We start from the raw sequence: 72089 nt of genomic DNA on the forward strand, positions 1-72089 counted from the left end.
TTGCTTGTTAGCTAAACCGTGAAGTCATTGTTAGGTAAGGTCTATACCCTCCTTTCGAATTAGCCTGGTCCTACAGACAGAAAGATGTGTCATTTGTCGGACTAGTCTACTCTTAAAGTAGGGTAGTTTACATAACCTAACAACGACTTTTCTGTTCAGCAAGCAAGATAACCAAAGATATTCCCTTTGTCTACACACTCATTGAAATCGGCTTTAATATTGCAAATGTTCAAGCAATTAGGGCAAAACTTACCGAGTAAAAAAAATCAAAATGTCTATCACCTTGCACATTTCAGAAAATTCAGATCAGATAACGAAACTGGGTCCAGCAACATTTATAAGCAATTTAAGATTTTGACCCTCACAGTTTCCATTCACCACAAATATTCTCGTTACAACGAATCAAATACCAGTTGCAGCCTTTTGTTTATCTATTAATATATGTATACGGATAAAGTTATGAAAGGCATCAGGGTCACCAGGGTGAGGAGTCCATGTCATCTGAAATAAATGCTAAGCATAGATCTAGAAAGCGGCAGATAATCATGGCATTAAAAAAACTCTCTTCTTTTCGACTTTTTTCGAACAAATTGACACATAAAATGAATTATATAGTATTATGGAATTTTTAACTTGTGTTCAATTCATTGGTTACACCTTTTACTAGGATAACAGTCCTGTCAAGTATGAGCTGGGTAAAATATTTCAGAAAAGAAGATGGAAATGTGAAAGTTTCCGTGCGTCAGGTGCAACAGCATACGAACAGCTAACATGTCTCGTCAGGGTGGAAGCTAAAAAGTCCACGAAAATTTGATTTAAAACCTTTATTCGTTCCAACAAAGATATTGTGATTTTGTTGAGGATTTAACCATCTACGACAACAAAATTTCTTTTTTTTTAGAATTTACAGCTCTTCTATAAATATATGCAAAGCAAACCATTGATTAAATTGCTTGCTATGATTGTTTGGATGTTTGTAAACGACAGGTAAGTAGTCTGTTTACTATATACTACAATTTATTTGGAAAATAAACATTAACTTCAATTCCTGTCAGTTTGTATTTGTCCAATCAAATCCCAGTATGTATTGAAACTCCGCCTACCTATTGTTTGAAAACATCCAAGCAAACATAGCAAGCAAGTCAATCAAAGTTTTTTTTTGCATGCTTTTATAGAAGAGCTGTACTATATAATGCAAGGAAGCGTTTAAGTCTTTCGCCAAAAAATACTATCAATTTCTTTTTGTCCTATGTAAACTTACGTACCATTTCCTTCCATTCATGATCATTAAATTGAACTGTAAAATATTGCTTGGTACCTTCTTAATTCCTTTATGAGTCTTATGTAAACATAATTATGACAATAACTGTTGTGAGAACAAGATTCACTGCACACTTTTAAAGTTCTGCTTCATCAAACATTAAAATGTGAACTTAAGTTTTGAGACTTTTTTAATCTACACGATTGGGATTTTTGTATATGAGAACATGGTTTATCTATTAGTTGAAAATGCGGCTTTGAACTAGCTTTCAGTACCTGCAAGCATTCGTTATTCAATAATGTGTGTCTTTGTGTTATTATTTTATGTAATAAATTGTTGTGTTGGTACACCACTGTAACAATGAAGGAGGAAATGAGGAGGGTTGGTTGGGTGGAAGTGGGGAGGGGTATGCGGAGCGCTAACAAACATGTCTATGCGGCATTGGCTTTGATCATTGTTGAAGCATCAATGTAAGGGGCATTTAAAATATCTTAATAAAACTATTCTTATTTTAGATACTATATATTGTTATCTGATATTGGACGAAAGATGTTGCCCTTTTATGTAATTATTTAATACAAGTTACGATCATTTCAAAACACATATTAAACAGCCAAATGGATGCACAAGAGCTAAAATAGGAGTCATAGATCCTATTGACAACAATTATCTGCCCAATTTTATTGATTTTGTAACATTTGTTTCAAATATGACCAACTTCTTATCCAAAATCACCAGCACCGTATCAGGACCCACCAGCACAGTATCAGGACATGAATAAATTGAGAAAATGCTAAATGTTAATAAATTGCAATGTTTTTTCACAAAATAGTTTTGTCGCGTGGATTGCGGTATAGAAAGCGGACTCTATGAGCATTTTTGTTTTATTTTTTCAGTTCGAGATTTTCTGAAAATGAGCATTTCTGTGTTACGCTTACTGAAAAAGTTTAGAAGGTCAACTTTTTAATGGTTTACATATGAACCCATAAGAAACAAAATTGAAAAATTTCAACCGTTTTCTTCCATTTTTTATGAGTGAAAACGTCAAAAAACATTATTTTCGTCTTTGTTTACATTTTTTCATTGATCACCAGCACCCGTCAGGACCAAATCACCAGCACAGTACGTTCTCTCGCAGGACAACCATACCCACCGTGGATTATGTATTAGCCAATCTAATAGTTACTATATAATGTAAGGTATATTAATACATTATTATGCCATTTACAGTCTTTCAGTTAATTTTCAAACTTATCCAGTGCGGTAGTTTCAGTTCATTCCGCTGACAGTAAATTATAATCTGTGAGTCAATGTTCAATAGTTGTTTGTGTCCTGAACATTTGAATTGCATACATATATATTTTAGAATGACGTCCATTATTACTGAACTAGTATATATATATTTGTTAAGGGACCGAACATTTGAATTGCATATATATACATTTTAGAATGACGTCCATTATTACTGAACTAGTATATATATATTTGTTTAGGGACCAGCTGAAGGACGCCTCCGGATGCGATAGTTTCTCGCTGCATTGAAGACCTATTGGTGACCTTCTGCTGTTGTCTGTTCTATGGTCGGGTTGTTCTCTCTTGGACACATTCCCCATTTTCATTCTAAATTTTAACTTTGCCATTAAAGTGCGAGGTTTGGCATGCCACAAAACCAGGTTCAACCCACCACTTTTATTCCCCTTTAAAAGTGTCCTGTACCAAGTCAGGAAGATGGCCATTGTTATATTATTGTTCGTTTCTGTGTGTGTTGCATTTTAACGTTGAGTCGTTTGTGTTTTCTTTTATTTTTGAGATATTGAGATAAGACGTGGCACGGTACTTGTCTATCCCATATTCATGTATTTGGTTTTCATGTTATATTTGTTATTCTCGTGGTGTTTTGTCTGATGTTTGGTCCGTTTCTGTGTGTGTTACGTTTCGGTGTTATGTCGTTCTCTTATATTTAATGCGTTTCCCTCGGTTTTAGTTTGTTACCCCGATTTTGTTTTTTGTCCATGGATTTATGAGTTTTGAACAGCGGTATACTACTGTTGCCTTTATTTATATATATTGAATCTTTTAAGCTACTGAAAGTAATCACGGTGGGTATGGTTGTCCTGCGAGAGAACGTACTGTGCTGGTGATTTGGTCCTGACGGGTGCTGGTGGGTCCTGATTCTGTGCTGGTGGGTTTGTTTACATTGTATCAGAACGACAATAAAACGACTGTTTTGTTGCTTAATTTTTCTCTGATGCGTCATAAGTACCATGCAAAGTATATTACAACAATATAAAATTGCAAAAGTCGTGCAAGTTCGTTAAACGGAATTGTCCTGACGATGTGCTGGTGATAAGAAAAACGGTCCTGGTTCTGTGCTCCTATGTCCTGGTTCTGTGCCTTTATATTTTAGTTAAAAGTGGCAAATATTCAGTCAAGATCATTGATGCTGTACTGTTATTGACTACTAGTAATTAACTGTTGTCTGCTTTCTTGAAATTGACATTGTTATGAATCTGTTTACTGTTATTATGAGAGAAAAAAAAACCCTATTTTTTATTCTTTTTATAATTAACTGTGATTTTATTTATTGGCCTGTTAATGGAACCCTTCTTGCCCCCTTTTAAGATAAGAAAATATGTTTACGATTTTCGGGATTACGATCATTTTGCAAGATCGCCAAAATACGTTGTAATTTATACAATACTTATATAAAGTAGATGATGTTGTATGTTTGTTGTCAATGGACAAATTTCCATAAGAAACCAAAGAAAGTATGTGTTAACAACCATACGTCATTGTACGACCTTCAACAATAACCCATAAAATAAAAATGTAAAAGGTTTTGTATAAAAATGGAGAGCAAAAATATAGAAGAAAGGACTTTCTGAGCGTTTGAATCATATGTCTTTAGCAGCTTAAAACACATTTGTTTGTGAAAAATTGAGTGCTGACTATAAGAATGACAATAGTATTGCGGGTTTGTTTGGGTTTTTTTTGGGGGGGGGGGGATGGGGGATAAGTTAGAGCGAGGTTACAGTGAAAGTGTTAAGCTTGGAATAGTTTCCCGTAAGATTTAAAAGTTGTATTTTAAAAGAAAAATGTATCTTACAGCTATTAAGAATCACTTGCTGTATCTGTAAGATTTTTTCAACATATTTTTTTTGTCTGAACGGTTATCAGGTATTTTTTTTCGAAAGTTCGATAGAACACTAAAAAAAATCACTATTTTATGAAAGGGCAGACTAGAATATGTCAGAGAATGAAGACGAGATAACCTAGAGAACATTAACAAAACTAAGATTTCTTAGCTTTTTCATTTCAAAATTCCAAAATAAATAAATATTTTTGATAAAGAATTACAGGGGAGGAAGTGAACAATGTGTCCTACTTTTCTATATTTAAATATTTTTATGAATAAAAAATCAAATGTGCCTTAATTATGATTGAAAGTGAGTAAATGGAAAAACTACCAAACTAAAATACATTTTTATTTTAATATTGGTAATATCACTAAGCTTTTAAGTTTTGTGTGTCAAACACACCATCTCTGTAGTAATGACTCCTTATTAAGATATTTCACATCTCCATTTTTTTTCTGCATTTTTTTATATTGTGAATTCTTAGTATTATTATATTAAAATGTAGACTTAATTTATATTTATAAAAACTGAATCTAAAGCCAGATAAATCAAACATTTTTGTTTCTATCTATCCGTTTTCAGGACTTTAACAATCAACGTAAACACGCCTGGAAAGTAAAATGCGTACTTGGCTGTCTGTAATCGACCATTTTTAGACACCCTCCTAAAAAACAAGCCGGGGTGGGGGTTCAGAGATGCAAATTAAGTACTTAGATCAATATTTTATATTTTCGTGTATGGTTTATCACCCCCTCCTGTGGCCTGTCAATTACGAAAATGTGCAAACTGCAATAGTATCAAAACAGCACAGACAATGAATAATAGAGATATAATTTTGTACATATACATGTATCAAGGGGAAACTTCTTGCAAAGCATTATTATTTATAGTTCATTATTGTATTTAGTAGAAAAAGAGAATTTGGTGAAAATAAAATCACTATTTTTTTAGAAAATTCACAGACCTTTGTACAGAAATTTTTGTTATGTTTAGCATGGGATCAACACAAGGGTACATTATCCTTAAAAATCTATTTAAAAGTATTTGAAACTAACGTTTGCTTTGTTAATTGTGCCTTCAATTTCAAAAATTAAAATATCTCGTAACTTCATACTACCAATTGAGTATAAAACAAGTAAATAAGTTTAAAAAAGAAATTCTTACATTAAACACCTAGATTTAACTTTAAAAAGTCATAACAGTTTAAAACAATACAAATCTACACACACAAATAACTGGCTTAATTTCAACTGATTTTCAACCCGAATCGCTATAAGATCATATATAAGCTCAACTGTGTCGAGGGATCGTGTGAGGTTCATTTATTGTCTTGTCGTCCGTATTACAATGACCAAATGTTACCAAATGATTTTTTCAAGAGTGAATCTAGGAAAAACAATATTCATCAACAAACCAGACCACTGTCTGTTAAAATGTATTCGAGTTTTTAGTTACAGCCGATTCCATTGAGTATGTAGGCAAATGTTATATCTTTGGTTAGCTTGCTTGTTAGCTAAACCGTGAAGTCATTGTTAGGTAAGGTCTATACCCTCCTTTCGAATTAGCCTGGTCCTACAGACAGAAAGATGTGTCATTTGTCGGACTAGTCTACTCTTTAAGTAGGGTAGTTTACATAACCTAACAATGACTTTTCTGTTCAGCAAGCAAGATAACCAAAGATATTCCCTTTGTCTACACACTCATTGAAATCGACTTTAATATTGCAAATGTTCAAGCAATTAGGGCAAAACTTACCGAGTAAAAAAAAATCAAAATGTCTATCACCTTGCACATTTCAGAAAATTCAGATCAGATAACGAAACTGGGTCCAGCAACATTTATAAGCAATTTAAGATTTTGACCCTCACAGTTTCCATTCACCACAAATATTCTCGTTACAACGAATCAAATACCAGTTGCAGCCTTTTGTTTATCTATTAATATATGTATACGGATAAAGTTATGAAAGGCAGCAGGGTCACCAGGGTGAGGAGTCCATGTCATCTGAAATAAATGCTAAGCATAGATCTAGAAAGCGGCAGATAATCATGGCATTAAAAAAACTCTCTTCTTTTCGACTTTTTTCGAACAAATTGACACATAAAATGAATTATATAGTATTATGGAATTTTTAACTTGTGTTCAATTCATTGGTTACAACTTTTACTAGGATAACAGTCCTGTCAAGTATGAGCTGGGTAAAATATTTCAGAAAAGAAGATGGAAATGTGAAAGTTTCCGTGCGTCAGGTGCAACAGCATACGAACAGCTAACATGTCTCGTCAGGGTGGAAGCTAAAAAGTCCACGAAAATTTGATTTAAAACCTTTATTCGTTCCAACAAAGATAGTGTGATTTTGTTGAGGATTTAACCATCTACGACAACAAAATTTCTTTTTTTTTAGAATTTACAGCTCTTCTATAAATATATGCAAAGCAAACCATTGATTAAATTGCTTGCTATGATTGTTTGGATGTTTGTAAACGACAGGTAAGTAGTCTGTTTACTATATACTACAATTTATTTGGAAAATAAACATTAACTTCAATTCCTGTCAGTTTGTATTTGTCCAATCAAATCCCAGTATGTATTGAAACTCCGCCTACCTATTGTTTGAAAACATCCAAGCATACATAGCAAGCAAGTCAATCAAAGTTTTTTTTTTGCATGCTTTTATAGAAGAGCTGTACTATATAATGCAAGGAAGCGTTTAAGTCTTTCGCCAAAAAATACTATCAATTTCTTTTTGTCCTATGTAAACTTACGTACCATTTCCTTCCATTCATGATCATTAAATTGAACTGTAAAATATTGCTTGGTACCTTCTTAATTCCTTTATGAGTCTTATGTAAACATAATTATGACAATAACTGTTGTGAGAACAAGATTCACTGCACACTTTTAAAGTTCTGCTTCATCAAACATTAAAATGTGAACTTAAGTTTTGAGACTTTTTTAATCTACACGATTGGGATTTTTGTATATGAGAACATGGTTTATCTATTAGTTGAAAATGCGGCTTTGAACTAGCTTTCAGTACCTGCAAGCATTCGTTATTCAATAATGTGTGTCTTTGTGTAATTATTTTATGTAATAAATTGTTGTGTTGGTACACCACTGTAACATTGAAGGAGGAAATGAGGAGGGTTGGTTGGGTGGAAGTGGGGAGGGGTATGCGGAGCGCTAACAAACATGTCTATGCGGCATTGGCTTTGATCATTGTCGAAACATCAATGTAAGGGGCATTTAAAATATCTTAATAAAACTATTCTTATTTTAGATACTATATATTGTTATCTGATATTGGACGAAAGATGTTGCCCTTTTATGTAATTATTTAATACAAGTTACGATCATTTCAAAACACATATTAAACAGCCAAATGGATGCACAAGAGCTAAAATAGGAGTCATAGATCCTATTGACAACAATTATCTGCCCAATTTTATTGATTTTGTAACATTTGTTTCAAATATGACCAACTTCTTATCCAAAATCACCAGCACCGTATCAGGACCCACCAGCACAGTATCAGGACATGAATAAATTGAGAAAATGCTAAATGTTAATAAATTGCAATGTTTTTTCACAAAATAGTTTTGTCGCGTGGATTGCGGTATAGAAAGCGGACTCTATGAGCATTTTTGTTTTATTTTTTCAGTTCGAGATTTTCTGAAAATGAGCATTTCTGTGTTACGCTTACTGAAAAAGTTTAGAGGGTCAACTTTTTAATGGTTTACATATGAACCCATAAGAAACAAAATTGAAAAATCTCAACCGTTTTCTTCCATTTTTTATGAATGAAAACGTCAAAAATCATTATTTTCGTCTTTGTTTACATTTTTTCATTGATCACCAGCACGCGTCAGGACCAAATCACCAGCACAGTACGTTCTCTCGCAGGACAACCATACCCACCGTGGTAATGCAAGCGAGTTGTCTGACTAGAACTCAATATACCGCAGTTGATAACTCTAAATGTAGTCGTTTTTACTAAACCAGATTTTTCAGATGATGTTAATATCAAAATGACAGTTTAGTGTTAGTTTTTCTTTGTAGTGTTTTAAGGGACCTGTCTTTATATCGTCTTTCATTTTTGTCATAGGGTGGTCATCTTATCTTCGATTTATTAGTTTGGAATGTCCTCGAGATATATATATGTACACCGTACATGTATTCTTGCTAAATAACAAAGAACATACATTTATTGTACACAAAATTGTACGGGACTGATAAGAAGAGGGAAGAAAAATTTATTATCCATTTTAATTATTGATTGTTAAAAATATGACTCTTGCATAGTCGCTAATAATATACAGTATGTAGAATATCTGTATCAGTTACTTTTAAAATGTTTGACATTTTGTTGAGTTCAGTGTTATATTCTGACCTGTGAATAAAAATAAGAAATTCATGTATTCATCTAAAGATCTAAAGGCTTTCTTGAACCACGTACACTCTCTCTCTCCCACATACGAAACACACTGTTACAGCATCATGGTACACGCAATTAACTAAAAGCTTTAACATTAACCTTAGATAAAAATTTAAAGACTCGTGTGAAATAAGTTCAGTGGAAATTTGCCCTTCCTATTTGATTACATGCTTTAAAAATATGTATGAATTTTCAAAAAAAAAAATTAAGTCAGACATTTTTTTTTAATGTTAACATTGATTTATTTCAGTTACCGTTTAATAAATCTGTGTAATTGAAAATGAATGCGACATAAATTTAATGAAGTTTTTGGAATTCCCAGTTGAATACGTTTCTTCCATTCACTGACTATATCTAACATTCCATGAAATTCATCAAATTTCTGCTTGTGGAATCAAAACCAGAAACTGTCCTTTTTATACGGTGTGCAAATTGTCATAATTTAGAAACTTCTATTCAAATTGACACTTCCCGAATCAAATTGTTCTGAACGCATTCAATCACTCTAGCGGAAATTACATTTTATAATTTAATCAATTCAGAGCACAATTAGAGATAGAAAACAAAAGGTTTATTATTTCATTGTAAAAGACGTACATTTCCAAATATTCTGACCTTCTTTTTTATCTGTATTTGAACCTGTAGCTGACACGTGCAATCTTCAATTGGAAGGTAATAAAAGGAAATTATACATGTTTAATGCCAAATCAGCACGACAAACTAATTATCAGCAAAGCTATTTCATATGAAAAATATGATCATTAACATGTAAATGTAAAAGAAGAATAAACATCCGTAACAAATATGAATTCGATATAATGATCATTTAGATCTGCACAAATTTTGGTAAATGAGCTATCAAAGTCTTATTTTAAAAGAAAAATTAATATTATGGGCCATACTATTTTACCCTGTATCTCGAGAAAACTCCAGGTAGTTACGGCAATATATGTGATACGCTCACCTGAACATGCCTGATATATTTGCCACAAGACGTAAAGCAACCAACAATCAATTAATCATCTAAGATACGCAATTTGAAGTAAATATCTGAATTCTAAGTAATACTATCTGTACCTTCCCCCTTTCTTATTTCCTTTTTAATCTTGGGAATAGTAAAACGCATACTAAATTAATTGTACTTCAAACACTGCTGATTTATCTTTGCTAAGAACATCGTCTTTGAATTTGGTTTGATGCGAGTGTAGCTGGCGATTGCAGAATCCAATGTTATCAATTCAAAACTTCAGATTATAGTGCAAAAAATATGCAATAGACATCCCCTTCTTGTTGCCATATGTGTAAAAAGTTATATTTCATTTAGTATATAAGATTTTAAATCAGTTGGCGTAAGCACCATAATGATCATGAGTTTGAGGAAAATCCACATGGTTAAATCGTACAATCAACCTACACACATTAGCGCACTACATAGATAAAACGTATATAACAATAAACATAGATCGCTTTCAGGTGTATTTTGTTGATTTTTGCTTTCTTATCACATAAGAGTGTATTTGCACTTATCGTCTTATATTACGATAATGAAGTTAAAAAAAACCAGTTGATATCGACTGATAAAGTGACAAAAACATAAAATGTGCGCCATACCAACCGTCGTACCATTATTAGATGAATTCTGATATACCAATTTGCATTACCAAATGAAAACTGCAGTCTAATGGAGTTTTTTTCAAAATTTTATCCAAGTATTAGAACACAAGTAACCACTTTCGTCAAAAATAAAGTGTCAGTTTATATGATTTGATCTGTTTACTTTTGTCGTAAATGTCAGATGATACATGTTTGTATGATTGGTTTACTAAATAGCTCTATCTGTATGTCTTCCATCAAAAAGTATATATACCAGGGCAAAATCCAAAATTTGCATATTACATGATTCAAAGTCTCAGTAAAAATTAACAACCTATCGGTATGCACGTGTACTTGAAAGTGTATACTATGCTTTTCACACTCTTGACGTTTCGAAAACACATTCATGAGGCATAATGTACGTTAACGCGTAAATAAAGCTAATACGGTATCTAGTATAGCCTTCCAAATTGACTGAAATGAAATTAATAATATTGAAATGGTGGATGAAATTTGTTGATAAAGTTGAGTTTTCTGGTAATTCAAATTAAAACTGCTACGACTGTTCACCGTGATTCCGTATGGACTTTTTTTTTGGGGGGGGGGGGGGGAACCTGCAACAAGTCTATACAGGAACAAATGAAAAAAACCCTCTTATTTCATCTAATTGTTAAATCTGTAAATTTTGGTTTACCATATCTGCTTAAGAAATGCATTGATGTTCAAATTTTATCTCTTATGTTGAAATCTCAAGTGCGTTTAAAACCAATTATAATGTAGTAGTTACTTCTTTTTATTTGCTACATAAAATATAAATGAAATTGCATTTGCAAAGATAAGTTTAGTAACACGTTTGCATGTTTCGTAGTCAGAGACTGTGATAACTTATTTGCAAAAAAAACCCTGATATTTTTACATGTAATACAGCTGAAAATCAGCTGTTGTGGGCTAACAAACTTTTAAGGGCAAAAGGTACCAGAAGGACACCAAAAGATCGAAAATAAACTGACAACGCCACGGCTAAAAAAGAAAAAGGGAAACAGACAAATAATATTACAAAAGACACAACATAGAAAACTGGCCTTGAAGGCATAAAACTTTGCTCAGTGCTCGGAGCACAAAAATCATGCTCGAAACATGAAATCAAGCAATTTGATTGGTTGATTTTCGAGTCTGAGTACAAAAATCATGCTCGGAACTTTGATGACCGTGAGGCTTGAAGACTAAGCAACACAAACCCCAACAATAACAGAGGGGGATCTTAGATGCAATTTCAAAGATAAGTTAAGTAACACATTTGGCATGTTTCGTAGTCAGAGACTGTGATAACTTATTTGTAAAAAAACCCTGATATTTTTACATGGAATACAATTTTTAAATCTGTTTGAATTTTTTTTTATATAATTTAAGTTGTGGCACGAAGACGGATTTGATGAACCAGTTCAAAACACATAGAAGAGGAACTCCATATTTTAGCCATATAATATATTTGCCCAAAAGATGGCTTCTTCAAAGGTTTTTAAACACTCAATGTGCACTGGGGCAAAACATCACTGTCTGTAATTGTGATAATCACAAAATATAAAAAGAAATAAACTCAGACAAGATAAAGAAAAATTAAAGAAAAAGGTTAAAATTTTGTTGCAGGGTACAAGGGTTCACCTTGATTGCATTTTTAGTAACTGCCCTACTTCAGAATCTGGAAGAGAATATGCACTATGAAGTGACGAGAAAAGAAGTTTTTAATTAATTGCAGGTGAACAATATGAAGATAAAAATTTATAATTGAAAGGTATCGGGTAGAAACGAGGATTTATCATTCCGTTCGTCGCAGGCGAGGTGAAAATTTGCTATTTCGCTTTGTGGTCTATTTGTATAGTATTGTGGAAATAATTGCATATAGTTCGAGATTGCATGTGAGTTGCGTAACCGCTTAACTGTTTTTTTTTTTATATCCAGTGGTGTTTGTCTTTGATGAAATATGTTTGCTGTTGTTCTGCAGTTTACATGTTTTGTGACTATTACTACACTGTTGTATTTTATATGTTTGTACGTTTCTCTGGGATGAATGGTCATGCGTATGTTTGATCTGTATTTGTGTCACATAGTCTTATCATTTCAGCGATATTTTTAACATTGTCATAAAGCAGGAGGTATGGCTAGCCATTAAACCAAGTTCAACTCCCATTTGTTCTTAAAATGGCCTAAACCTATTCAGGAATATGACAGTTGTTATCAAATAATGATGACAATACATGAAGCTATCCCCAAAAAATGTTTTAGAGGACACAACTTAGATATGTGGGTCAAACTGATCTTTCTGAAATTTTTGACATAGGTCCATTTGGTCATGATGTACCTTCAACAGATTTAAGATAAATTTGACGATATTCGAGACATTTTCAAAAAACTAATGTGTGACCATTATGTCATATATTTTCCAAGTTAGTAACAGCGGCTGTGTTTTTAAGGAGTCAAAAATCAAAACACTCCTTTTGTGAAGGAAACATTTAACAAGAAAAAATCAAACTAACTTTTAAGGAATTTTGCACAGTATAGTTTCAAGGGAGATTTTTAAAACACGCTTACGACAAACGACGACGGACAACAAACGATAGCAATCGCTCGCAAACCACGTCGAGTACGAGACACAACTTAGTTAGGTGATAGGTAAAGGTCAGGGGATCCATTAGGCTCGTTATTAGGGGTCTAAAAAGTAACACAGGCTATAACGGGAAAAGCTTTGAAAATCTTCTACCAGGCCATATTGGATCAATCTTAGAGGATGGATGATCCTCATATGATGAGGATTAAATGTAAAAAAGAAGATGTAGTATGATTGTCACAAGAAACCAAATGACACAGAAATTAAAAACTATAGGTCATCGTAGAGTCGTCAACAATAAGCAAAGCCTATGCCTCATGCTCCGAAATAACAAATGTAAAACGTTCAATCGAGAAAACTAACGGCCTAATTTATTTACAAAAAATAAATAAAAAACAAATATATGTAACATCAACAAGCAACAACCACTGAATTACAGGCTCCTGACTTTGGACAGGCACATACATACAGAATGTGGCGGGGTTAAACATGTTAGCGGGATCCTGAACCTCCGCTAAGTTTGTAAGAATAGTTGTCCTGGGGAACATTGGTTTAAAGAACTTATGGGGCCCAAAGTTTAACAAGGCTTCAATGGGGAGAAAGCTGTAAGAATCTCATTAAGAACCAACAATAGCAATGCAGTTATAATTTGCATCAAGCATCAGTAACACAATAAGATGAAATTGTGTATACAAATGAAAGTAAAGAGGTCCATGGGTCTACGCACTAGGAGTCCAAAGTTTAACATAGTCTTTATTTTGAAAAGCTTAAAATCCGTCATCCTCATTTGCAATGGAAATGCAGTCATATTTTACACGATTCTGTACATGCCAAACATAACTAGAGGCTCCAAGGAGCCTTAATCCCTCCCCTGTTAAACTAGGTCTCATTTGACTTGATTATAAAATAAAACTCTAGTATGTGCAAGTTAATAACTTTGATTAAGCTTGATTGCATTTAGTGTTCATTATTCTCCAAAAAGAGATGAATTTGTTTACTCTACAAACTTTGCCCTCACTGATGACCATTTTAAATTTTCTATCGCCTCAAAACGTGACAACGCTAAGGTTGTCATAATTATGACATTACGATCAGGAGCCAGTAATTCAGTGGTTGTCGTTTGTTGCTGTGTTACATATTTGTTTTTTTTTTTTTGTTGTTCATTTTTTGTACATTAATAAAGCTGTTAGTTTTCTCTTTTGAATTAAATTGTTTAACAGTTGTCATTTCGGGGCCTTTAAAAGCTGACTATGCGGGGGCTTTGCTCATTTTTGAAGGCACTTTGATGAACTATAGTTGTTAATTTCTGTGTCGTGTAGTCTCTTGGTAATCATAATACATACTCTTTTTTTATATATAGCGATGTCGTTATTACGACATAGCGATGTCATTAAATCGACATAAATTTTTTTTTTTGAATGACCCGTATCGGCTTTTGTAAAAATTACCCTTGATTTACTAGTATGTTGTTAATTGAAGGGGATCTGACCAGTCATTCGATGATTATTCTTTCTTTATAACTAAAAAACATTATAAATGCATATTATAAACATTGAACATCAGATAGGATTATCATTGGAAATCTACGAATTTGTTTCATTGTCAATTATTGAAATCTTTGACCTTGACCTTTAAAGTGTTGATTTTAAATTCCTTATTACTCTTTTGCTTTTTATAGCATCTCATTTGCCTACCCTTTTAAATATTTTTAATTATTAAATGAAATTTTAAAGAAAAACATACTTGTGATGTGTGTCAAATACAGAAAATCTGCAACTGGGCTTTTTTGGGGTTTATGTTTCATAATAATAACTTTTTTTTTTGAATTTATGACTGAATAATAATAGTGTTGTACCACTACGTTGGTATATTTTTAAATAGAAGCATTGCAAAATCATTCAGAACTTGACATTTAAAAATTAAAAAAGGGGGAATGACCTTGTACATTTTTTTTTATCGTAAAGAAATATCGAGATTTATCAATAAATATATTTATGTCATGATTAAACTTTATTTAGTTCATTGTAACTGCAGTTTAAATTATGCATAATGAACATTGAATAAAAAAAAAATAGCAACAATAAGGTATTTTTGTCATGTAAATTGGACGAACAAAAGCTCAAATGTTTACCATGGTAACCATACTGACACTTTGAATTTTAATGGCAATTAAGTAATTGTAGGGCGGTAATAGATTATGTCTACTAGTATGACCGAATTCTGAGACTGTGCATTCTGGCCTGCTTTTAAAATTCTGGTCCTTACAGAGAATTCTTCAGAAGTACTGGGACGGAAAATCATATATCTTACAATAATTCACAAATGTAAGGAATGCATTGTAACTAAAAAGGTAATTTCAATTTATGATTTCTTGTACGTCGGCAAATCTATATGTACCAGTTGGCAACACAGCGTATTAGGGTTTCGTTTGACGAATTCATATACATTGCTTCAAAAAGCTGAAATGTTAAATGAAGAACATGCATACTTATTTCATTTATGATTTGCATATCAGATCTACAAATACTTGTGTTTAATAATCTCTGTTTTCCTTGGTTTACAGTTCGGTATACCATGTTGCCGAAGCCACTTGCATTACCTATATATACCCTTGTAATCTATGTTTTTATAATTTAATCATAATTTTCGTTTCGTTTGAGAACTGTGGGAATTAACATCAGCTGTTGTGGGCTAACAAACTTTTAAGGGCAAAAGGTACCAGAAGGACACTCAAAGATCGAAAATAAACTGACAACGCCAAGGCTAAAAAAGAAAAAGGGAAACAGACAAATAATATTACACAAGACACAACATAGAAAACTGAAGACTAAGCAACACAAACCTCAACAAAAACAGGGGGTGATCTCAGATGCTCCGGAAGGGTAAGCAGATCCGGCTCCACATGTGGCACCCGTAGTGTTGATCGCGTGATTTAAAATCCCTTTAATAGTCTAATTTGGTAGATTAGATTCGTGATGAGGAACGGGGTCGTAGTTACGGCATAAGGAACATATCCGATATTATCTGTGATTGTAAATATAAAGAATTGACCTTTTTTTAGATATAATTGACGAAGAAGAAAATGGTATGTTCAGGAGCGGGGTGCCGAAACACGTCTACTATACCAATTCGTTATTGATTATGCGCTCATTGTTGCTTACATTAATTTTGGAACCTACATGTAATGTTGTTTTGCATTTTAATTGTAGAAAACAAGATAGTACTACAATGCAAAACTCCACATGTTGCTGTAAAGTTACCGCTTATCCGATGTTTGAAAATGACAAAAGGTGAAGGATGTGAAAGGGGAATTTCCTTGTACTAATTTTATCAACTTTAGCCTGTAGCACTGTAGAGCTATTATATAAGATTTAAGTATCAGAAGTTTATTGCAATGCCAGTGATTGCCATATAATACGCTTATTCATTTCATGTACAACTACTTTCTTGTTGAAACAAAGTATAATTGTAAGTGATATATCTGGGTTTTTTTAATCTCATGCAGACTGAATGAGATTTAAGTTTCTCGTCTTTGCACTCGTTATTCAAATTATTAATTAATCAGCTTAGACGACAGATATTTTATGAAATTGAAATGTTCTTATCACTCATGATCAAAAGATATTAACCGTAAATCTATATTGTCAACATGGATATATATAGTCCGAAATGATATGAAAGTGTTGATGCACTGGAGAAATGCGTAGGTCTGGATTAATTATTATTTAGTGAAGGTTCAATTATAGATTGGAATCAAAAGTAAGTACTAGTAAATATCAAGGGCAATCACACATGACAATTTAAGGAAGGACGAACATAGCCATGCTGTAAATGAACACATTTTAATTAGAATAGTCCACCATCCTGAATATTTCTAATGTCCCTGTGGTATCTTTAGGGGTTTATGTTTTCCGAAAAAAATTGTAAGTAAACATGTTGTCACCGTACATGTTTGTTTATTATATTTTTGATATATATCAATTTAATTTATACAACTAAAAAATAGCTCGCAATAATATTATAAAGGGAAACCCTTATCAAATGGCAAAATCAAAGTTCCAACACATCAAACGAATGGATAACAATTCATATTCCTGACTTAGTACATGCATTTTCCTATGTAGAAAATGAATTATACCTAGTATTATAGCTAGCTAAACCTTTTGCTTGTATGACAATCGCACAAAATTCAATTATATTGTCATCGAGGCGTGAACAAAACAAACAAAACAAAAATAGGAGTAAAGAAGTCAGAAAAGAAAAAGAAAAAGGCATATAGACAAAGCACATTAGCAAAGACCAAAGTAAAGAAGTTTTCATAGCACAATGACACGATGACGGAATGTACAGAATCACGTCAAATGGATATTACCTAAAATAGACTAAACAGTAGTAAATGGACCAATTTACAAAGACAAATAAAAATATACTATAACACTGCATACCTTATAGTACACTGAATTATCGGAGCTGTTGCCTTTAAATTATTTTCGTTCTTGTTAAAAAAAAATGCCATTAGACAAAAATCACACTAAAATCGATTGAAATCAATTCAAAAATCATAAAAATAAGTTGCATTCCTGTATTGAATAAAGTTATCAAAGGTACCAGGATTATAATTTAGTATGCCAGACGCGCGTTTCGTCTACATAAGACTCATCAGTGACGCTGACGGGCGTTTCGTCTACATAGGACTCATAAGTGACGCTCATATCAAAATATTATAAAGCCAAATAAGTGAAAAGTGAAAATTGCTGAATTGATTAAGATCTAAATCGATTACTTTCTGTCATTTATATCCAAAATAAAGACGCTACTTTATAAATTGGATATAAAGTAAGCTTAAACAAAATATTTAGATATAACGTGTTAAAAATTGGTATTTTGTTATGATGTCCAAAGAAACAGTGCGATGACCCTAGTTTTTATCATTTTCTTATTTCTTTTTTCTAGTTCAATAATAGTGGTTTTCTCATGACTGTGTTGCTAGATAGTAGAATCTCAACAATACTGCAGTAAGTTGGAAAATTCAAAAAGAAAAATAACCACGAGATTTTTGCACATCCTGCATATGAAAAAATTCCGATGATTTTTTTTTTTTTTTTTTTTTTCTAAAGATATCATTACGATAAACTGATCTTAGATAAGATATGAAATATCTATTAGTTCTATTATACTTCAGTAAAAATCATTACCGTATAACAAATTAGTTTGAACCGCTAAATAAACGACGCAAATCTTATTGTAGGCATAATACAGTTGTTATAAACGTGATATTGTTGATCAGTTTTCACACTGGAGATATACGTTTCCTTTGATCGACTTACTTGAGGCATCATCAGTGCAAGTATAAGTCGTATATGGCTGAGCAAAAGGAAGGCAAATTTACTATCCATTTTTATTTATTTATTTACAAGATTGATCGTTTATATAAATATACAGTGTTAATTTCCATTATTAAACGCAAGCGTACATTTTAGATAAATAAATTGAATGAAAACTACGGTTCCTTATTTGTGCATTGTGGTTAAAAATTCGTATGTATCATCACTTTCATTTGTTTACAACTCTGCCTTGTATTGTTCTGGGCGTACTATTGCAAATATTAAATTTCATGACTGTATCATGTGTTTCCATCAGTTTACCATAGAACTATCACATGGTTAGGTTTAAAATTAATGACAAACCCTAGTTTTAGTGCTTACCGTTTTAATTTATTGACATAACTGCACGACTCGATTCTCAATTTATAGTTGTAAGATAATCGTTGCAAAGAATCCTGTTAAACTTTTGTGAAAGACGGAACTATTGACCAGAATATGACTTTTTGACTCTTGACCTATGCACGTTGGGTGTGTCATCATGATACAGTGTGTATATTACCTTGACCTCAAAATCGAATTTTCAATTGATCTTGCTTCTGAATATATGGCATGTAGATGTATTGTCATAAGTTGGTGAGTCTAGTGGCAATAGAAACTTCATGTGAGCTTGACCTTTGGCCTCAATGTACAACTTGTATATGTTGTTTGAATTAAATGAGGAATTGTCTGATTGGCACTCATTCCACATCTTATTACATCTATTTGAGATATAAAGATATATTTGTTAGTTTTGTGTAGCACGACTACCCTTTCCTCAAAATCTGCTTTGTGTTTTTTTATAAGGAACCAGACTATGACTTTTTGACTCTTGACCTCTGCATATTGGGTGTGTCTCTTGGTATGATTACCTTGACGACAAGTCAGGAGTCTCTGTTTTTTTGTTGATCTTGTATGTTTTTAATTGTAAGTTCAAGTTTATGTTTTGAAGTTTGAACTAGTACACACTTTGTTTAGGGGCTATCTGAAGCCCGTCTCCGGTCGAGTGCTTTTCACGCTTTGTTGAAGACCCATTGGTTGCCTTCGACTGCTGTCTGCTCATGTTACTGTCTCTTTTAAACATTCCACATTTTCATTCTCAATTTTTAAGAATGTTAGATTCAAATGAAAACTAAATCCTTTAATTTCCGTGAAAATTTGAGATGATCTCATTGGGGTCTAAGAGTGACGCGGGATTGCTGACGTTTTGTAAGCGTTACACGTGAAAGTCAAATTATTGTGCCGTGCAAACGGGAATTGACGTCTAGCGGGACACGGGAATTTACAAAAAAATGAGAATTGCTTACGTACATAGTGTAAGCGGGATACGGGAATCTGACAAAACAGTAAGCGGGGTCCGGGATCAGAACCCCCAACGAGTCCCCCATTAGAGAGAACATTTACTGCTTTAGTAGCACCATGTGCTGCCAGTTATGATAGATAATGCAAAATGTTTTGATCATTTTATCTTAGATTTTATTTCATTTCATTGACATGCAGATATGGATAGTCTGTTTTTACATCTTAAAAATTCACACAGAAGGTATACGCATATCAATAAACTGAACTCAATGCAAAGAACCTTTAAAGTACACTTAGACAGAAAGCTCAATTTAGTGAAACACTTTGTTATATATGCTGGTCACATGTAACTTGAAATATCGTTGTCTGTTACCAAACTGCACCTAGATCCTGAAAAAATATGCAAGTTAATTTTAGAAGTAGAATCCAAAGGAAGTACATAAACTGTTTACTGAAAGTTTGTTATTTTTAACTTGGCGTGTACTGGTTGACACACGCGCACAATATATTTGCGTTATGGAATTTCCGACTGCAGATTAACCACATAGAAGTAGAAGTAGAAGAGATAAATGTACAATATGTCTATGGGCCACAGATGCCCCTGCTTCTGAAAAAAAAAACCACAAGTAAACTTCCACATATAGATGAGGATTCACGTTATTTTGGCCATTTTGTGACCATAAACATTATGTATAAGTTTCAAAGTATTTGGATAAGACAAACTGAAGTTGAAGAACGGTAACAACAGATTTTACATTTTTCCTATCTTAAGGCTCCGTGTTGACATTTGTATCATTGGCACTCGTACCACATCTTCCTACATCGAATGACTCGTGAACAGTAAAAGTGACGCCACCCAATATCGAACTTCATAGATCTGTGTTATGGAGTAAAACGCATTGCGTATACGGTTTATAACGTTTGATTGAGTAAAACTTATTTAAGAGAACGGAAACGAAACATTCAGCATTTTCTATGTTTTTATAGGAACGCGAATTCTCATAAACGGTAATAGTGACGCTACCCAATTTCAAATTTTATTTTGTGTTTTGTGGTAATAATCATTGTCCCAGGTTAGGGGATGGTGGGGATCCCGCCTTATTCGGTATGTATGTGTCTGTTGCACGTCAGGAACATGTAATGCAGTGTTTGTCATTTGTTTATGTGTTATATATTTATTTTTCGTTCATTTTTTGTTCATAAATTTGTCCGTTTCTATTTTGGTTTGAATTGTTTTACATTGTCATTTCGGTGACTATGAGGTATGACCTTTGCTCATTGTTGAAGACCGTATTGTGACCTATAGTTGTTAAATCATGTGTCATCTGATCTCTTGTGGAGAGTTCTCATTGGCACTCAAGTCATATTAAGTAAAGGGTGTGGATCCCTTTAACCCCGCATTATTCTGTATGTATATGCCTGTCCCAAATCAGAAGCCTGCAATTCAGTGATTGTCGTTTGTTTATGTGTTACATATTTGTTTCTGTACATATATTGGGCCGTACGTTCTCTCGTTTGAATTGTTTTACATTGTCATTTCGTAGCCTTTTATAACTGACTATTGTGTATGGACTTAGCTCATTGTTGAAGGCCGTATGGTGACCTATAGTTGTTAGTTTCTGAGTCATTTGGTCTCTTGTGGAGAGTTCTCATTGACACTCATGCCACAATTTCTTTTTTATATTGTGTATAAGTTTTGTAGTATTTCCCAATATTGGTTGAGGCAAACTAAAGTTAGGAGAACGGGACTCATTTTTGGGGATGTTCGGGAAGGACGGACTAGGGTAACACCTAATGCCTCTCCACTATGGCACCAACACAGAAGTTCTGACCATTGTGCTGGTAATACTCATCCCATTGACACTGTCATTAACACTCACACAATTTTATAATAAAAATATTTAATCTTAATTTTGATTTCTTTTTTTGGGGCCGAATGATGATATGCATCCCCTTCACAAGGAGTCTCAAATTTGACCAATTTATTGTACATATACATTTTTGTAATATTTTATAGCTTATTTTTCAACTAATTAAAGCTTACAGACTTAAATTGATCATCTCTTTCTTTTAATATGTCTTTTAACATTTTGTTTTGAACAAAACGATTTGTTACATATACTTTACATGTATTTCTATCAAATCTGGCATTATTACAAATTAAAGCCCATTAAATAAAATTCAGTCGAACTTGAAAATGAATATGCAATCATTCAAATATATATGCAAGTCGTTAACTGGTAAAGTGGCTAGATGCACATATCGCCGGCAAATTGAACGACATGTCGTTTAAAAACTTTAAGAAATATTAACGGAAATAAGGGATGAGTGAAGAAAAATAAATGAAAACAGAACGTCTGAATTAAATAAAAGGATGTTCGATATACTGTATATTTCGGTTTATTTTTAAAATCTATACGATGCTTTATTTTTATCTAGTTTCCTAATGAAAATAATTAAAAGAGAAGATAAATACCGTACAACTTCCTTTACCGCCGATGCTGAAATGTTTAATGTTATAAAACAATTTTAGCGTCTTTGACCTACTTTATCTTTTTATTCGGATACTTGCGGTTATCTTCTCCAAAATCAACGGGAACATTAGAATTATCTAGAATAGAACCAAGATGGAACCAAGAAGTTGGGTTGCTATAACCAAACAACCCGGATGTTGAACCAGTTACCATGGTTTCCAACCAAAGAACCAAGGTTCAGAACAAAAAAAAAAAACAGATGGAACCAAGGTTTAGAACCAGAGTGCCCGGATCGAACCTAATTGCATTCAGAATTCTCTTGACTTTTTATACCTTCAACGTATTTTCCAAATCATTTATTTATTTAGTATATTTATATATAATTGACTGTTAAAACTATGACTCTTGCATACTCGTTAATTACTTTGTGAAGTATGTATATTGCCTGTATCAGTATTAAAATTGCCCTTTGTGGATAAAAATGTTTAGACATGCATGTCTCATTTTTTGGTGAATTTCTAGAAATACCCTTCGACACTAGCACCCTCAGGGTTTACATATGAAATTGGTACTGTAACATTCATATCAGATAAAGACTCGTGAGAAATAAATTCAGATGGAAAAGGATCTTTCTCTATTGATGACCTACGTTGACAAATGTGTGCCTTTTCCTACAAACATCTTAGGCTAGTAAGAATTGTTTTATTTGTCAATTTTAACATTGATTTATTTTTAAAACAAATATGTGTTAATGAAAATGAATGCATCATTTACTTAATGGAGTTTTGTCGATTCCCAGTTGAATACTGCTTGAAGTTACCCCCATTCACTGACTACATCTTACATTCCATTCAATTCATCAAGACTCTCTATTGTATTCATTTTGTTTCTGATTGTGGAATCAAACGCGGAAGCTGTCGTTTTTATACGTTGCAGGTTGTCTCAATTCAGAAACTTCTTCCCAGATTGACAATTCAGGAAACAAGTAGTTCTGCACGCATTCAATCATTTTCGCGGAAATCACATTTTATAATTTTAATCAATTGAGAGGACAATTAGGGATAGAAAACAAAAGATTTGTTATTTCATGGTGAACGGCTTACAATTCCAAATACACCGACCTTGTTTTTTGAGCTGGATTTGAACCTATACACATGCAATCTTCAATAGGAAGGTATTAAAAGAAATTAAATGTGTTTATTGTCAAATCAGCACTAATAAACCAGTTTCAGGCAAAAGTTATTTGAAATAAAAAGTATGATCATTAAAATATGAACAAGCATATGTAACAAATATGAAAGTGTTGTTTAAAACAAAATGAAAACAAAAACTAAAGGTTAAGTACTCAGCTGCTATTGCATGTTTCCTCCAATTCCATATCTTAAAATAAACTAACCATATTTAAATTATTTTGATTCCATTTCAAACATCTATAAAATCTCTACATTCTTACAGCACATCTATAATTGTCTACTTTAAATGAGATAAACAAATGTTGAGTAATTGTTTTTAATTCTTATTTGAAATAAACGTTAGTATGTTTGTCAAATTCGACATTAATCACCCTGATTATTGTGAATGTTTCGTTATGAGTTTGTATCCCTCGCGCGTTATTTTTTTTTTATAATGGAAAAACAGTTAAAAGCAAGGAAGACAAACATACTTTTAATGTTAAATTTTCTGATTGCAGTGTGAAACCACATTCTTACTCCAAACTCGGTATAAAAAAAAATGCGTGCAAAGGATACAGAGTCTGGAGTAAGAATTTGTTTTGACAGTCCAATCACAAAATTTAACATTAAAAATATGTTTGTTTTCTTCAGTTTTAACTGTTTTTCCATTATAAAAAAATGCGCGCGGCAGATAGAAACTCACAACGAAACAAGAAATTATGGTGATTGTCAAATACGAAGTCATAAGCAATGATAGGCGGACAGGCTTATGGCAGTAACATATTTTTTGTCATGAATGAAGTTATACATTTAATAACGTCACCCAAACCATAATGTCGTCCGAAACACATTTAAAGAGACTATTAACTTGTCTGTAAAGTGTCTTTAGTAACATTTGTACGAGACAGGTGTAATGCACGCTACAGCTATTACTCCTGTGTTAAGCCGAATACTAATATAGCTGATATTAAAAGAAACTTAACATTTATTTTGTACAATTTGTTCTCATCTGAATAATTGAATTGTTTTTGGGAAAAAAATCGACATTACCTAAACGCGGACCGCAATGAGGACCCAAATTAAACTGTGACGTTAACAGGAATTAAAGAGTACCGTTTGCTAGCAACAAAATCAGGATACCAGTAGATTATATACGTCTAGTATACGTATATCAATTTGTGTTATCTGTACAACTATATTAGTATCGTAGAAAGTTCAATTGCAAGCTTTGCACAGACGCCTTTAAAACACCTCTAATTTAAGCAGATAAAGATAGGTTGAGTTTCATATATACTAGTTTATATATATTTATATATTTAAATTGTTTGTGGGCAAGGCTAAACAGATGCCATGAGATTTACGAGCAATGTAATTTGCCATTAAGTATAACCATTACTCTTACTTCGCCTTTGCTAACGATATATGTATGATAATTGCTTACAATTATGTATAATTATTGTATATTTATTCAACTAAATTGAAAGTTTCATAAAAATTATTTGTCTGGAGATTTACATAATACGGAATAAATACATACCTTGTACATAATTTTGTTTTCGGAAAGTCATACAGCGGACAAACGGTCAATCGCTTTCACATGTACAAGAATTAATCAAGATGTTATGAATTCAAAGGAAATGACCAACATATTTTTAGAATTATTGACGTAAATTATTGACATTTTATTTTCATCTTTCAAAACAACAACGTCAATAATATACTCTCCAAATAATTGTGGATACTCATAGAGACATATGGTTTTTGATACTTTTAAATAAATTGTTACCGAGTGTAGCAATATATGGTATCATAAAAAAGTCTCTTGTATTTATATTCTTCCCTGATTATAATGAGCTTACTCATCGTTTTAGTTGGTACATGTACCCTGCCTTTTTCAGTGGGAGTTGATTAACATATTGAAATCGTTTATAGCTTCCAATGCATACATATATATTCAAGTCCATCATACATGACACTTTGTTTTCGTCTTGTATATCTAGCTCTATATATACTGGAAATATATATGGTTCCTCGTTAAACATACTCTGAAGAGGTCCATATAAATAAAAGCAACAGTAGTATACCGCTGTTCTAAATTCATAAATCGATATAAAACGTGTTTACCTCGTCATATGTCCCCATCGTAAAATAATTTATTTGTACTTGGTTTTTATATATTTTACCTCAATACTACAGGTTAGTGGCATTTCTGTACAGATTTTTACTCTGGTCGTTTTTCTATGAACACTGATTTTCTACTGATTGATGTTAAAGGCAAAAGAGGGTGAGTTGAGAAAAACAAATTAATGAACCCGACATGTGTTCTTGTGCTGTCAAAACCAAAGAACAAAAGTAAAATAACAAAATACCGAATCTCGACGAAATTTTAAAACGAAAAGTCCCTAATCAAATGGAATGGCAAAATCAAAAGCTCAAACACATCAGACGAATGGATAACAACTGTCATATTTCTGACTAGATCGTGCATTTTCTTATGTAGTGAACATTAAGTATGGAAATGCGCATTTGATACATAAACACTGATACGTATTAACTACATCACAGATTCATAAACATGCGTAATGATAATATAAACGATATCTAAAAACCAATCATGTGAACCACCGTGGTTTGGTTGAGAAATCTTTAGGAATGGACAATACGTGGTTCTGTCCGTCACCCAATACTGTTTATACCAAAATGTCTGGACTCGTTAGATGCTTTTCAGCAATAAATATTATTTTGTAGTTGGCGTAATACTTTGTTACATTCAACTAATGTTGTTTTCATATTAATGTTTATAAAATCGAGTTTTCAACCATAATAGCATATTACATATTTGACTCAATCACCAAATTCATTATTTCTTATGCTAAAAGTAGAAACAATTTTAGGTGAAACACTTCATATTATGAATTTCATTATAAATGAACAATTTATTATAGTGACATCACTGTTTATAAGTTAATGTAAAATAAAGATTGTATAATAAAATACTTTTGCTAAGTATTTGGTAAGCGAACTTCCTTTTTAATGTGTTTTCTCTAATGAGGCATACTATGGTATATGATAAGAACCTTGAAACTTCTGAAATAGTGGAGGACCGTATGTTGAACGTTAGGTGTGTTTTCTAAATTTATATTGTTGGAATGTTGTTTTATTGAAATATACCTACATCTTTTTATTCATGCACTAACAAATCAATTTATTTAACTATTCAGGATTTTTTCTTTTTTCCCATGTCAGTTTGTCTATAATATTATTCACTTCTTTTTTTATAAAGCAGAAGAGTGTTTGGTCGGAAACATAATCTGACAAATGATAGGATATTCGGACCTTCTACGGTTTAGTTTTAAACGGCAACCTAATTTTACGGTACGCTGTAAACATTGGATTAACATGAAATTTTACATTTAATTTTTTTTTTTTTTTTGGAAAAAGTATCAGAAACATGTTATATGTCTAAGATTTATTCCTCATACAAATATATCTACAGTACTGAATTCGAATAGTGATTTGATTTGATTTACAAAACATCTACTTTTATATTAAAACACTGGGAAGGAATAGAAGGATTATATTACACTGTGCATCATGCGCCTCAGATACAAGTCTATAGCTAGGTTATTAATATTGTATGACTGCTGTTTGGCCACTACTAATTCTTGGATATTGAAAATCTGTTATTGGAAATCTTTTCCATCATCAGCGTTACCGCAGAGATTATAGAACATATGGCAGTAGACAGGAATGCTCTTCATTCTGATACATGTCAAGTTTATATGCAAAAAATAATTACAAAATATATCAAAGATTACGTGTCCTCTCAACGACTCGGATAATCTCAATCTAATAAATCAAAACTGTTCGTCTTGCAAACCATATGTTTCCGAAAAGAATAAAATACGTTTCACTTCTATAATCTATCAAAAGGAGATATAAAGTTTAGGAAGACTGAGTGTTAATATTTATTACATGCACGAGGGTCTGGACAGTAGGTTCTTTTTATGCCTAATTTATAGCTTATATCTGTCCCGCTTCAGGTTAAAGGTTTTGGTCGAGGTAGTTTTTGATGAAGTAAAAGTCTAATCAACTTGAACCTTTTAACACATGTTCCCTGTGATATGATCTTTCTAATTTGGATGCCAAATTAAGATTTAACCCCATTTTTATGGTCCACTGAAGATATAAAATGATAGTGCGGATTGGGCATTCGTGTACTATGCACACATTCTTGTTTCTTTATCCTCTTTTTAATACCAGTTTTCCTAGGCCTATTCTTTATTTATTTTTTAGCTCATTCGTTATTTTTATCTGATTTTTGCAACCAACTTTTTCGGTTATTTAGTATAATTGACTATTTTCTTTATCTTTTAATATTTTATCTATTTTTTTCTTTTAGTATGTTCTTTATTCTGCACGTTTGTCTTTTACTATCTGTTAAGTAAACCCTATCAAGTTCCTCGGCTGCTACATGTTTAATCTTTTCAAATAGGAGTTTTCTTTTGCGTATGTTCAATATGATCACAACTTATGAAAGGTTATGCTCTGATATATCTTTACAGCAGTCTAACACATATTTAAGATTTCATTATTATTATTATTATTATTATTATTATTATTATTATTATTATTATTATTATTATTATTATTATTATCATCATTATTATTGTATAACAATATAATATTTCCAACAGAAAGTAACCAAAAGTTAGCGTGCAATAAATTCTAATATTGCACTAGTGCAATAAATCTTCAAAATTCATGACGTCATCAATGACAAAATCTTAGATTAAACCAATTTTTACTTTCAAATATTATATTGCTATACAATAAAAGGGTTATTGCATGAATATTGGGGAATATTGTCCCTCGTAGAACATATATTGCACTCGCAAGCTCGTGCAATATAAAATTCTACTCGGGACAATATTCCCCAATATTCATGCAATTACCCTATATTATTATTACAACGCATTTTTATAGCGCATTATGTAAAACTAGAATTACTCTTAGCGCTTTTCATGCTAAAACAAATATACACAAATTCGTACATACAAGAAACTACAAAATTAAAAATAGACAAAATAAGTTTAAAAGCATACAACATCAAATCAACTATAAAAAGTTAAAAAGTTAAGACTCCAGAAACTTGGTTAAAAACAATAAAAGAATTAAATTGATTAAATACACGACATCGATAAAATGTGCTGAAATATGTTAAAAACTTCTATTATGTAATTGTTTGATTTGTTGGTCAGGCTTCAATACAGAGACATTTATTATAGAAACGTGCCTTTTTTGATGCAATAAATCAACGCAACATTAAAATCACAAAAATTCTAAACTCCGGGTAAAATTCGGAACGGAAAGACAATGGCAAAATCAAAAGTTAAAACACGTCAAACGAATAGATAACTGTCATATTTTTTGACTTAATACAGGCCTTTTCATATGTAGAAAATGGTGAATGAAACCTAGTTTTATAGCTAGCTAATCCTCTCACTTGTATGACAGTAGAATAAAATTCCATTAAATTGAAAAAAAAAATATGTTTAAACTTAAACTTAACTAACAAACAAACGAACTGAAGAATTAACAATGTCTACATATAGGAACAACAGTCAACTTTGGTGCCTTTGACCTTTTGATTTTGTCATTTGATTAAGGACTTTCAGTTTTGAATTTTCCTCTGTATATTTGTGATTTAACTTTTAATTGTTTGCAAAACCTCCCGCCTATAAAGGCAATGTTACAAAAAAAAAATCGCTGAAATGACATTACTTCGTGACAGAAATACTGCATAAACAAGTGCAAGAACATTCAAAGCATAAAAGTGCATATATAAATAATATAATAGTCGTTACAACATGTAAACTGGAAAATATCAACGATTATCTTCATTAACGACAGCACAGGATACCACAAACAGTGACGTAATTTTGTAACAAATCATATAATCTTCAAATTCATATAATTATTTTCACAATACTATCTAAAACTATTATCATCATTATGACCATGACGGTATTGAAAGAATATTGTAAAATGATTGTGCACTAACATGAGCAACTCACATGACAGGTGCTACATGTGGGGCAGGATATAATTATCCTTCCGTCGCATCTGATAATACTTACTTTTTATTTTACTATGTTGTGTTTTTAGTACTATTGTTTGTCTTTTTTTAAGCAATGGCGTTGGCGGACTATTTCGATTTGTGAGTTTAAATGTCCATCTGGTATCTTTGGTCCCTCTGTTGTATGATGCACTGAAAATTGAAAATGACTCGATTAAGATATATGTGATGCAAAAATACAGAATTCAAAGCACAAACGTTAAGATGGTCAAAATTGGATGAAACAGCATCTTCAGCTAAATTGCTAAATCGGTGGTCAATTGTGACAAAGAAAATAAAATTGACAATATTAAAACTAGATCTTTTGATATGACCGTATACTTTCCTCTTTGTAATATCCAGTTCATTGACGTGTTCCAGTTCAGGATTTATTTTACGACTTTCATTCGGGGATTAAGCATCATATTTTCAATTATACTTTAGAATTGCAATTTCATTTTAATATTGCATTACGCTCGATACAACCGATTTGTATTTCCTTAAGTAATATGAAATCCGATTGATAAATGTGATTATTAACCTCTGGATATGCGAAAGTGGGTTCCGTGTGATCTAATCGTTTACCTTGGGAATGCTTATCAACACTAAGATAATAATTACTTGTTTGAATTCTATATTTTTCGTCGAGAAACTAATTTTGTTTAAATTCATTATATTGAATTATTAATCATTCAAATTATGTTATTGTTAGTAAAACAAAACAAAACAAAACATAGTTAGTTGTGCGGATTAAAGCGTAAGAGATCCAATTTCTCAATTAATATATACAAGAAACATGAATATATATGAACACAGAATTCTACATTAAAACTGCCTTAAAGAGCTGTTGCTTTTATTGATCTTCCAATACTGGACAAATAAAACTCGTTACAACTTCAACAGTGCTATTATAGTTATACTTCCTCTGCACGGTGTCGATTAAAAATATTAACATTTTCAATTTCTTTTTTAAAGTCTATCAAACTAATTAGACAATGAGCAACGTAAACTACACTATATTCAATGAAGAAAAGATGCCTTCAATTATGGAGACCGCTTTAGACGAACAATTTGAATGGTCAGATGCACAGAACATTAATGCGAGTAGCGGTCAGATAGGAGAGGTTCAGCTTGGATATATTATTAGTTTTACCATTGCTTTCTTTTTAATTGGGATCATTGGCATCGTAGGTAATATACTGGTCATCTTTGTAATATTCAATGATAAGAAAATGAGGAAATCGTTGACAAACATGCTCATTGTAAACCTGGCCGTTGCTGACTCGATTATAATGGTTTTTGGAATTCCCGAGATAGTCCAGTTTATGTTAGACCGTGGATGGATACTTGGGGAAGCTATGTGTAAAATACAACGATCTGTACTAGTAATGTCCCTGTATGTGTCCGTGTTGACACTTGTAGCATTATGTATAGAAAGGTAAGAAAACTTTGATTCCCTCCAATACAAGTAGTTAGTTTATATCTTTTATTTATTTATGATTATGTTTTTAGAACATATTGATGACATACTTAATGTACATGGGTTCAATTTTGTCTTATCATCAATTGACTTCTTTTCTTGATTTTTAGATAACGTTGCTAGATTAAGTTTTAAAAAAAGCTTTAGTCCTGAACAATATAATTTATGTTTACATTGTAAGTTATATTTTGCTTGCACTAGCTTTCGGTAAATGAAAGTGCCTTGTGTTGTTTGTGACTTGTACCAGCCTGGGGAGTCGAGCATTTGATTATGATTTTTACAGTTTGTTTTTTTGTTAAACCACTGTCTCAAATTAGGGGGAGAGTCGATCATTTTCGCAAACATGTTTATCCTCGCCACGTTCGTTATGTGAATGTCTCGTGTCAGGAGCGTATAATTCAATCGTGCTTCTTTTGTGCTGCCCGTCATAATGTGTTTGTCACACAACAAGTCGTTAATGCAAGTTGAAATTCTTTTACATTTGGTCATGTCCGGGCCTTCTTTGGTGGACAATACGGTATGGGATTTGCTAATTGTGGTAGGCCGTATGATTATGTTTGGTTGTTCTTTAAAGAGGGACGAAAGATACCAGAGGGTTATTCAAACTCATAAATCGAAAATAAACTGATAACGCTAAAAACGAAAGACAAACAGACAAAAAATGGTACACATGACACAACATAGAAAACTGAAGAATAAGCAACACGAACCCAACCAAAAACTAGGGGTAATCTCAGGTGCTCTGGAAGGGTAAGCGGATCCTGCTCCACATGTGGCACCCGTCATTATATAAAATCCACGCCATTTTAACTTATGGTTGTCTCATTGGCAATCATACCATATACATTTGTATCCTTATTTTTACTTATTATTTATGTTTGATCTCATAAAAGAGAGACGGAAGATATTCAAGGGATAATTCAAGTCTTAAGTCAACCGAACTGATAATGCCATTGCATCAAAAGAAAAACAAACATAAGACAAACAAGATTCAAAACTAAGCATCGCAACTCCCTAATGAATCCGAGAGAGGATGATCTCAGTTGCTCCTTATACTAGTTATAAATAGTATTAACATTTTATTTCTTGAATATACTTGTTTTACTCCAATTTTATGGTTTAAAAAAGGTGTATTTTTTTTCATGCTGTTTTTAATACTGTGCATAAATAAAGGGTCAGCACGTCTGTTGTGATAATTTATCTATCCTTTTATATATAATGAGTTTATATCAGTTTGGTTTATTTTTCTTTCTTAAGCATAGCACACATCATTGAGTATCAATTGAATGATTTTGTTCTTCTAATTAAAAAATCATGTTGGCATTTATTTAACATTTGCATAGCAATGGAATCTTAATTGTAACTACATTTTTTTCTGTTCAAAAATTTAAGCAACAGTAGATCTTTGTTTAAACAACTGTTTGAATTAGTTTTAAGTTTGTTTATATATACAGACGAGGTAGAATTTTGTGTTATTAACTGTTCATAATTGTCTTTATACACTTAGTGTTTTACTTTTACCTCTTTTAATGTTTCGCTTTCTAATTTGTATTTTGTGTAGTTTAAACAAAAACCCTTTGCACCAATTTAAAGGTTGTATGACTGATACTTAATGTTGAAACGCGAAACGAGTCAGTCATTTTGGTGATAGAAATGAAATTGTCGGGATCCGTGTGTTGAAAAAAATCTGAATTATAGTTATCAAAGGTACCAGGATTATAATTTAGTACGCCAGACGCGTGTTTCGTCTACATAAGACTCATCAGTGACGCTCCTATCAAAATATTTATAAAGCCAAAATATTTATAAAGCCAAACAAGTTCAAAGTTGAAGAGCATTGAGGGTCTAAAATTTCCAAAACTTGTGCAAATACGAGTAAGGTAATCTATGTCTGGGATAAGAAAATCCTCAGTTTTTCGAAAAATACCACAGTTTTGTAAACAGTAAATTTGTAAAAATGACCACATTATTGATATTCATGTCGACACCGAAATGTTGACTACTGGGTTGGTGATACGCTCGGAGACGAAACGTCTACCTGCAGTGGTATCGACCCAGTGGTGTAAATAGTTATCAAAGGTACCAGGATTATAATTTAGTACGCCAGACGCGCGTTTCGTCTACATAAGACTCATCAGAATAAAAAAGCAGGAAAAACATATTTATCATAGTTACAAAAGTATGACAATACCTAATTTGTGTATAATACCTTAACAAAAAACACGAAGGGTTTTTTCGAATGATCCACTTAACTTATATTACATATTAGGTTGATTTTTTTCTTAACGATGAGTTTCTTCTTACTAATATCAAATAATTTAATTTTGGATGTAACGCGTCTTCTGATTGGCTGACGTTATTTTGTTATGAGCCCATAGACATAATTTAGTCATGTGACCGTGACGTCATCAACGTTTTTTCATGGTTTTCTACGGTTTAAAATGGAATTAAGAATTAAATTATAAGAAATGACTGTAATATTTTTTCTGTCTATTCGAAATAACATAAAAAATGTGGTGCACACTATTAAATAAACCGCTACGCGCGTTATTCAGTGTGCACCAAACTTTTATGTTATTTCTTCATAGACAGAAAAAAATATTACAGTCATTCCTCAAATAGCACTACACGTTTGAGAAAACAATCGGTTGATATTGAATAATAATGTTAAAAAGCATTAACTAAAACGATTGTAAAAAGCATGTTGTTATTTTCGGAATAGTGGTTATTTTAATAATGGAAAAAGATATGAGACTTAAATAACGATGTGAGAACTATAACAAAACATTGATGAATCCTGCAGACATTGTGGATTTTTCTATACACTTTGAGGTAGATTAACAACTAATATTGTAAAAGTAGTTGTTTAGCCTTGGTTTTAGGAAATAGTTTGTAACAAAATTTTACACTTAGTGACTGTCATTTAAAAATAGTTTGCTTTTATGTTTCGATCTAATGCATATTTCGTTCCGATATGCAGATGCAAATGTTTGGACTTAACAGAAGATTTCAACTTAGAACTATTGGACGGGCTTCTGTATATATTTTCGGTGAAAGAACAAACCACTTGTTCATATTTATTACGTAATAGGCAACCAGGTGCGAAATTAAATCAATTCGAACTTATCAGATGGCATTACAGTTCTCCTTTGCAGTGTATACCATAAATTTATATATATGAGTAACATGACTAATAGACGTAAAGTAGCCTGTTCTTCTACAAAACAAAACAAAAACGGTCACTTACAAAAATAAGTGATGAAAAAAAATGAATTATGATTAAGGTTCTATCTCCAGAAATATAATATTTATTTAAAAACTGCCTATAATCAAGTGTTTTTGGACCTAGTTTAGGACATATATTATCGGGAATTTGGCAATGCTGATAAAGCTTAATCAAAAACTGCGCAACAAAATGCAGTACATTCCAGTCTATTTTATTTTTTATTTCATTCCTACATTTGCTATAATTTGATGGTACACTCTAATAATTTCTGTGGATTAAAAACAGTTTATATATAAATGTAAAAATTATTGTAATATGAATGCTGCGTTATTCAGAAATAGTGGTTATAAAATATGAGGCTTGAACGATATGTAAACTCTAACAAGACTTTGACGAATACTGCAGACATTTTGCACTTTTCTATACTCTTTGAAATATGCTAATTGAGTTTTTAACAGTATTTGTCTTTACTTTGTTTTTGCCATGATGTAATTTTGGGGGATAGTTTAAACAAAATTGCACACTTAATAACTGTCATTTAAATGTAGTTTGCTTTTGTGTTTTCGATCTGGTATATATTTCGTTCTGATAGAAGACTTAATCGTATATCATTTTGACGTGCATCCAGATTTATTGGTTGAAAGAACACACGAATTGAACCTAGATATTACGTAAGAGCAAACCAGATGCAGAATTAAATTTCAAATCGAATTTATCAGATGCCTTTAGAAATATTAATTGCACAGTGAAACTTGAGTGTAGCATCACAAATAGAAATCAAGTATTTAAACACCTTATTTTCCTCAAAACAAACACACACTCACAAAAAAAAATAAACGTTATGAAAAGCAAAAACAAAATTATTTCAGTTCATGAATTCCGAGGCTAATGCTTCTCAAATAACACAAGTACTCTCTCTTTAGAAGTATATTTTTGATTCAACCGTCAACTTAATATTTAGTACGTGCATATACATCAAAATCAATATTTTTGCAATTTTGGAACGTTCCACTCAAGTTTTTAATAAACTTTTATCATTCTGTTAAAAAAAAACATTTGGTTGTCGTTTGTTTATGTGTTACATATTTGTTTTCGTTCATTTTTTATATAAATAAGGCCGTTAGTTTTCTCGTTCGAATTGTTTTACAATTTCTTATCGGGGCCTTTTATAGCTGACTATGCGGTATGGGCTTTGCTCATTGTTGAAGGCCGTACGGTGACCTATAGTTGTTAACGTCTGTGTCATTTTGGTCTCTTGTGGACAGTTGTCTCATTGGCAATCATACCACATCTTCTTTTTTATATTTAACACATAAAACATAAAAATTTCAGTGTTGCTTCTTTTGTAGTCGAAACGTGCGTCTCGTGTAAATACAACATTTTATCCTGGTATCTATGATGAGTTTATTTACAACCACTGGGTCGATGCCACTGCTGGAGGAGTTTTAATTCCCTGAGGGTATCACCAGCATAGTAGTTAGCACTTCTATTGAATTATCATTGATATGGTCATATTTATAAATTAACCGCTTACAAAACTTTTGATTTTTTGAAATACTTAGGTTTTCCTACCCCAGAAATAGATTACCTTAGCTGTATTTAGCAAAACTTTTAGGAATTTGTCCTCAATGCTCTAAATACGTACTTTGCTTGGCCTTTTTAATTTTTTTTTATTCGAGCGTCACTAATGAGTCTTTTGTAGACGAAAAGAGCGTCTGGCGTAAATACCAAATTTAATCCTGGTATCTATGATGAATTTATATACAACCACTGGGTCGATGCCACTGCTGGTGGAGTTCTAATTCCCCGATGGTATTACCATCCCAGTGGTCAGCACTTCTGTTCAATGCTGACATGGATTTTCATTGATATGTTAATATTTATCGATTAACTGTTTACAAACTTTTGAATTTTTGAAATACTAAGGCTTTTCTACCTAAGGGATTGATTACCTTAGCTGTATTTGGCAAAATTTTCAGGAATGTTGGTCCTCAATGCTTTTCAACTTCGTACTTTGTTTGGCCGTTTTGGCTTCTTTGGATTCGAGCGTCACCGGTAAGTCTTTTGTAGACGAAACGCGCGTCTGGCGTAAATACAAAATTTAATCCAGGTATCTATAATGAGTTTTGTTCCACGTGATATACTTAAAGATAGACATATATAGTTGAATTGTACTCTAGTATATCAAAGTTCTGATATAGGAATTTTATTTATCAAGTTATTTGAAATAGATATTCACTAAAGCTAATGACATTTACGTAAATGTAATCAAGTCCAAAATCTCAAAAAACAATTCGTTTAGTAGGTCCCAATATAATATATTTTAACAGAAGCCGTCGTTAATTTTAAATAATAAATTCTGCTTCTAGTGCTCACATATTTTTCAGTGCAAGGATACATTTCATGATGAATTTAGACCGTAAACATGTAAAAGCTGTATAATGTCAGTAGTTCTACCTGTTTTAAGAACGACTTTAACTCATGTTTAATCAATTGAAAATGTATTATTAATTGCATTGTTATTAGATTTATACAGTAATGACTACATAAATGTGACATTAACTAATTTGATACGCCATTAATGTTTGATAAAACTTGTTTGTTTTACTTTTTGATAGAAATATGTCTTTAAAAAGATGTGTGGGTAAGCACCAATGAGACCGAAGTCAAATAGTACATCCGGAAGGAAAAACAACATATATGATTCTGTACCGTGTCAAGCTTGTTTGATCTAGAAAATAAGTCAATAGTGAATAAAAACAGCACCCCATTTATCAAAAAAACATCAACACTAAATTTAAAGACGCGATTAAAAAAACATTTAAGGAAAGACTGTAATATTTTTTCTGACTGTGAAGAAATAACATAAAAAGTGTGGTGCACACTGAATAACCCGTTTATTATCAAGTGCGCCCCATATTTTTTTTATGTTATTTTGAACAAATAGAAAAAATTATGCGATCATTTCTTCTAATTTAATTCTATATTCCATTTTAAACCGGCGTAAATCATGAAAAAACGTTGATGCCGCCACGATCAAATGTAAGAATTATGTCTATTAGATGATCAACAAAACACTGTCAGCGTATTTTTTAATCGATATATTTTAATATGGTAAAAAGTAAAATCTCAAAAAATACTGAACTCCGAGGAAAATTCAAAACGGAAAGTCCCTTATCATACGGCAAAATCAAATGATAAAACACATCAAACATGTCAAACGAATGGACAACAACTGTCATATTCCTGACTTATGAAGTATTTTCAGATGTAGATTTGAATTTAATAAAGCAGGAGGTTGGGCATGCCATTAAACAAGGTTCAACCCCTTAATTGTTTTCTCAAAATGTCCTGTACCAATTGAGAAATATGACAGTAAAATTTCTATGTATGGTGACGTTTGTTTTTGTTGCACATCGGTGTTCCTGTTGATCTTTTGTTTTCCTCTTGTAGTGTTTTTCTCGGTTAGGTTTGTAACCCGGATTTGTTTTTTCCTAACCGGTACACTACTGTTGCCTATATTTATTAGTATTTATTATCTAGTATTAAATAAATGATACAGCCGATTTTTCAATATAGCACTTTTTTTCTGACCTGACGAAAAGAGGGTGTATATGAAAATAGTAAAAATATAAATCCACTAATAGTCATACATATAAGATATCCAAAACGCATTAACAGCCATTAAATATATCTAAGAAAGTTAATTTGCAGCAGAAAAAAAAATACAGAATGCGACACAGGACAAAGTGTTAAAGCAGATAACATAAGTGAATACGGTCTAAATGTCAGATAGATAATGAATAATTACTCTGAATATATTATATTCAGTTTTATTCAAGAAACAAAAAGAGAAACTTTCTTTTATGATATAGTCAACCTCCCACAAAAGTGACGAACAATCTTTTGTAATATATTCTGACTCTTCAAAACAACATGTCTACTACTGGTGATCTGCTCAGAATGAAGATGAATTGCATTGATTTCATTAAATGGCTCTGGCTGTTCATTTAATCACCAATTTGCATACTTTTACAAGAAGATGAATCTGTAAGGGATTTAGTGAGCACTTAATTTAATTCCCATAGGCGCAAACAGTTTATTAGCTTCGCTTCCAAGTCACATAACTAGTCTAGACAAATTTGTATCTTTAGTTAATAGGACAAGTAAAATATAATTTGCAAAAAAAATACTGAATAAATACTATAATTTGACCATCTTTATGCAAGGGTTACAAAGTATAACGTTTTATTTTAATTGCTGATGTTTTACTGTTTAAATAGTTTATAAACATATTATCCTGACATCAAGACTATTATGTGTATATCGATATTTTATATGTCCCTTGTATGATGACGATCACGTGGTTGATTCCTCTATCTGATCTTCAATATCGTCAATTTATAGCATATCAATTGTCAGACTTTGGTCTGCATGATTTTTTAAATAGAAAAAGAAACTCAATTGATTTATGACAATTGAAAGACAGTCGCTTATTTTATTGCAAATAACTAAGACAATTATTGATGACTTTATGGTGATGCGTTGCTATCTATCATATATTTATTTATCAAAAAATAAAACTAATGAATATTTCTCTAAATGAATATTCCTCAAAATACTTCATGATTTAAAGATTTTCTATGATTTTTAATCGAAATGCATTAACCGTGGAAACGCTATCTCTAGCTTACGGGTATTCATTTGTGAATTCCACGTAATTTTTTATCTTTGATTTACACTCTGTATGTTGAAGCTGGTAATTTCACACTGATGAAAACTCGTAGAAATTGAAATGGTTTAACCGGCGCTTGTAATGAAATGTTCAAATTAAAATTGTATTCGGAGTTGCTCGAGTGTAATTGTTGAATATCAAAGATATCATCTAAAAGAAAATTAAAAGTTCGATAATTTGTCGTTATGTTGGGTAGCAATTATTTTATCCTCTACCTGTATACAATCGTTAAAATAAGACAAGACAAATACGTCATTAGAGTCTCATCACTTCAAAATGTATAGTATAGTAAGACACATGTTAAAAGCAAGAGCCACTCTATAAAGAGTTAAAAAAAAATAATCTTAAATATCAATGCATTTCTAATTTATAATGAGTATACAATACGTTTAAGCTTTACCAAAATTCCATTTCAGATTTGGAGCATAAAATACCATATTTTTATTTGTGAAAAAACTATCTTTTTTTTTCATTATCAGACAAAGTAATTTATTTTTATAATTTGACATAATTTTGTCAAACCAGTCTTCTTGCAATTTTTCAAAACATTGCATTTTCTTAATTAACACTCGTCTAGCGTACTAAATTATAATCCTGGTACCTTTGATAACTATTTACAACACTGGGTCGATGCTACTGTTGGTGGACGTTTCCTTCCCGAAGGTATCATCAACCCAGTAGTTAGCACTTCGGTGTTGACATGGATATCAATTATATGGTCATCTTTATAAATTTCCAGTTACAAAACTTTGAATTTTAAAAAGCTAAGGATTGTCTTTTCCCAGGAATAGATTACCTTAGCCGTATTTGGTACAACTTTTTGAAATTTTGGGTCCTCAATGCCTTACAAGTTTGTACGTGTTTGGCGTTATAATTAATTTGATCAGAGCGTCACTGATGAGTCTTATGTAGACGAAACGCGCGTCTGGCGTACTTAATTATAATCCTGGTACCTTTGATAACTATCATTAGTACTGCACCATACTAAGTATAAGATATTGAAACAGTAATATCAAAAATAAATCGAAACCCGAAATCAACAAAATTAATTACCAACTATTAAAAAAAAGTTGTATGGATGAGATATAGAGACCTAACATACATGTACTGTATTGGAATATAATGATATTGATGCTATAAATACAAAAGTCACATAAAAGAAAACAAACCATGATTAAATCCCCTTTTTAGGTCACATACATGTACATTTATTATTACATGTTTAAGATATCAGTGTGACATCACAATCAACAATTATGCCATATGACTCTATTCATTTTTATATAAAACTGACATGTTTTTGAAAGCTTGAAAAATAGTAATGCCATAATTTTACAATTTCGGGAACAGATAATGGCTCCTATCATACCTTCTGTTTTTATTATTGGTCAAACTGACTCAAATAGTCCGTATTTTTTCTCACGAAATGGCCTGTTCTTAAAAAGCTTAAAAACAATGATAATTAAAAAATGTTGAATTGTCCCTAAATACAACGTAATATTAATAGGGATATAACTTCCGTAGCATCAAAACTAAATTAGCCCAATTGGGATAGAAAATACAGACGTATGATAGTTTGTTGATTTAACTTAACTAGTACGTCATTCATTTTATATAATCTTTAATATTAACATGATATCGGAAGCAAACAAATGCTAGTCGAAAATAAATTGACACTGCCATAGTAAAAACAAAGAAACATCATAAAGACAAAAAATAATACATATTATAAACATACTAAATATAAAAACAAGAAATTTAGCAACACGATTCCACCATCAACTGGGTGCATTCAGTTGCTCAAGAAATTATTTCTCCACTTATAAATATTACGTGCAATTCTTCGAAAGTTTTATCACATTTTAGTATTCTAAAAGTATAATTTTACATTTGCTTATAAAAACATAATATGTAGCAGTGTTACAAGTATAACCAATATATACTTTTGTAACTTGTTGATGTATATTTCAAACAACAGTTACATCTTGACATTTAAAAACAGTTTAAGAACTCACTGAACTTCTGCCATATATGTTTGTTTCTTTCTTTACCTAATAGACTTTCAATTGTTTAGTGCAGATTCAAGTACATAATTCTTAAGCTATTTAATATTCAGGATTTTTTCTAGAGCAGCTTATTTATTTACAATCAATTAACCGAAAATTCTAAATATATTTTCAATCAAAGTGGAAGCAAGCGTTTGTAAAAAAATATAAATGAAAATTGAACAAGAGATTACATCAATCATGTATACGACATATTTTTCTTTTCATGATAATCTATATTATTATATGAACAAAAGTAGCTCTGGGATTATCAGGCTTAATCATTTGTTAATAGTTACTTTGATGACGTTTATACCTTATTAATTTACGGACAAGATATGGAATGAAAAAAAGATTGCGAAATTTAACAACAATTTTCGTGGTTAAATATAACAGTAGCAACGTTTTATTTCGAGTTAAAAATAAAATCTCTAATTCTCAGATTTCTATTGAGCTGTTGTCAAAAACATGCCTTGCTATGCATTGTTATTTGCAAATATCCAATTACGAAATTGTCATTATTTAGGAAAGTTTTCACGATATTTACTAAAACAAAGTGTACAACTTCATTTGTTTTTTTTTTTCTTCTTTTTGCTTTGAGTGATTTTGTGGTCATAATGGTATCACTTACATTGATAAATTTGTACAACGACTTGAATATCTCACACCAAAACACGTAAACAAGGTTTTAGTAATTAACTTGCTGATGTTAGTATTTTTAAGCCAATTAAAGAATTTTACTTGATTATGCCCAAAGTGAAGATATTGAAAGCCCACGTCTAAGTTAGTGACAGCACTGTGACGTCAAAATCAAAAATGGCAAAAGTTAACACGTGCCTACATACTTTTTGTAATCAATTTCAACTACATGAAAAACAACAGCATATCTCTTAATGAACTGGTCCATACCAATGCAAAAACGAAAACATTTGGAATCTCTAAAAACTAAAATTTACAATCTCATATTTTAATTAACTGCTGGAAAATTATCTTTACAACCCATAGAAATCAAACAGTGCAAATATATCCTTTTCAACCGAATTTTAAACTGGAAACAAGAAACGCATTTTATTTATATCTCTATTGTGAATCGGTATTTTCAGTTTACAGGATTCTAGTATCTTTGGATATAGTCACTTTGGTTTTCTTGCTACCAACATACAATCCTTGCCAAAGTGGGGCGTATGCTTGAGGGTACCGGGTGTATACGTATGCAGCCAGGTCCAGTAAAATCTATAAGAACCCTTGCAACAAATCTTTGAGAGATCAGTGGATTGTCTGCTGCAAGACATACCAATTAACTCCTCCAAATGTTTGAATGCTAGAAAATGTTCACTTTGCATTCTGTTTTATGTATATTGCAGGAATGCATGTGGTCAGGGTTTTTTTGAGATAGTTGAACTTTGTAATTTTTGGAGACAGTATCTTCTTGCATAGGAGGTGGCTAATGTTTCCGGATTACTCCCCATACACTGATAAATATACCTATGTGCTCCACTGCTCATCTTTGTATATTTTAAAATAACGTTTTTCACCTGCAAGGGCATCATTTATGTCACTCAGAGCAGTAGTATTTGGAAGAAAAATTAAGATAAGCGATTTTTTAACAAGATTATATTTGCAAGTTAAAGAAAGAAAAGGAAACCAAGCATATTAAAGGATAAAGAAGTATAGTTTGTTTTAGGAATTGAAATGTGCCGGTATGGTTGAAGTTCAGTGATTTTGTTTAAGCAATCAAATAATGTCATTTAATTTTTTTTAAGTAAACGTCAATCAAATCCCTAATATATTTCTACTATATAACTATTTTATTTGTACGTAACATTCAGTTCATGTTCTGTACGATAGTGACACTGTTAATCTAACGTCTGTTCAGTTCGTGTTTTGCACGATAGTGACACTGTTACACTAACGTCTGTTCAGTTCGTGTTTTGCACGATAGTGACACTGTTACACTAACGTCTGTCCAGGCTATCTCTAATATGACACACTGTCACATGTTGAAGTATGGTTATTGCTTTTCACCGGCATGAATTTCGCTCCAATTGTCCTCGACTCACATAAATTATCTATATGCAATGGAAATCTAAATACAAAGTTGAAATGAGTGTTACTTCCTGTAATATATTTATCTTTATTTCTGTTTTTTTCTCTCGGACTCATCCATGCCATGTCCTCTTAAATTTTTCCGGAAATGATTCCTCTGGATTTAATCCCCACTTCCGTACATTTATATCTTGTATAATTGATTTAAGTCAATTGATGTCAGTAAGCTAAATCTGATTGTACATATTTTACAACGGTTTAATTGAGATAACGCTAGAGAATATGTGTTCGATTTTTATTGAGTGCGAATAAGCTCTTGTTTGCCTTATCGTTGTAGTATGTAATTCGTTGCTTCGTTTTATTGCACCCATGTTTTCTGTACTAATACTAGTATATTTTTATATCTAGTTTAAGGATTTTAGCGTTTCTGACGAAGGGAAATTCAGGAAATCGCTTTGTATTAATATTTTGAAAATTAGGATATCATTTTTTAGCACTAGGTGGATACTTCTCTTATTAGACTTGGTAGACCCCAATGATATCAACTCAACAGCTCAGCAGTCAGTACTTATTTGATTTATGACTTGCCTTTCTTACATGTACATTATCCGTTGAAAATTTTGAAAATATAATAAAACTTAGAACAAAGCTGACCTTAAATATGGCTGGTCTTGCTTTTTTTTTTTTTTTTTTTTTTTTTTTTTTTTTTTTTTTTTTTTGTTACTAGTACTCATTTCTTTACTTGTGTTGGTTCTAAAACATCCTTTGCCATGTGTGTTCAAATCTAGAAGTTCCCGTCTGACGCATACAATTTAAAAAAATGTTGTTTTCATTTTCTTAAATCGTTGATCTAAAACTTTTTTTCACTCTCATATGTTTATATTGTTTTTGCAGCATTATTGGCGAGTCTCGTGAAGACGAATCGCGCGTCCTCATTTGAGTCAAAACAATTTAAAAAAATATTTGACGAAAAATTGAAATAAAGGATAACCATACGCTTCGTAACTTGGGTATCATAATGTGGTAAACGATAGAGCGAGCGTGTCAAATACACAATGTTTGTTGGTATACGGTATGCGATGTTCTCATTTTTAATGTCCGTAAAGAGACTTATAGTTGTTTACATCCTCGTTCTTTTGGTCTCTGGTGATTATTCATCTCAATAACAATCATACCACATTTCCTTATCTTCAAAAAGCATCACCAAATGGCATTTGTTTACTCGACTAAACTCTTAGACATTCATACCATTAAATATTGAATATTTCCAACAAACGCCCATTATATCAGATAAAACAAGTCGCTAAGCATTTCATAAACACGTCTTTTGCTTTGAGCTGTACAACGATGCCATAAATTGTATATGACGACATCAAATATTTCACGATTTGAAAATTTAGAGAAGTCGGATCTTCAACAATCATGACTTCCAGAGGGATAAAGTATCATGGCGACAAACGTAAATTTTAAATCTCCTTATATGTTTCTTATTAAAATTAAGTTATTAAACAATTTATTCAGCCGTTTATTGTGTAACTGACTAGAGATGTTTAGTACGTCTACGATTTTGGTGGGGTTAATATTGCTCAAGTCTGATGTAACGTATTTTGTAGAATAGTTATCTTCATTTTTTTTTTCATTTTGAGTCTCTTGTATTAGGCTAATGATAACTCAAAAACAAGTAGGTTTTATAAAACATACTGATTTTAGTAGTTGATTGTTAAGTGGTTGATTAAAGTGGTTAATTTTTTTAATAGCAAAAATTGTGAAAAACCAAAATATGTAAACCTGTGGCAGTACAAACCACCAAAAACAAATTGTTCTGTAATGTTTATTTAGTGATGAACATTTCAAATTACAATGTCATAAATACCTTCATATAAAAAAAAACTGCCACGCGATATTGTGACCTTTGACCTTGCATTTAATTTATAAAATCAATAATAAACCGTATAATTAAGTCTGACAATACCTCTTTAATCTGGCATGAAATAGATTAGCTTTTATGAATAAATTAGGCTGTCATATTGGAAACTATTAATTCATCATCTATCTGTTTGAAGATATTATTATCAATATAAAAAGGAAGTTGTAAGACCAGCCGTTGTTGTTAGTGTGTTCTTATACGAGAACATTTTAGGTTCATATATAAAGGTAACAGTAGTATACCGGTGTTCAAAAGTCATAATTCAATTGAGAGAAAACAAATCCAGGTTACAAACTACATCCGTGGAAAACACATTAACTATAAGAAGAAAACATACGAACACTGAAGTGCAAAAAAACAAAGCAAAAAAAAAAAAAAAAAAAACCAACCGCCAACTTCATAAAAACGAGCTATTTGACAACAACTTTAATATTCCTGACTTGGAATTAAAATGGTGGATTGAACCTGGCTGAAAGACATAATAATGACTTTTCCTGTTTTCTATTTTAATAGACACATTTGAGTTACTTTTATTAACACCATTAATCTTAAAGGGATGAATTAAATAAGTGATGTCTTATTGGTTAAAATATCAAACCTCTAAGAGATACAGAGTACGTAAACGTGGAATGTAGAAAGTATTAGTTTGACTCTAAAATTGAAAAAATCATTTAACACATATTTTTTAACAAATTTTACTTAACAAATGGAAACGCATAAAGCCATTAACAAGAAACAATTGAATAAACTCATCATAGATACCAGGATTAAATTTTGTATTTAAGCCAGACGCGCGTTTTGTCTACAAAAGACTCATCAGTGACGCTCGAACCCAAACAAGTTTAAAAAAGCCAACACCTTTCATCTGAAGAAACTTGAATATCACTTGTTCAATGCATTCATGTTGATCTTCAAGGTCACAATCACTAAATATCTCGAACAAAATAGAAAGTTAAGTCGCAGACAAAGTTTCCGATCATCAATCAACATAAAATGTATTAACTGTCGATCATACGTTATGGGTTCATAATAGATGTATTAAAGATGATGATGGGGATGATGAATGGCTGCTTAACGTCCAGCGGCAAATTAATATGCATATTCAGGACGATATGAATATTAACCATACTTTGTACTAGACCGGATTTTTAACGTGCTAGTTCACTAGGTAACAGTCACCAGGAAGACACATCTAACCCGTACACTTTATTGACTCCCAGATAACAAGTCTTTACTTTTACTTAAGAATTGAATGCTTCTTTTTGTAACTTCATTGAGGTGTAAAAGCGTTGACCGTGCGCACATTTTTAGTATGAAGCGCTTCCCTATGAAGTTACAAAAAGAAGCATTCAATACTTGTAATTACATTTTTTTTTTTGCAATGATCACTAAAACACGAATTTTATTATTGTTTTATTTAATTCACCTGTGCACTTTATTGTGAGACCACGTGTTATCATGAATGAAAAGTTTTATTGAGCAATGCAATTGCTTACGGAATAACACGTGATGTGCAGTTAGCCAATCAGAATAAAGTATCATAATGACACATACATCTAATGTAATTATTCTTTAATGCCTCGTGCTTAGTGATCAAGCAGCAAATACAAATTTTAAAGTCTTTGGTTTGCCCCTGCCGTGAATCAGACCCACGACCTCCTGCACTCGAGGCGAACACGCTACCATGACACTACCGAGGTGGTTATGTATTACAGACGCAAATGTATTTGGTTCTTTAATTTCTTTTACATTGCAATTTCAAGAAACATTTCATTTAAAGGTCTGTAAAGAAAATATATGTTGTAAACCATGTTATACTCTGTACATCTTCACGTTTCCGCCACAATAGCAATTTGTAAGAAATTTAATAATAAAAAGGAAGCAAAAGCTCTGTTTATCCTCACGATCACTCCTGTGACAAGACTAATAGATGCTGATGCGGTGATGGACAACCATCCAAATGTTAACTGACCCATTTCTATTAATCACACCGATTGTTGTCAATAAACTATTAATAAGGTTGATGTGTAATTGTTCTCCTTCACTGTTATTGTCACATCAATGTTTCATGTCCCGATTAACAAGGCGGAAGAGTATTTATCTTTATTTCCTGAGCAATGTCTGGTTAATATAAACTCTCCGAGTATTGGTTAATGAAATAGAAATGCCAAGGCCGCCTTGGTAAAGACAAATCATGTCCATAAGTGTGGTCTCAAGAGAGAGTTTTCTGTTTTCGAAACGTAGATGTGAATTTGATTTTTATTATTTAATTATATTTAAAAAAAAAAAAAAAAAACCATTATCGACCTATGCACTGAGAATAAAATCAAATTGACTTTTCCGTTCTGTTATTTTATTTGTTTGAATTACACTGAATTCGCTAGAACTCTTGTAAGAGGTATAATCATTAATCCTTATTTTTTAATAATCATGCGCACGCTTCTCAAACAAGAAATAATTTACGTTTATACAAAAAAAATAATGTTCAGAAAGAACGCGTGAACAAATAGTTTAGGGACGCATCGGGGTTTTTGAGTTAGGTAACTTTCACGAGAACACGAAAGCAGGAAACTAAGAAACAATCATTCAAGGCAATATCTTAAAATTTTACTGGCTTGTAACTTAATTTTCTTTTCTTTTTTGTACTTATCAAATTTGGTCCACACTATCGTCCGCTGTAACCTTCTAAACCATCTCTTGTTTAGGACAAATGTCAATCTGTACAAACCTTCGTTTGTATCATTTACTTTGCTAGAAAGTTTGCTTTGAATCTCACAATAGATGATCCTGCTGACCCATCAATATCACCGCGATCGATACTTATCAATGTAGAAGAACTTGGTTTCAAAAAACAATTCTCAAAAATCATTAAAACATTCTGAAACATTGTGTAATTCAACTTGTTGAAAGTTACTATAATCTAAAAACCTTTAGGAATTTATGTAAATTATCCCGTATTCCATTTTCTAAACGATAAAGGAAAGTTTTAATAAAACAATACAAATGTAAATTTTGTCTTCAAGGTGATCTTATTAAAAGTTCATCTGATAATGAGCACGAATGCAGATGTGTTGTTTATAATAGTTCACTTTTATATTGCAAATTAGTTTTTATTCTTTGGCATAATTATATACAACACACAAACGTTTTATTAGGATGACACAATTTTAGGCTAAGTTTTTAAATCATTTTGCAGCAGTTTAACATAAAATCATTTTATTGGTATTTAGTATCATTTAACGATTTTTCAGACATATGCTTTCTTATTGAGATACTTTTGTCTATTAAGATTAAAACACTTGACTACTTTGCACCTGTTTTTGTCCGTTTAATTGTATAGACTACAGGTAGTATGTTGATTAATTACGGGAGAGTGTTGATAAAAATGCTTATCATACACTTAGACTTAATAACATATGATTTTTACTGTATGATAATAACATTAAATTAACGTAAACTCCATATTTTTCGAATTGGTGCTTAGCGGGTTGATATAAAAAGTTGATCACATGCTTCGATTGTTATCACATGCCTTTCCGTAACGTTATCGCATGGCGTTCCGGTGGTACTCGGCAAATTCCGGAAAATACACCTCAATGCTACGCTTTCAGTGAAAGCCATTACAAAGTAGTGTAAAAAACAATCATTTGGATACTGAAAAGTACATTGTGTAAAATAATAGAAAAAAACAGCAGAAAAAAAATAACTAAATAAATGCATTTTTACTGTATAAAAAGTTTCAAACATAATATAGAAAGTTACTTTTAAAAAGTTGACTTTTCCCAACAGTGTTCATAAGGAATATTGTTGAATTATTTTTTTGTCGATTCGTCCATACATTTTTCTTCTCTGTTGAGGCATATGATGAGAAAGATTTCATATCGAATGAACTAAATCTGGGGTCCGACGTCCGTGAACTTTTCAATCTTTGAACTTCTATTTTGGAACCACGTAAAAGGATCAATGTATGAATCTGTGATTTTTCTTCATTGTTGAAGTATATGATAAAAAGATCATAACATGTCATTTTTCATATCTCATGTATTATCAGCCCTCGAGTCATGCGGCTCTTGGGCTGATATTGAACCTAGGGCTGATAATACATGCGATATGAAAAATGCCATGTAATAATCTGATAATATTGTGCATTAGTTTTATTCCAGTTGATGGTTATTCGGACATAAATAAAGCATATAAACTATTAAGAAGTCAACCGCTCTTTCCCCTCTCCGTTAAAGTTAAATACACTGAAAAAAAAAACTAAACAAGGAAAAAAAAACGGTTCAGAAGGAGCCGGTAGACACAATTTAGCAGACACAAAGAAAAACACTGGAGTCTTGCTAACAGTACTTAATCTGACGATATAGTAATCATTTCTTATTACACTCGGTTATCGGTTCTTACACTTGGGATTGTTTTTTTATAATAGCCGCCATGATATATTTGAGAAAACCGCGATCTAGAGAAATGTCCAAAGAAGGGTTTTGTACGTTGTATTTTTGTACAAATGGCGTGTTCATAAGGAGAGTGGTGGATATATTTTACAAATAAGTCATTATATTTGAGATTTTTTTCTATTTTACACATTTCTTATCAAGAACATTTCGATTAAATGATCTCAAATGGAAGAGTGATATTTAGATTACAAAAACCACAACTGTTATCGGAGACAACCTAGCCATCAAAAAATAAAGCACATACAATACTTTTCAATCATTCTTAAAATTCCAGAAATAGCTAATAGCGAAATTAACAAGCTTTGATAGAATATTTGATGACTTTCTAGGTGGTTGTAGGAGCACTTATCAACAGAACAGAAATATCTGTAAATTAACACTTACAGAATGAAAAAATGAAATTGAACTTGTACGGTTTTGAGGAATTAAGGTTGCCAAATGAATACATGTCTGTGAACCTTCTGAGATGTTTTGTTGCCCAGCATAAAAATAAAGATTTGTCATATGATTAATTGTAACTGAGATTAGACGAGGATGAAAACAACTTTTATAATTATGTCAGCGTAGAGCATTCAAAAATAAGCATAACCCATAAAGTTAAAAACGATATAAAAGATCCTAACTGAATAAAAATGTGAAACATTCCAAAAAAGATAACTAACGGTCTATCAATTATAATAAAATAAACAAAAACAAAAACAAAAACACGGCTGACAGCAACCAACGATCAAACTGAATTACAGGCTCTTCACTTGGGTCATACAACAAAAGAATACTTCGTTTTAAATATATGTTAAATTCTGTCATATTTCCCGATTTCGTTCTTTCAACGAAATATGTCTTGTCTAATTTCGACACGGGTTATAGTCATAATGTAGTAGTTAATGGGTTATACATGTGTACACAGGATGTTTAATGTCACCTGGTTGCTTTTGGTTTGCACGTCTACCTGACAATATATTGTTATGTAAAAACATTATAACCAAAGTCAGAGTTCACCTGTTTGGTAAAGGGATGAAATTTTGAAGGTATAGAATATTTATCTATATTAATAATTGTTGGGCATTTGGTTTTTTTTTTTTTTTTTTCTCATGGAATGAAAATATTTTTTGTTCTAAAAGGGATATGTATAAATATATTTCTAAAGAAAGATAAAATATACAGAAAAACACCTTTAAAAAAAGAAGAGAAAAATTTTATTATAATTTTATTGCAAGCTATTTTCTGGTAGCAGTATATCCTGGATATCTGTCAAATACATGTTCCCGTGTCACACTTAAAATATTTTTTTTATCAAGAAATTTTGAAATCAATTATATCGAAATATCACCAATGAAAAGAACAGAAACATCAGAGATTCTGCATGAAAATATTAATATAATCTAGGAAAGTCTTACTATACAAATCCTTGATTTGATGCAACATTTCCATATACATCATCCGCCATTTTGAAAAATCCCGAGAAATTCCCTTTTTTAAAGCGATGTTTGACAGACTTTGACTTGAAATTAAACTGTTTTAAGTAGTATTCCTCGCCAGATATATGTTTAAATATACTTAATCGATTTGTAAAGTTTGTTTTTTATGTACGGAATTTCTTTATTTGTTGCACAAGTAGACATGGGTATCGGTAATTTTGCATGGAGGCAACGGAGATATGACGAGTAAAGTGCGTTTTTTACAAATTTAAAATGACAGACTTTAATAAAAAAAAATTAAACTGTTAGGACCAACATTGTTTGATAGAAATATGTTTAAATATAAAGGATTGATTTGAAAAACTTAGAAAACGGGTCAGGTTTATGAGAAAATTAAGCTTTATTGAAGCATCTATGCATTTTATATGGGGAAATATAATACAAAATGGCGACTAGAATACGTCACAAAAGTCACGTGATGTCTAACTTAGTTGGATATGTGTCCTAGGTCAGGAATCTGCTAATGTTCAGTAGTTGTCGTTTGTTGATTTTGTTTATAATTTTTTCTTGTTTCTCGTTTTGTTTATATACTGTAGATAAGACCGTTGTTTTCCCCGTTTGAATGCTTTTACACTAGTCATTTTTCGAGCCCTGTATAGCTTGTTGTTCGATATAGGCCAAAGCTCCGTGTTGAAGACTGTACTTTGACCTATAATGGTCTACTTTTGTAAATTTGGACTTGGACGGAGAGCTGTCTCATTGGCACTTGTACCACATCTTTTTTTCTATATTCACGTAAATCAACGTGTATAAATAAATCTGAATTATGTTCCGACCTCTTTATCATTGCTTTCAATAGTTTTGGTATATCTTTTTTATAATTTGAATTTGAAAACTAAAATATTGCAATTAACTGAAATTCTGTGGAAATGTCAATGTCTTATATACAAATTCATTCGTCTGGAATCTTCGGCAACATTTTAACACTACTGCAGACTGAGTGTTCAATATTTGATTTGTTGTTCTTTTTAATTCCACGCTAGGACATCATCGACATTGTAATCAACAGAGGTCCCTGATATTGTCGGAATCAGTTTCACATCTATCTTATACTTAATCAAATACATGATGTGTTTTCTTAAGTAACTCAAATTTGATTTGCAAATATTGAGAGCGTTTTCATATATGAGGGGACACTGAGTGATTGTCGCAATTAGATATTCTGTAAGTAATACTGTCTGAAAGCCTCATTCTTCCTTAATGTTCTTAATACAGTGGAATTCAATGTTTGACGTTTTAATAGAAACGTTATTATGAAACTTGTACCATGTCGATAACAGTGATATTTTCTTTCTTTGAAATGAAAAGTATTATTTTCAATACTATGCCCTTAAAACTCGCATGTTGCATTGTATTTTAAGTATGGTGTGTTACTATTGACTAAGTAATTTACTGCCATACAATAACGAACCAATGCAAAATGTATACTTAACTGTTACAGTATCTATGATATGTTTACCGTACAGTTTGAATGGCAAATCTAACATGCATGGCCTGCTCAATAACATGTAATAACCGGATAAGTATTTGAACATAGTATAACTATGATACCCAACTTGCTTACTGTCAAATTATAAACGATTATGCCAAGATCAGAGAAGAAAAAATAATCAAGATCAGTTGGCCACTTTCTGAACGATTCAGTTAACATAGTTGACAATGAGTAGCAATAACCGTATTTTAGCTAAAAATTCGGAACAAATCTTAAAGTTATCGTTGAGGAAATTAGGCATACTAAGGGTCATTTTGACGTTGAAATGTAATAAATAAATACAGATTCAGCAGGTTTTCGAAGATGATTAACAAGTATGTGCAAAAGTTTAGACATACCGTCAGTTCAGATTTGACGATGATTCTGATATTTTGATATAAAACAAATGTTGGATTACTATAAATCACGGACGCCTCAAGTTGTTCCATGTGTTCATTAACGTGCAGAAAAAATGGTTATTTCCTTATGCGAGACTTCTCACAATCTCTCACCTAAAACATTATTCTGTGGTTTAAAGGCGAATGATACATACAACTATTGATCACTAATTGTGTCCGTCGTTTGCAGCCTTGTAATTAGAACATGCTCAGTTTTGCCAAGTGTTTGCTCAGTATAATTTCTTATTCATTAATTCTGATCATCAGGTGTTTCATTTCGCTGAAGTATACCTAACATACTTTTCCCTTCTCGTATTCTAAATTAATCAAAACGCTTCGGTTTTTTTCCAAATCCATGCTAATAACATTTTTACAGCCTTGGGTATATTCATGGCACGGATAAAACTAGTACTTTTGACTTAAATTGTTCTCTCTCACTGGGTCAATTACAGTGCTGATGACATGACCAATGAGTTTATACTATTCCTTAAAAATCACAACTTATAAATTGTGTAAATTTTGCATTTAATAGAATTCCAATTCCGTCAGGTAGAATTGAAATGGTTTTCAGTCTTCCTTGTTCGTCCTTTTGGTTTTAGAACACATTTCCAAGGCTTGTGTGTCCTCTTGGTTTAAGAACACATTTACTTGGCTTGTAAAACCTTTCATCTCCTGATCGATGTATGAAAATATTTCTCCTCACTTGTGAAAAATCTGGCTTCCTCTGGTTTATATGACATAACAATTAATGTATTTTAATTTTATCTCTCTATTTGAAGTTGTACATCCGGATGACCTTGAGGTCATCCCGATGTATTGCTATCGCCTAAATTTCCATTATGCAAATAAGTTTTGGGATTTCAACCGATCTATAAAAATTATAGACCTGCGGACATTATCTGGTGCAAAATAACAATCCTTATCGCTTGTTCTAAATTCATTTTTTAAATGGACACTCCTATAAATATTATGTGACATGTGCTTTTGACCATCCTAAGAACTTGCGGTCATCCTACAACTATTTTTACTTCAGAAGAAAAATTGAAAATATACTCGAAATAAATATTTTAAAAAAATAGTTCTATACAGCATTTCCCGTATAATAAACGATTTTTTCTAATAATTAACTTGTTGGATGGAAATACGCATTCAAACTGATTATTATTTATCACAGTTCCGACACCATTACGGTTTTGAAGACATTTCTATTACAAGGTAGATTGCAAATAATTCATACAGTCCATGTCTTTAAAAATGAAACATACAAATTAAAACGATGTAAGCATTCCAATTCTTGAATTTTCTTAAGATGTTTACTTTCATTTTTATGAATTTTCTAAGCAGAATAAAGCAATATAAAATCTTTCTACTCCGTTTGATTGCTTTAAACGTCATTTCCTTTCATGAAATTAATTATGCAAATTGGTTTTTTCATAAAGAGAAAAATAGAAGTTTTCTGTTCTTTGAATTCGATTAGATAGCAGTACACACTTTTATCTTGGGCCATCACTACGACAACATTATGGATATAAATAATTGAAATCAGAACCAGTATAAACTGTGTTTTGCGAGTGGAATCTGAGAGATTTGCATGGCTCACAATATTTGTGCATCTTCCTACTTTGTTGTTCAGTTTGATGCACTAAAGTGTTCTTGTTATTCTAGATCCCAGTAGATGCTAAATTTTCTCATCTTGTGTCTGTTCAGTGATGCTCGTGGCCAAAATATTTGAAAACCAAAGCTTACATAAAAGATGAAGAGCTATAATCCAAAAGGTCCAAAAAGTATAGCCAAATCCGTGAAAGGAATCAGAGCTTTGCATGAGGGAGATACATTCCTTAATTTATAATAGTTTCTATCATTTTGTAACAGCAAATTTTAATAACACAACAAATCCGTATTTTCATGCCAGTACCGAAGTACTAGCTAGTGGGCTGGTGATACCCTCAGGGACTAATAGTCCACCAGCAGAGGCGTCGACCCAGTGGTAGTAATAAAATTAACGGTACCAATTTTCTTGCACCAGATGCGCATTTCTACAATACATGTCTCTTCAGTGATGCTCGTGGCCAAAATATTTGAAAACCAAAGCTTATTCAAAAGATGAAGAGCTATAATCCAAAAGGTCCAAAAAGTATAGCCAAAATCCGTGGAAGGAATCAGAGTTTTGCTTGAGGGAGATACATTCCTAAATTTATAATAATTTCTATAATTTTGTAACAGCAAATTTTAATAACACAAAAATGTGTATTTCCATGCCAGTACCGAAGTACATAATATGTGCATTCCTCAGTGGTTCCTTGAAATGCATTATACTTTCTTGATTAATATCTCCATCTAACGAGATCTGTTAAGCAATCAGGCTACTTCTGGCGTTTTACTCAACCTGCAATTTGCGAAGACTGCAATAGTCAAAAAATCTTAAATCCGAACCCCATATTACTAATATAAATATTCGTATGGGCGGAAGCAAACATGAGGCTCACAAAATGTATGTGCGAAAACAAAAATGAGGCTCACAAAATGTATGGACAAAAGAAATAATGAGACTCACAAAATGTATGGACGAGAGCAAAAATGAGGCTCACAAAATGTATGGGCGAAAGCAAAAATGAGGCTAAAACCTACCATTAAATCAGTTCTTAGTTATTACTGTTAACAATAGTCTGTCGTCACTGTGTAATAAAAAGCCATATTTTGTATACACACACAACTGACATCAGATATAATTTTTTTATGTCGCTCATCATGATGGCATGTTCGACAAGAAATTTATATTCTGCAATGATCTTTTCTTTTTTTATTTTCGACTCTTGCGTTTCTTGTGATTTATACAGCACTCAATCTTCAGTAAACTTTAGCGCCGCATCAATTCAAATCTGTATCATTATCCTATACTGCTGCGCATTATTTTTGTAGCCTAAATATCCGTTTTTGACATAGCAAATGATTCCATCATTGTCAAATATAACATGCGTATGTAAAGGTGTCAAACCGCCAATTAGAATTCCCTAACTGTTCAACCACAATTTTCACAGCTTCATAAATATTTTACCTTAAGTTTAACTTCATAGAAACCAGGTATATCTTGAATTGTACATGCGTCAGCTTTTTACATGCCAATGTTTCACCATATTTTTAAAATCTGACATCTTAAAAGAGGTACTCCAAAAACACCTGGTTTTCTGGAAATCTTTGATTAGTATACTATGAAGCGCATTAATCATGAATGTTTATTGCAAATTCATAGACAAGAGCCCTATTTTTACATACGTTATAAATTGGAGGGAGTAAGTGGCGATCTGACAGCTATATAGCGTGGTAGTGACACGATAACAGGGGGGAAATACAGTTCTTGCGGCTCAATTTGTGGCCTAAATGTCTCTACAAAAGTGCCATTTGGTAACACTGTCGATAACTGCGCTTATAGCGTACTTGCGATCATCACGGACGACCAGAGTTAATATTACTACACATAACATTGTTATTTATTTTTTATTTATATGGAAGACAACAAAATTACATCCATGGTCATATGTGATACGTATATTGCATTGTGGTTGTTTTAGTAATGACAGCGTTTGTAAAACATTTGAAATGTAACCTTCTTAATATTTCTATTTCGCAGTTGAATCTGTCAAAATTAATTATTTTTCTTATTTATGTTCTTCGATCAAAGCATTTCAATCTATTCATTATCTTTCCTAAACATGAAAAAAACTATTTTCAATAGACAGACTTCGAAAACAAGATTAATTTGTCTACTTTAAGCTTCTTCCGAGAAGGGATTTATCACAAATACAATAAAAAGCTGACAGAATTTACAGAATAAAACGGTGAACACATGTCAATCAATCAGTACATTTCGTAATTATGCAAGTGTTAATTCTTTTGGCTCGAAGTGATAAGAAATAGGTAGGCTTTCATATTTCCAAAAATGATTAATTCAACATCAGATTCTTAGAGTAAATTACAGATTGTCAGCAAATTCTTGTTTTTATTACCACCAGAGAGCTCTCTTCTGTTCTCATGCGTTCATTACTTCTTTTAATTCAAGGCTTTAGCTTATGACATATGCTTGACTTGATAAAAGAATTGTGATTTTACGATTACGAGATATAATATCTCTTTTTTCCTTTAAATTCATTTAAAAATATGGTGATGATAATATACAATGGATTCAGCTATGCACCATATTTAAGGACCATAAATTGCTGTACACTTGAAAAACCACTTAAATTAACGAGTTGGCTTTATAATTGTAGTACCCTATTCTACTATTCGTATACACACTTTGAAAAGTGAATTATTGAGGCACATAAAGGACAAGTAGTTTTTCTATTTACCCAAATGAAGACAAATTTTATCAAGAACATCTTTATGGCATCTTATCAAACTCTTAAGTTCTGTTGCTTTTTAAAATTCTGATTTCTATAGAGTCAATATTATATCTGACCCAGGCTCTGGTGTGATGTTTGTTGTAAAAAATTGCATAATTCCTCTTTGAATCAATCTTAATGGTCTCGCTTTAACGTGCTAATCCAGAACACAGGAGGTCAACGGTTTGATTCCCGTTCCTGTCAACATTCCGTTTTCTTGTTTGTTTTTAGTTTGTGTGTAATAATTTTATTGTGCTATATATCGATCTAATGAGTTAAGCCCTTTTAAACTGATTTGTATAGATGGTTGTGCCTGTGTGGCTGCACATATTACAATTTCAACTCGTTTGCACTAAATTTATCTTCTATAGAGATTCTAAAAAACCTACAAGTAAAATACGTCAACATGTTGTAGGCGAAGTGTTCTTTGTTCATACCTTGAAAGTATAGAACATTTACATAATATCAGTGCTGTCTTTTATATCAGTTCGGTAGTGAAAGGTTGAAGAATTATTAAAAGATCCGTGGAAAACAGAACCAGAAAATAGATGACAAACATAATCTGATTTTATTGTTTTGTTACGAGTACAATTAATTCCGGTTACAGATAATGCTAAAGTTACAACTCTACAGAATATTGATGTTGATTTAAAATGGACATTCAGGAAGAAATTTGCTATTAGCTAGATATTTAATTTCCCCCGGCGTTTTTGATATATCTGTGTATAAGGGTATTAAATACGTTTCAATGACGTGAAGAGAAACTTCAAAGGGTTGAAGAGTGTGGCAATACTGATAGTCTATTGTAAAAATACTTGAAGACAAAGCGCATAGACACCTGTCTTTTATATACTCAGAACAAACAAAACTATCAGGAAATTATATACTATCATGCATGTTATTCAATCCATCTTGTATGGGAAAGGATTTGTATAGGCACTGCCTTTTGTCCAATCCCTTTGTTTAAATGTACATTTGATATTTGAACAATAAAATATTTTGAATTGAATTGAATCAGTAAATGATACAGCCGACAAACCAAAAATTGGTATAAATAAAACACTGAAAAAGATGTTATGTCAATTAGCAAACGAAATCAACTTACAGAACATGGTGCTGTAATTCTTAAACCCTTAAACACTTACAAATTCATTCCATTCGTTTCCTTCAGATACAGATTAGGCCCAAACCCCTACTAGAAATTACGAAGGTGGTACGTCACTGTGATGTTTCCTTTACTGTCTACATGTTTCGTAATCATTTACGTGAATAATGGTTCGATTTTTCTCTTTCTATTCTTTACCTCTAGTTACATAAACTGCAATAGACAAATCACAGTACATTCATCTGAGTCAGTACAATATGTTTTATCAGTAAAGAAAACACCACCTGAAATGCCGATATGTTCTAATTAAAATAACATTAGTGATCTTTATTAGAATCACAAACACTTATATGCCAGGCTAAATAGTCGATGTTTCCCGTGTTCAATGTATGTTAAGTGCAATTAACGTATGATGTTAATGTCGTTTAAGAAATACAATATCATTGTGCATGCGAGTTTGTCTCCAGATTAGGATTTAATTAGTTTTTTCCTTTTTTATTTTACAGATATATCGCTATAGTTTTTCCACTGAAGGCACATATTTTGTGTACCAGACGCCATACAATGGTAACTATGGTGAGCGTTTGGTTTGTCGCGGTTGGCTTTGGAATACCAACCACTATCTTCGTGACTGTCGTTCCTGTAGGAATTAACGCTAGTCTATGTTTTTGTCGACTTGTATTTCCAGAAGCAGAACCAAACAAAGACATGTTCTTCACGTTTAAGTATATGGAATCTGTCATATTTTATTTCCTGCCATTACTGATTCAACTATTGTGTTACGTTATAATTGGAAAACATTTGTTTCTAAGCGTAGAAGCCTTACAATCAAATCTGACAAACAAGGGACATGCACGCGATGACAATGGTCGATTAAGAGAAGCAATTAAAACACGTCGAGGAGTTGTCAAAATGTTGATAGCAAGCGTTACAATCTATTTTTTAAGTTATTCGCCGCATCAAATTTTACTCATCTACGATACTGTTTCTGAAAGACCGTTTAGTGGTACGTGGGTCTTTGTCGTATTTGTTACTATCCTTGCATACGTGAACTCTGCAGCTAACCCCGTTATATACTGCATATTTAGCCAAAACTTTCGAAAGAACTTTGCAACAATCATATTCTGTCGTTATTACAAACATAATGGAAACAGTCATAATAATGTGGCTTCTCTTAATTCTGAGTACACTATTTTACTACAAAGGCGATCGACACCAAGAGCACAGTATGGTGTGAATGCAGTTTAGACGAAAGGAACAATATTGTATTCTCTCTTACAAATCTGTATCGTGTTCCTAAATATATATTTAAATATTGTTTACAAAACAAAATTATTGTCAGACATCTTGTTTTTTAAATTGAAGTTACTATATATTTATGTGTCTGTTAAACCACTAAGGAAATTCACTTTAATCGTTACAGTTATACCATTTATGTCAAGTTGGAGGTTATATATATATATCTATTAAGGTAGTTAAGTAAAAAAATGACATAATTTTCTTATACTTGCCAAAATGAGGATGTTACTCTACTTTTAAAAAAAAAAATATTTGGTATTTGGTCCCCGCGCTATAAAACACATTTTTGGGCATAAAAAGAAATCTACGAGACAGAGTTTTGAAATAAAATCTGAGAAGATAGGTTTATAGTGTATTTTAAGAAAATAAAAAGAAAAAAAGGTGACACCGAACCTGTTTTCTTGCTACAAGTAAAAAACGAAAATTCCCATTTATGTCCAGTATAAATTTTGTACTAAAAGAGTTATCTCCCCTTAAATGGCCTACTTGGGAAATTAATTCTAAAAACACAAATATTTGGTATTTGTTGAAACATTTTCGATAATACATGAATAACTAAGTTTTCTTTATATCCATGTATTGGAGTACCCTTAATATGTATGTATAAACCAAGTGGACGTACCTAGTATATTTTTTTTTGCGATTTTCGTTTTTGTTTTCACTTGGAATGGTTTATTTATAATGGTTTAGATGACAAGCAGATTGATGCATGAATTTGAAACAATTTGATTGGCTAGTAACAATGACATTAATTTTGGACCTACATTTGTTGATTTTATAGAATGTACAATATTTAACACAATATAAAGGTTACATTAATATAATTACTCTGTTGTTTGTAGCATTACACAAGCAGAGTAACTTAAAACTTGTTCACACTCATCCCTATACCACAGCAAAGTGTTTACATTAATGTAAAAGAGAGGCAAATAATACTCAAAAAACATATTCAAACTCTTATCATTTTGAATTATGGAATATATATCGTGCTCATGCAAAGCTCTGGTTCATTGTCAGTGTTCGGTTATACTGCAGTTGCTTTTTGTTTTGATCAGCTATTTCCACATTTTAGATTTTCAAATATTTCAAACATTATTGAAGAGACATTAATTTACATCTTGTGCATATAAATTGGTACGGTAAGTGTGTTATTATAAACTGACAACATTTTACCAAATACGAAAAAAGCGAACAACAGAATTCAAAACACACAAGCGACACTACAAACTGTTCAAAAGGAACATCATCAAAACAAAAGGGTGAAGAGAAGGAAATCCTGGTCCACACGTGACACTCGTCGTTCTGCTCACTGTGGTGAGTTTAAATCGGAAGGTCAAATTCGCGGAAAACAGGAAAGGATTCTGGTTATGACAGTTGGAACATATCTGCATCATCTGTAAAACAGATTTTATATAACGGCCAATCAAACTGCGATGGCAGCCGTAAAATTTTCGAAGGTATGATTTCATCTTCACCACATTACAAATCAATGAATTCCTTGAAAGCGCAAATCTCGATCAATGAAACCATTCATTTTCTATCAAATGGGAGATGAATACAGCAAATGTCGGCCCTGCTGGAATGATGGAACTTAGAAATGAACTGCTGACAATTCGAAAGCTGAAATCATCCCTTTTGTCGTAAAGATTTGTTCTCAACCGACTCTCATTCTCAATTTTTAGACGTAGGTCAAGATATTAATCGTAATGATGTAAAATGTTATTTTGAATAAAATACCTTACATTTTGTTGACTCAATACTTTTGTGTTTTTAAATATGGACGTATAATTTCATTTAAGAACATCAGTTTTACTTAATCACCATGTACACATTTGTCATCGAATTTCATGCACAAAAATGCAAAACAGGACAGACAATATGCAATGTTTATCTACAATTTCCAGTTTTGGCCTTAACATGGTCAGACCGTTTACGGCCTTTGGGTTTCAATACGTTAATTATCTCTCGCCTCTTTTTCACGATAACATAAGCATCCGCACTTGGTGGAATGTTCACTTTTGTGCTATCAATTAGCTTTCTGAAAAAAAGAGACGGAAGATATCAAAAGAAGAATCAAAAATCGGTCGAAGAGAGATCAATAAACACTAGTATGAAATACACTACATAATAATTCAGAACTGAGCACCAGGAAGGACCCCAGCGAAAGTCGGGGATAATCACAGGTAATCAGATCCTGTGACACATGTGAAATATTGGTTTTGGTGTTGTAGGTGTCCTTATTCTACTTGTGATTTTAATCGCGGTATCTAATAATGTTTTACTATTATACTTTATTTAGTTGGCTTGTATCATTGGGTATTAGTTTGACAGTGGTCTATACAAGACACATTAATTCTTCGTCAACCGAAACGCATCACATTCAAAATAAACTCATCATAGATACCAGGAATAAATTTTGTATTTACGCCAGACGCCCGTTTTGTCTACAAAAGACGCTCGATTCCAAAAAAGTTAAAAAGGCCAAATAAAATACGTAGTTGAAGAGCATTCAGGACCAAAATGCCTAAATGTTTTGCCAAATACAGCTATAGTAATCTATTCCTGAAGTAGATTAGCTTTAGTATTTCAAATATTCAAAAGTTTGTCATTACATTTTCAAAGATTGCAAAGTTTAACTTCACTTTATCATATATTGATGTCATGTCGCTCAACCACATTTCAATCAGCAGTTGAATGTCATATACATCCAAATGAATTTGAAATAAAGCATATTAGCGGAACGACAGTTCTGCTGAATGTAAGGATCTGTTTTCTTTATGTGTAGATTTCAGCTTTCCCTGATGTGTCCAAATCCCATGTTTTAACAATAACATATCCTCTCTCTAATTGCATTGCACTTAAGTACAACACGTTTATAATGAGGGTTGAACGACTGAATCAAGACTATGTATAAGCATTTTACGGTTTCCATCACAAATTGGTCGACCAATATCGTATGTCTGTGTCTAAATTAACAAGCGGTTTAAGTTTTTTTCAAAGATTTTTTTTTTTAAATTCTAAAATGATTTTCTGAGTTTTACATTTACCGAATTTGTCATTTTTGTGACATTTTAATTGAGTTTGAATTGTCTGGTAGGCAACATTAGTTTTTCGTTATTAAAATCTCGGATTTTTTTTTTTCATTCCTGTATATATATATGTTACAGTAAATGGGTGAAATAGGGAATTACACGTTATTACTGAACAATTTAGTAAATACTTGTATTTTATACTAATTTAGTGATTGTTTCAGTAAATACAGGTAATCACGGCTTATCTTTTGTAATTTTCAGAGCTATTTACTAAATTGATATTTGTTGTTTTATAATATTATATATATTCCAAGACACCAAATAAGAAAGAACAGAGGAAGAGATTGTAGGGCTCACTTAAGGGTTAAGTAATCAAAGGCCCTTCAAAATTGCTTCCTTTTTATTTACAGTTTGTGTACTGAAACTGAAAAATGGTTGTTTTATATTTATTAACATTCGTTGAAAACCGTTTACAACATGCAAGTAGATACATCCTTGCAACGATAATGTACAATTTACAAATAATCTCAACCAAACATGCAAATCTATTGTTACCAATTTAAAATATCTATAGAATGATTGCCGTTTTGAACAATGCAAGTTAAGACAATGTTTATAAAATACATATTATCTCAGTCAAACATACAAATTGTCACTAATAACATAGAACGGAAGTCTATTAACACAATGAATGCAAAAACTTCACGAATCCCTGCCAATCTCCAAACAACTGTAATTACGCTCAATAATACTAAAAACTTTCTTATCCCAGGCATAGATTACCTTAGTCATATTTGGTTCTACTTTTTGGATTTTGGGGTCCTCAATGCTCATCAACTTTGTACTTGTTCGGCTTTCTAACTATTTTGATATGAGCGTCACTGATGAGTCCTATGTAAACGAAACACGCGTCTGTCGTATTAAATTAAAAGCCTGGTACCTTTGAAAACTAAATATCCCTCACTGTATTTTAATCTTGGAAAGCCTATGAAGTCGTTTGTAACTTATCGTATAAATTGCGATGTAGACGCTATCTGATTTGACAGTGAGTATGTTACTGCTGAGAAATGAGATGTTAAATTTCCTGCTATACCCAGGAATTTTAAAACAGACAGTTCCTAAACAAATGACAAATTTAAATACTCAAATATATCAAACGAATGGATAACAACTGTCATTACCCTAATTTGGATCCTCAATGCTCTTCAACTTTGTACTTGCTTGACTTTATAAATATTTTGATTTGAGCGTCACTGATGAGTCCGAAACGCGCTTCTGGCGTACTAAATTATTATCCTGGTACCTTTGATAACTATTTACACCACTGGGTCGATGCCACTGCTGGTTGACGTTTCGTCCCCGAGGGTATCACCAGCCCAGTAGTTAACACTTCGGAGTTGACATGAATATTATTAATGTGGTCATTTTTATAAATTTCATGTTTACAAAACTTTGAATTTATCGAAAAACTAAGGATTTTCTTATCCCAGGCATAGATTACCTTAGCCGTATTTGGCACAACTTTTTAGAATTTTGGATCCTCAATGCTCTTCAATTTTGTACTTGTTTGGCTTTATAAATATTTTGATTTGAGCGTCACTGATGAGTGTTATGTAGACGAAACGCGCGTCTGGCGTACTAAATTATAATCCTGGTACCTTTGATAACTATTGGCAATAACATTTGTTGATGTAGAAAATGGTGGATTGAACCTGGTATAATAGCTAGATAAATCTCTCGTGTGACAGTCGAAAAAAAAATCATATTATATTGCCAACGATATGTAAACAAAACACAAACAAAAAAGGCAAAGATTTTGGTACAGCAGTCTACATTGTGTTGTAATCATAATCACTATAAAAACAAACAAATATGTAACAAAGAAACTGAAAAAAGCAATGTTGCAAAGAACACTAGCATAAGAAGAAGAAAAAAATACCATAATACAATGACGGGATGTATAAGTACAGAACAACGTCATATATAACATAAACTAAAAAAAAGCATATAGACAAAGCACAAAAGCGAAAATGTGAGACGAGAATAAACCATTTTACAATAACACAATAACGGCATGTACAAGTACAAATCGAAAACCATTTCACAATAACGGGATGTACAAGTACAAATCGAGGCACGTCACATGTAATAAAAAAAAACATTAAGAGAAAACACAGTAGCAAAAATGTATCATATGATAATACACAAAAAAAAAATACATACCACAATGACGGGATGTGCAAGTACAGAGCCACGTCAATTTGATAACACCAAAAATATTTCAAACAGTGAAAGTAATATTTGCAAAGAAAAGTAATAGAATACTATAACACGTTATTCAGATGATAAACAACGCCAGTACACATGATCTAGCTATCTTTATATGAGCTTCTTTAGAAAAAGTACGAAACTTTCTTTGACATACCCCAGGTTTATAAACTTTCTTCTCAGACTGGTGGCGTTTTATAAAGTCAAAGTAGCAGCTGCAATACCGAATAAGTTGGGAACTATATATCCCATGTGCAGGTGAAGTTTGTAAAATGAAAACTATCCATTACTGTTCAAATGAAGTGGATGTAAGCAATTGTATACAACCGTACGACCACCAAATGACAGAAATAGGACGTTTAATCGGATGTCTCCTCCCCCAAATAAAAATTTAAGGAGATTGTTTTTTTTTTTGTTTGAACTAGCAACTCATATGTTACAACATAAATCATTTAGGAGGGCGAAATGACGGATCCTAGATCATTTTCTATCATTTTTAGTTTTTGTTTAAATAGCGGTTAAAAGAATCAGAGTTGTGAAAACATTGTTTTAGCTTTGCCACTTTTCTCAATGTTATTGCGGCTATACATGGAACTGAAACACTCATCAGTTGTTCAGGTATTTTAATTGATTTTATATAGAATAAACTGTCAAATGTTGAGGTAAACTAAATAATTATATATATATAGATAATAATTCATATGTAGGGCACTGACTATTGAACACTTTTAAAAGCAGATTTAACTTAAACCCGTGAACATCTCAGTCCTGATTACACAACGACAAATCACATATTTAATGGAAATAAAATTTAAAGCTCGTTAATTTAAACAGAATCCGGCTTGGAATTATTAAATCAGTCATATGAATTCGAATACAATGTATATATGTAAGGTTCTGACTGACAATTTGACACCTTTAAACGCTGTTTTTTTTTTTTTATAGTTAAAACCTGATAACATCCAATCACTTGAAGATATAACTTCATCAACACTACCTTGACCAAAAACTTTAACCTGAACTTCGCACTATCATTTCCTATGTTCAGTGGACCATGAAATTGGGGTCAAAACTATAATTTGGCATTAAATTAGAAAAATCATATCATGGGGAACATGTGTACTTAGTTTCAAGTTGATTGGACTTCTTCAAAAACTACCTTGACCAAAAACTTTAACCTGAAGCGAACGGACGCACGGACAAACGGACGGAGGCACAGACCAGAAAACATAACGCCCCTCTACTATCGTATAGGTGGGGCATAAAAACACTTATATTTGACTGTCCCTCTGGTATCTTTCGTCCCTCTTTATACCAATTTCAGATTCACAAATATTGTTTTAGGTGTCCGGGAGATACGAGGCAGACTTTAATAACTCATCATAGATACCAGGATTAAATCTTGTATTCACGCCAGACGCGCGTTTCGTTTAAAAAAGACTAATCAGTGACGCTCGAATTCAAAAAAGGTAAAAGGCCAAATAAAGTACGAACTTTATCGGTAGTATCCTTTACCTTTAGTTCGATGGCATAGATTCGTTCAACATAGTCACCAAATTTTGTATTAATTAGTGAGAAAAGATCGTGTATATACCGGAACGTAAAGTTAAAGGATTCTATACTATTAAACGAGAAGACCTCATTTTGTGTGTCGCTTCTCTTCCTTCCACGATAAATTAATCAGCATGCCTCTGTGTTCTAAAGATCACGCGCATAGTCGCATTTGTCATCCATTCTTATGATTATTCAGATTGAGTTATTTTGGGAGAAAAACGACAAAAAAGGAGTCCGGATATTGATTCCGTCATTAGATTGAATTTTAGTCATAGATAAGACTTCCGGTTTGAAACATGCACAAGTACAACCAATCGTTTGATAGATAACAAAAATGAAAAATAAATAAGCCAATCAGAGCGTTCTCCATATCATGGTGTTTAGATCGCAAGAACCACAACTATTATACCTCCTTAGAGAGGACAATTATTTTTCGCGTTTATCTACATGTAAACTAAGATTATACTACTTTAATATATAGAGACTCTCTGTATTCTGTCTACTGTTTTCTTTGAAATGTTTACTATTTAAGGGTCATACCAGTTGCATATTTATATTAAAACAAGTAAAACATGTTGAAACAAGAATGTGTCCATAGTACACGGATGTCACATCGGCACTATATTTACTAAGTTTCGAGTTGATTGGACTTCAATTTCATCAAAAACTTTCTCGACCAAAAACTTAAACCTGAAGCGGGACAGACGGATGGACGAACGAACGAACGCATTGATGCACCGACTAGAAAACATAATGCCCATAAATGGGGCATAAAAACTTATTGTTGAAAGTGAAAGTAGTGATGTGGCAAAAATAATTGTAGGGTAGAGATTAGAGGGAAGCAGGACCTTTTTCGGGACGTCGGGATCTGTTGTTTTAAGTTCGGAATTATTTGGAGATTGCAATTGATCCTTACGGGATCCGGGAATATATTTTTCAATTTTCAGGATTTCGGGGATATCAATTTCTTTAAATTCTGCATCTCGGGATTTCGTGTTTTTAAGCCCGGGATTTCGGGATCAGGATCCCTCCGACCACCCTCAACTTAGCCTAAGTCGGTCTTAATCATTTATACAAGATTCATATCCTACCATTGGCATGTTAATAAGGTTCTTAAAAGAAAATGCGCTGATTGATTGTCCTAGAAGCATATTTTATTAGACTAATAATGGTCTATATATAAGCAGTTACATTTATTTCATGTTTGAAGGGGTGCAAATTTTGATTTAATTTGATTTTACCAAAAGATGCATGGTAGCAAAGGAGAAGAATAATTGTTGTCTGAGGCCAGAAACACGAAAATAATTGAATTTAATAGAAAGGAAACAAATATCGGACTTCGGAAAAAGAGAGAAGGCTTTTGATACCTTTTATGAAATTCTCCATACATAATATCTTTTACAAAAAATCATCCTACAAAAGTTCACAAGCTGTATGTGCCCGCGATTTCGCGGGTGTGTTCTAGTATTGCTAACTTCTTATCTTTCTTCCTAAGAAGTTCAATTAGAAAGTATTTCAAATTTTCAATTATTTAAGATTTGGCAAGTACATTACAGCACAAATTTAGTCCTGGTATGTATGATGAGTTTATTTACATGTTATAGGTGTCTATATAAGACAAGAATAGCACTTTCCTGTGAACATGAAAGAAGTTATGATAAAGTTCAAGCCGGATAATTTGGCAGAGAAAAAAATATGCCATTGTACAGCCTTTTCAAACCCGTGATACTATTAATCATATCAATCATCAACAAAACATTGCAGCATAGGCACTTAGAAATCAATTAATTCAGAATTTGTAATCATTTGAAAACATCAGAAATATCTTATATATTTCTCCGAAGGCGCTTCTGTATTATTTGAGATTTAATTCATTAACCGCTATTCCCTATTGATAAATTTTCAGTTAATTGTTCATTTGTATAACGGGTATAGAAACCAGGGGTGCCCTGTGGCAATCCCTTGAGATAATGTTACAGTCTACTTTATATGATATGATCAATCGTTTAGATATTGTTAATTATCCTGTTTTAATGAAAAAAGTGGTTCGACTGGTTGATTTTATACTGCCTATAAATGTACACAATCTTAAATGATTTACGTATCACAAGCCCAGCAGTTTGCACTGTAGTGTTGACATAAATTTAATGGGTGAATTTACAACACAGATTTAGCAACAGCCAGCAATAGAATGCCTAAGCCGTACTTAACACAACATTCCGGCAGTTTGTTTCGAATCTTATGTTCTTCAACATCATATTGATTAGATTCCAGTGCCACTGTTGAATATTGCTTAGACATTCTCATCTCGCGCAATAAATAATAAGGCTGGTATTTTGTAAGACTTCGGAAGGTACCAAGACCTTGTTGATAAATATTCCGTATCAACTTCACAAATGATACATGATGGTCTTAATGTATATTTTCTGCGTACTGAAGTTGTTTATCATCTTAACAACGTGTTATATTGATCTTTCATTTGTCTTTGTTCTATTATTAATATTACTTTTACTGTTTGATTGTTGTATGCGATACCCATTTAACGTGGCTCGGTACTTAAACATCCCGTCAATGTGTTTGTAGTATCTTTAATTTTTTGCTGGTGTCTTTTGTATATGCGACTTTTTGTGTTTCTTTGGTTCTTATCACGTGAATTTGTACTTTACAAGGTCCCGTCAGTATGATTTTGTTCTAGTATAAGTCATAATGATATATTTCTATTATATTAAAAAATACCTTGAATCACAAACGTCAAAATTATTCAATCGATTTGTGGATTCTTATAAATTCTATATAACTTTTGGAATATTTTAAATCTCGGTCTATTTCTGAAATTAATTCTTACATACTTTTGAATTTTTTTACCCTGTCTGCTAACACTGCCGATCTGAAATTTTAAAATTGTTTGTATAAACATTGAACGACAAAAATATGTGACGTATATAATTTTCTGTCGTCAGACACGCGAATCAATGAATGTGTTTGTAGATAGATGTTTTTGTATTCTGTTAATAAATTTTCTTTTTCAAATTTGTTACACGATGATGACTGCTGCAACCATATTTTGACTATATTAATTTATTATGTCTGTTTAGTTCAGGCATCATTGTAAATATAATGGCATTTGATGAGACTGTCAACAAAGTGAGAGGTTTAGCGCTATACAACCAGGTTTAATCCACCATTTTCTACATTTGAAAATGCCTGTACCAAGTCAGGAATATGGCAGTTCTTGTCCATTCGTTTTTGATGTGTTTTGTCATTTGATTTTGCCATGTGATTATGGACTTTCCGATTGGATTTTGATTTTCCTCTTAGTTCAGTATTTTTAAGATTTTACTTTTTTTACATATACATTGTGACACGAGTGTACGAATTATGTTATCTTAAGTCTTTCATCATTCGGTATTTAGAAAACGAAAATGTAATGCTTCCGGTTTCTCGGGAATTGTCGACCTATCGTTTGGTAACTTAACTGACATCCGATTAGACAATCACGTGCTGTAGAGATTTGTTTCCCCGAGGGTATCACCAGCCCAGTAGTCAGCACTTCTGTGTTGACTCGAGTTTTCATTGATATGTTCATAACTATAAATTATCTTTTAACTAAACTGAATTTTTCAAAACCTAAGGCTTTTCTACGTCAGGAATAGATTACCTTAGCTGTTTTTGGCAAAACTTTTTGGAACTTTTGGTGTTCAATGCTCTTCAACTTCGTACTTTATTTTGGCCTTTCAAATATATTTTTGATTCGAGTGTCACTGGTGAGTCTTTCGTAGACGAAACGCGCGCACCTGACGTAAATATAAAATTTGAATCCTGGCATCTATCTATGATGAGTTTGTTTTCCCATTTCTCTACTTCTCGACAAAATGAAAATGTCCAGAGGCGGGGCAGTCCACCTAAAATTAAAAGAGAATGCCCAATGGAACTTCAAGTGACAAATGCTGAAACTTTGTTTACAATTTTTTTTAACGAAACAGGTTATTGCACATCACTTTGCAACCATTCGTCAGTAATTGTTTTGGTAAATAGGTATAGGAAGATGTGATATGAGACAACTCTCCATCCAAATAACAATTTATTAAAGTAAACCTGCTTGTTTTGTAATGATTACTGAAAAGTTTTAAAAATTATTGAAAATTTGATAGATTGTTTCTGATTGTGTCAAAAGGGGGTTGGCATCTATGTGTTGTTAATAGAGCATTTGCATTATTCACGTATCAGGATACGTGCACGGATCGACCTTTACGTATCGAACAGATTTGTTTACAATAATGATTTTTCTTGATCTCAATTAAAATATAATGCATTATATAATATTTTCATCGAGACTAACTTGACTTAATTTATCTTTTCCTCATATACGTGTTACACGATACGGATACGCCAGCAAATACTTGATTAATGCAAATGCTCTAATAAAATGGATTCGATGCAACTTTCATAAACGTGAAAGATTTAGCTAGCTATCAAATTAGTTTTTTCAACATTTTCTACATAAGGAAATGGCTGTTCCAAGTCAGAAATATGACAGTAATTTGTATTTCTCATTCTTTTAATATGTTGTAGTTTTTGATTTTGCCATTTTTAATGAAGGACTTTCCGTTTTGCATTTCCCTTTGGGGTTTTGGATTTTATTTCATTTTCATCATTAATTTTTATTTATTTATATTTTAATCGAAGGAAAAGGACACACGTTTACATTAACAAATTAAATTATCAATCAGCATCAAGACTTCATTTTGGTTGGAAGTAAAAAATTGGTTCGTGTATTTTTATTTTTTTTTTAAATCCCATGTCATTCTGAGGATCGTTTATAAGAAAGTCATGAAAGATATAAAATCTCCTAAAAGTGTCAAAGTAGAATAACTACACGTATTTGTTTTGAATTTGTCTTCAAGACATGCTGTAGATTTGTTTAAGCCGAAAACAATGTAATTTATCTTTCACCAAATTGCACTAAGATATTACGACATTTGAAGTCGCAATTTTATAATAATAGATTATAATTTCAATAATTTATTGTCTGTGCACGTTACAATCTCAGATATTTTTCTACCGACGATTAATCGGCAGATAATTTGGTGTAACCGTACTAAATACATATTCATCTCAAATAAAATATGGACAACATAATTCATGGATTGGAAAGATGTCATATTGAGATCATTGCTCAATATTAAAATAAAAAAAGGAATATATGTCGGTATTGCTTTCGAAAGATAAATGCGCTGATCATTACGTTATGTATATAAAGTACAATACAGTTATTTTAACACTTATTTCAACATGGATTTCTCATACTAATAGAAATATCTTAACTTTTACATAATTGTATTGTTCATTAGTTTCTTGTGAGTGAAACCTGTAATTTAATTGTCACTAAATTCTGACAATAAGTCTTTGTATTTTAGATCAAACAATCGAAACATATATTGAAATGTTATCCTTACTGATCATTTATAACAAATTCTTTCATAATACTATTTACTGTTGTATGCAAAGTCTACGAACTATATCTGTATTTTTTTTATCAATTTAAAACGTATATGAGATCCCCATCCTGGTTCTCTTCGGTCGATTTTATACACATTACCACAATTTATATTGTGACGCCTCTGGTACAGCATTATATTACGGAGCTGAATATTTTTGGTGTGTAAATATTGAATTATTTAACACGAGATACAAATCAACCTTGGTAGCTGGCCTTTTGACGACTTTCACTG

Source organism: Mytilus galloprovincialis, chromosome 4, assembly GCF_965363235.1.
Source record: "Mytilus galloprovincialis chromosome 4, xbMytGall1.hap1.1, whole genome shotgun sequence".
Classification (NCBI taxonomy): Eukaryota; Metazoa; Mollusca; class Bivalvia; order Mytilida; family Mytilidae; genus Mytilus; species Mytilus galloprovincialis.